Genomic DNA, 71459 nt, shown 5'->3' on the forward strand with positions numbered 1-71459 from the left:
GTGGCAGAAGTTATCATAATTCAAAATATAAACATATTTCGCTCTGTGTCTCTCTACCATTGTATCATGGGGGTAAACCAAGAACGACTTTAATAGTTACATTAATGTGACTGATTTAACGAATTAAGTATTCATTTAGTGTTCAGATTAAGTAAATTTCATAGTGCAGTTATGTGCAACGCAGCACATTTAGTATCTACTAATGTAATAAATAATCTATTTTTTTTGTTAATTGGTATATTTATTTATTAGCCTGTCTTATAAGGAATTGGAACATCAAAAACAGATTAATTTCTGGCTCTGGAAAGGTACATATACAACTTGACTGAATGTTCATGAATGTTGAAATGTGTTTGTTTGTGTGCACACGTGCATGTGGTTTTTATAAATTTATTTATTTTTGTAATGTAATTATGTATTTAATTTTTTTATTAATGGGCATTGGCTGAGTTTTAATTCAGAAGTCTCCAATGTAGCTATACAAATTTTCAATTTAATAGATGCCAATATACTTTTATTCTGAAATTTAAAATGGGAGAGGGCCTGAGAGGGTGGTTGTTCATTTCCTGTTGTGAGCTTCGCTGATGCATATCGTTAGACATCAGTGCATTCTGACGTAATTATTTTTTATATTTTGCTTATTTGGAAAATAAGACAAGAGTTGTCTATCTAACCTCGGAATGGCAACAACAATTAGCACGCAACGGGGACAGGTAAGAGTTTGTTTTGTTTAAATACAGTCTAATAGCAGCATGCTAGCTTGCTCACGCGGCATAATAAACATTTCTCCCAATGAAAACAAACGTTGAAAGTTGCGCAGTACAGGATTACCAACGTAACAATAGCCATGTAAAGATGTTACACGATGAAGACAGTTCAAGCGGCGTCTAAACAACATAAGGTTTGACGCACAACGTATCAATATGGACAAATACGTATGGCGGTTCTTGATTTTGTGTTGCAGAAACCAACGTTGAGTCCTTCACAACAAGTAGGTAATACATGTCAAGATGTGATGACTAGGTTACCGAATAATTGTATGCAATACTTTAAAGACTAACGTGTCCGTGTTGTAACTAAACATAAAATAGTTTACATGTAATATTTTATGCACGGTGTTAGCTACATCGGTCTCGTGATTTAGTTTGTTATGGGAAGTTGAACGCATGACGTAATAAGGACACGTCTTCTTTTTTTTGGGGGGGGGGGGGTGTCAATATACACAATATACAATATATTGTATATATATCAATATACACTAAAAGACAAAACAATAGTAACATATACTAAGAGTATATTTACAATGAAAATTCTACAATGTTCAGCAGTGGTTTGGTCATTTTCTTTTGTAAATGACCTCAAAAAGAGTTCTGAATTTTTCCTGGCTCTGTTTTTTTTTTTTTTTTTTTGTGAGCTAAGTTGTTGTATTCATTTTGTATCAGCCTAATGAGTCTATGGTGTAATACAAGTGTGTGTGTGTGTGTGTGTGTGTGTGTGTGTGTGTGTGTGTGTGTGTGTGTGTGTGTGTGTGTGTGTGTAAAAATTGGGGTAAATTATGTCCAGCCTAGGAAAATTAACTTCTGAACCTTTAGTTAAATATTGTCAAATAAATATTTTAACCAAGTTTAGTCTGTTTTTTTCCATATATCTTTTTAATATTTTCCTCAATTCCAAACTTGTAGGGTCCTCTGGACATCACTTTGGGCCACTAATTTATAAAATGTAATGGCCACAAAAATTATTATTATAAGAAATCACCCGCTAATAATGATGAACAGTAGGCGACCAGCAACAAAATGAACAAAATGAAGTTGATGGAATTCTTTGGGACTTAATAAAAGACCCATTTTTACTTCTGTTAAAAGAAGCAATCAGATATATTAACTTTAATTGCCAAACCTGGCAAGTATAAGGATCCCAACATTCTAGTTTAGATCACATTATAAATTTTAGTTTGGTTAAAAATTATCTAAAATAATTTTTCGAGCAAGTACATAACCAGCCAGTGTTCAAAACGACTCCTTACCTTAGCCCCATTCACATCGTTAAGCTTCTAATAATGTTTTATAATCTGAGTGGTACTGGTAGCTTTCTGTGGGAAATTCGAGTTTCTGCTGTTTGTCTTTGCGTCATTACTTCACGTCTGTACATAAAGAAGGAGTCCGGCTTGTAGGCATGTCACTTGTGAGGATGCTGCTGGTGGTAAATCACTTATATCCTTTTCTCAAAGCATCTGGAATAATTAAACATATTTTGATGGCGGATTGTAATCCAAAAAAGGTCCAAACGACAATCATCAGACCTGTAGTCAAAAGCAAAAGATGAGACTGTACTGAAATTGAAATCTATAGGTAACGCTAATACACCATAAATACGCAGTCCTGATGTTGTTAACATTAACAATTTGAGAACAAAATGTAATAATAATAATAATTTGCATGGTTTGATGTGATGTGAGCTGAGCAATCATTAGATTCAGTCACTGTTGGTAGTGAGATTAATGCTTTTTTTTTCTCAGTTGGTCAGAACAAAAGTGGCAGACATGTTACAACTTGTTCAGATGACTTTTTCCGGTGAAAATTCTTATTTGGGTCATACTTCCAAGATGTAGAATCTGTGATTCTGAAGTACAGTATCCACAATGGTGTGGTGAATGAATGACAGCCACACATACTCCTCAAAACATTAGATTCAACTGCACTGAGGAGCCAGGCACAACCCATGTTAAGATGATAATTCCGCAAATAATTACAGGTTTTAAAAAGAGATGGCAACAAAGAGGTACATCTAATGGACTGCAGCTTTAAACAACAACTTTTGATTCAGTTGAACACTTGCTTATTTTCCATTGCTTCCATGGTTTGTTTTCGGAGATAGATTTGCAAACATTATAGTTTCTTTTGATGCAAAATTCAAACAGTTCAATCACTTTACCAGAAAGCACATCAACCCGATTTTTCATCAAACATTGAGTAAAATAGGGATGCCATATTTCTTAATTTCCCCTTATGTCAACCAGTAATCACTAATAATTAGAGATGATCACAGAAATGAATAACTAGCAATTACATTTAAAAGAGGTATTTTTTTATAATTATTTTTTATGTTCCTATTCTGTGTTTAGGTCTACATTGGTGAGTTGCCTCAGGATTTTCTGAGGATCACCCCGACTCAACAGCAGCAGCAAGTACAGTTAGATGCCCAGGCAGCCCGACAGCTGCAGTATGGAGGAGCTTTAGGAACAGCTGGTCGCCTCAGCATCACTGTAGTACAGGTACTTTGTATGTGTTATCTTAATATTAGTCAGCAATAAATTATTTCTGAAGAGAATTTCATTTTTGAGAAACTTTTTTTGATACATTGCAAAGCATAATACTGTACATTTTTATTAGTGCTGTCAAATCGATTAATTACATCTAAAATACATTTTTGTTCACATAATATAGGTGTATATATATATATAATATAATATTATGTAAACAACTTTTATGTTAGATATGATTAATCTATTTCACAGCACATTTTTACGTTGCTAGCTACATATCAGAAAACATGCCATTTTTTATTATTTTCAGGTAAATTAATATTAAATTTCTCCATAGTCCATTTTCCCATTTGACTAGCTATGGGCATTGTTTAATGTTTCTGAGGTAAATATATTTCCAACATATCCGAGAATGGCCGAGAGTCGATCTCAAGCTGGCGTATCTTAGTATTTACGTTTTTCTGGTCTGTTGACTGATTATTTCTTGAGCTGTTATTGACTGGAGAATGAATCAGCATCTGAGTTAAGATGCCGTCATATTAGAAAATTCTTTCGTCCTTGCTCAAAATTCCTGATTGATTGGATTCCTATTTAAATTACCATATTTTGACCATGAAAATTCATTAGACAAGAGTGAATGCTACTGTACCTTTGCAACAGCTTTGCAACTTTGGCCAGTGTCAATATTTCATGTATAATTATAGGATAAATCTTACATTTTTTATGTAGAAAATATGTCTGCTTTACCACGTGTATTTTTATGTTTCATGCTGCAGGTCTTTCTCGTAAAAGTGACTAACCTGTTTAAAGGTATAATAATAGTATAATAATAACGTTATTTACATCGTTCACGTTTTCTGTGGTTGAAGCACTGATTAGGCGCTTACATGATCAATGCATTTCAGCCAGTTGCTTTGCCTAATACTGAATTTCTACATAACTGGCTCATTACCACACACTTTTTGTTGTTCATCTGTGACTTTAGGTGTCCAAAAATAATATAGGATATTTAAAAGGAAATGCAAATGCTTGATTTCTATGATATTGTCTTATACCAGAATCTTTTTTTTTTTTTCACAGGCAAAGCTCGCAAAGAACTATGGTATGACACGTATGGACCCTTACTGTAGGATTCGACTTGGGTATGCTGTCTATGAGACTCCTACTGCCCACAATGGAGCAAAGAATCCTCGCTGGAACAAGGTCATCCAGTGCACTGTCCCACCCGGGGTGGACTCCTTCTATCTGGAAATCTTTGATGAGGTCAGACTGAAATAACTTTGTATCGTATTACATATAAAACCTTCTAATTTTTGTTGAGAATACCATAATTTTGTTTTACCTAATTTTATCTACTAAAAATAGCTATGTATAATAGAAAGCTCTCATCTATTTTTTTTCATGGATCCTCAATATAATGCAATCTAAATTAATGTTATAAAAATATTTGTTAAAATATAGTATTTATAATATTTTATTTATCTTTATTTTATAGGTGACTTTTTCCTGGTTTCAAAGACAGGGCTTAGATTAACCCAGAATTAGACCTTAGTTATATTAGGACATTTAAGTAGCTTTCATAAACTTGCTGTAGAAAAACAAAACAAAAAAAACATGGCACTGACATATTTTAAGATAAGTCGGTGCAAGTTGCCTTTAGTCTGGGACAAGGCTTGAAGATAGGATAGGTAGGAATTGGTTAAAAACCTTTTTTTCCAAATTTGTTTAAACTTTCTTTATATATCAATACATAATTAAAATGTAAGTACTCTAAAAAAGGAAGTATAAAATTTGAGTGTCTGTAGACCTCTCACGACTGTTTTAAAAACAGCTCATTATTTCATTCACTCCACCTTTCTCCTTCTCGTTTCTCCTTTCTGGGCTCTTTCCAAAGCCACGCCCCCAAAACACATGAACACGCCTCACCGACCGCTCAGCTGGAAGACACATTATTTACCTCAGACGAGCAGTGTGCATGTAGTAACATCATGTCAGAATCACATTTAATATAAAATCGAACTTTATCAGTATGAATATAAACATATAAGATGTTTTTTTGTACTCACTATCAAGCTAGAATACCGGTACTGGTAAAGTTTAAAATATTTTTTTGTTTGATTTGGTAACAAGCTAGATATATCTATAAGGCAAAGAAAATGGGTAGCATCATGTTTTTCCAATAACATCAGTTATACTGTAATGAAGATGAATTTCGTGTAAGATTCATAACATATTCTGTGTTTTGCATGTAAGAGTCTCCATGATGAAAGCATTGTTGATTAGTAGTAGCTAAAGCTAACTTAGTTCTAAAAGAAGTTCCTGGATGTGGTGTACTAGCTTTTACACATGCATTTTGTTATCTAAAGTTACATTTTGCGAAATTCAACACAACAGCAATCAACTCGAGCCAAGCATATTGAGTATTTATCATCTCTACTAATGGCTAAGTGTATAATATTGTAACTTTATGCTAAGTAATGGTATGTTAGCTATATCGTGCAGCTTCATGTGCTCTTGATACATGCTTCATTAAAACATAAACCAATTTTTTTTTTTAAATCAAAATGAAAGATTACCTGTCCAGCAGAAATACAGCCAGCAATGAGTCGTTTTTCAGGTCCCTCAGTTCTCACCATCGTTGAAAAGCCACGCAGATATTTACTCACGTTTGATTTTTTTTTGTTTATCCAAAGGCTTTCTGTGCATTCTCTGCCATTATTTTGCCTCGGTTTCAACTGCTCAAATCAAACGAGCGCGCGCATGTGGGCAGATCCTGTAGCAAAAGCGCTGGTCGCCATGGTAGCGAGAGTGAGTAACAGTCGCCCAAGCCAATAATTTGTTTCGTCCCGAATGAAAATAATGAGCGGTGTTTATTGCAGATTAAAAAGTCTAGAGTCAACCGATTTTTATACTCTCCTTTTTAGAGTACTTACATTTTAATTATGTATTGACATATAAAGAAAGTTAAAATAAATTTGGACAAAAGTGTTTTAGATCAGTCCTACCTATCCCACTTTTAACCCTTGTTCTGTAAAAGTCTGTGTTTTAGTCCAGTTGTAGTCATTGAAAACTGCATAATCACTTAAACTAATAATCATGGTTGTTTTGCTGAATTACAATTAATTGTTTCTTCAGAATTATCACACTTTCATTTTACTATCAACTACTGATCAGAGAAATAGGCACCTGTTTATGTCACAGGAACACAAACATTTTCACAGCAATAAGTGAAAAAGATTTACAGGTTCCCTTCAGGTCCTTAAAAGATACTTAAGTTCAGATTCATCAAAAGGCCATGAAAAAAAATCAAAGAAAAAATAACAAATAAAGTGTTATTTGTTTAAATATAATGTAATTTAAATGTAATTTATTTGTTTAAAAATAAATCATTATATTTATATTAATTAAAAAAAATATTTTTATATTCATTTAAAAAAAAGTTTGTTTTTGTCATCCCTTTTCTTAAAAAGGTTTTAAAGGCTGAAATGCAAGGTTTTTTCTATTACGAAAAGTTTTTGTTTTTGTCACAACTTGTATTTGAACTGTAAAGTTTTTAAAGTTGTGTTTTTGATGGTTTAGTATAAAATAGACTTTGTAAAATCCCACTCATATGGTATTACTTTTATTTGTGCAAATCTTGTCTGTCCAACAAGAACAGATCCCTTACATGACAACGAGATGCTTTTAGCCACTTAGCCATTGTTTAAATTCACCTAAATAGTGTTTTAGACGGCTAGCTGACACGTTCAATACTGAGAACCGTAGAGCAGAGCCTCTTCTTACACACAACGGTCTTACCAACTGGACTATTTGCCTTTTTCTGGCTACAATTGAGTTCCCACAGGACTTCAGTGCGAGACTACAGCTAGCCGTCTAAAACTGGTGAATTTAAACAATGGCTAAGTGGCTAAACGCATCTCGTTGTCATGTAAGGGATCTGTTCTTGTTGGACAGACATTTTATTTGCATTTTATGTCTGTTAAGAGGCACAAAGCAACCCTTTACATTTATGCCCCATAACTGCTGTTTAGCTGAGTGGGGCTCTGGGCATTAACTGTAACAGCTCCGTGTTGCAAAGACCGATCCGGTTCGTTTATTTTTCTATAGACTGTGCTCACAAAGATATTACGATCAAGATAAACTTAAAAATTTGCCGGAGTTGTCCTTTAAAAAGCCTTCCATTTGAAAGACCCTGCTTTAGAAAGCCATTTCTTCCAGCTGTCCATTAAATAATTAACAGTTAAACTTATGTTAGCTGTAAGGACAGACAAACAAACACAACTTTTTAAAACCATGAAATCTTAAATTCTGAAAACCTAAATGTTATGGTAAGTTTTCTGGCAGAAACCTTCTCCTTACTGATGCTTGTTGTGTGTTGGTGAACAGAGGGCATTTTCCATGGATGATCGCATCGCATGGACACACGTGACTATCCCAGAGGGCCTGCGCGAGGGCACCGTAGTGGATGAGTGGTACAGTTTGAGCGGAAGACAGGGTGATGACAAAGAGGGCATGATTAATCTTGTCATGTCTTTTGCAGTAAGTCCTAAAAATAATTCTGTGCATTAACTGAGAATTATGGCATGTCTCAATCACATTTTATTGAAAACAAAATATAAAAGCTGTTGCATAATGTTGATGTAAGTTGTAAACCAGCGTGATTGCGATTGTAATGGATACAATCTCTTTGCTACAATTGTGTCATTCTGCATTTTTTTTTATCAAATTACTTGTTACCTGAGCAAATTTCCTGGTCAGGACATGTTCTAAAATTCATACATGCACTATAAATGAAAAAAAGTATAAGAACAATAGCTCTCTCAAAGAAAGAGCTTGTCAACCTTTATTGAATAATTTTTTTTTTCTCTTTGTCAAAGACAATACCAGCAGGAATGATGATGCAGCCGCAACCTGTGGTTCTGATGCCTACAGTTTATCAGCAAGGCATTGGATATGTGCCCATAGCAGGTTTGTTTAACAATCTATCATCATAACTAACGGCCGTTTCACACCGCAAGCGTGAGCAGCGCGTATTTTTTTCGCCGCCCATGTTAATCAATGAGTGCATTCACACCGGGAGCAGGAGCAGCGCTTGAGCGTCAAGCAGGAGCGTCGCGTGAGCAGCAGTGAAGCGGGGGTTTCGGCTGCGAGCCTATTTTTGCTGCGCTGCTGACGCTCAATTAAAGTGAAAGCACACTTTTAAAGGACAAAATAAATGTGATTTCACACAAAAAGTGCCTAAAATGCACACAGGAAGCACGTGTAGTGTATTTGAACAATAACTGGAGTATGTCAGAAAAGAAAACGAAGAATAAAAAATATCTGTGGAAGATTTTAGCAATTTAAACTTGTTTTGATTATTCAGTTTGGGTGAAAGTATGGTTATGATTATAAAAAATAAAGTAAACTAGCCAGAAAATATAACAAACTTTCGTTTAGTTTAGTAATTAATATTCAGACAGGTAAAGGCTCTCGGTCTGCAGCTGCAGTCACGGTGTAAAGCGAAAGCACACTTTTGATGGACAAAATAAATATAATATCACAAAAGCGCTCAAAATGCACACAAGAAGCACACATGGTGTGTTTTAACAATAACTTGAGTATGTAATTAAAGAAAACGAAGAATAAAAATCATCTGTAGAAGATTTACCCATTTAAACTTGTTTTAATTATTCAGTTTGGGTGAAAGTATTATAAAAAGTAAAGTAAACTAGCCAGAAAATATAATAATTTATTTTAGTTTAGTATTTAATACTCAGACAGCTATAGGCTCTATCATTGTGGGAGCCGCTGCTGTGACGCTGCACCAACGCTTCCAGTGTGAATACTCTCGCCCGTCTGTAGCTGCAGTCACGGTGTAGTTACGCTGAAGTGCTGCTCACGCGCTGCTCACGCGCTGCTCACGCTTGCGGTGTGAAACAGGCGTAAGGATGCACCAAGCAATCAGCCACTGCTTTATAATCAGGCAACATTCATCTTAAAAATGTAATCGAACATTAAGCGATTGTGCTTAAATTCAGGGCCTATTATGACACAGCTGCATGATTATTTGTTAAAATATCCCAATCTCGATTCAAACACCCATGTGATTTAATTTTCTAAATGACTATTATTTGGCTATGTCTATTAAGACCTTTGGCAAGTACGATCACTCCAAAGCATTGAAATGAATGTATGAAAAAGCTTCACAAATAATCTTTTCAAACTCACAGTAACATTAACAGTAACAGTAACATTATTTCTGTATCACAGAAGTACTGGGATAAAAGGTTTTGGTTATAAGCACAGATGCAAATCTAAGCAAAATCACCGTTTGAAGGAAGGTTAGTTCAAAATCGATTCATCCAGTAAGGAAACAAGTATGAAAGTATGAGTCACATTCAAACTGATTTAAAAACAATGAATTCAAATTAATTAAGAATTTTTAAATAGAATTTGCAGTTGGCACAATTCCCAGGGAAGACAGGGGGGACGTCACCCCTACTTATTGAAAATTCCCCCTTAATCATATACTTTTTGCCATTAGATTCAATGCAAGTTTTATTTTTCACCTGCCATCTGTGTGTAAATTAAAGTTTACGGTGGTCACATTTTTGCTTCATGAATTACAGACCGAAAGAAGATCAAAGAGTGTAGCATTTAAGCGTGAAAAGGCAGCTTAATTTGCTGGATTATTTCAGATGTCCGAAAATAAGGAAGTGTAGCGATGATGTGAGTAATAATTTATCTCTGATCCTGTTTTAGTCAATTAATTAATAACCTTATTTATTATTTTTGGATTAGATAGGGGCTAACATAACTAATAATAACCTGGCTAATGATTTGTCTTCCGGCAAACATGTATCTTCTTTTGCTTCTGAAGGGCAGTACTAAATAAAAAATATATATTTAATCAAAATAAGAAAAATTAGGATATCAATCAATCAACTTTATTTATATAGCGCTTTTACAATCACAATTGTGACAAAGCAGCTTCACAGCGTCAAACAGGATAATATTGCAACAAAATTAGATTTGGCTGTACAGTCGTTCTGGAGAAAACTGATGTTATCAGCTTATTTTAATTTATCATATAGTGACAATGTTGGCAGATCAGTATTATAGTTTATAGAATTAATTAAAACATAATTCATAAATTTTATTTGTATAATTAGTTGAATAACTTTGATCATAATTTTTGTGTCCCCAACTGAGCAAGCCAAGCCAAAGGCAACAGTGGCAAGGAACCAAAACTCCATCAGGGCATGATGGAGAAAAATAAACCTTGGGAGTAACCAGACTCAGTCGGGGTGCCAGTTCTCCTCTGGCCTATTAACACACCGTGTATGATTATTATTCTGGCAACCTTACAGGTCAGAAATCATATTAGATCGGATTATTCAAAATTTCAGGGTATCACTGAAGAGACGGGTTTATTTAGGATGGTGCGTCGATTACACAAGAGTGTGAATACATGAAAGATCAGAATTATTGCGCCGGAGACGGGTTTTTTTGAGCATGAAGGATATCTTCATACTGTTCAAATGTTTGTGTCTTCTGGAGCATCAGTGAATGTTTGACCTTTTTTAATAGTTGTGTTTGAGTCCCTCAGTTGTCTTCAGTGTGAAGAAAAAAAATGGATCTCAAACATTGTTTTATGTAAAATGTCTTATTGAGGACAGTACTTAATAAAAAAAATTACAGATTCTGCAAGCGGTTCATATACTTTTTCTTGCCACTGTATTTATATTAGGGCTGTCAAAAGTAATGCGTTAACGCATTAACGCAAATTAATTTAAACGGTACTAATTTTATTAACGCAGCGCCCATTTTCTGTTTGATCTGTGGCCCGTAGTTGGAGAAATTGAGATCAGCCATAGACGTAAAGGATGCAGCAGCAAACATTAATAGGAAAAGAAAAGGGTTAACAATAACATTATTCTGAAACAATTGCAGTTGTAGCCTACATAAGCTACCATATTTTCTTAGACTTTTATTAGAGTCCAGGTCGAAAGTAAAGTGTGTTTTTTCACTGATCACATTCTCTGCAGTTCGGGTGGGATGCACAAATACACTGCAAGCTCACTCTCGCTCATATCCGAGGTAAATCATTAACACCATCACCACTCAAATAAATTACAATCGGCTACAATGAATACGCAGGTAACTTTTCTGATCAAGAGCGCTCCTGAGTCCGTGTTTCTCACTCTGTTTGTGTGAATCGTGGCACAGTTTGGCACGCACACACAAAATACCGGCAGTTCAATAGGGAACGCGTATCTCTTAAAGGGGCCACACTATATTCCTCCTCCAGGTATAGTATGATAATGGTGCGCTCTCAGGTCCACACGACATTTTTCATACGAACTGTGCCCTGTTCTGAATTAAACTGCAAGTGTAAAAACTCCCTTTATTTATATTCTTAACATGAGAGAAATTACTGCTTATTCTGAATTTTTAAGCTTAGGCTTAAGAGACATGAACTAGTTCTTTGAAAAACATCTGTGACCTTTGATACATGTCTAGTCTACATGCTCTGAGTATGGTTTCACTAATAATAAACATACTTTGCATAAAGCATGCATATTTGTCCATACCAATGTTGGTTAGAGTATTAAAAACTTGAAACTAATATTAATTTAAAGGTCCCATTCTTCGCGTGTTTTCGAAGCTTTGATTATGTTTACAGTGTGCAATATAACATGAGTTCATGTTTCGCGTGTAAAAAAACAGTATTTTTCACACAATTTACTTATCTGTACAGCGCTGTTTCCTCTGTCCTAAAAACGGCCTGATGATTTCCTTGTTCTATGAAGTCCCTCCTTCAGAAATACGTAATGCGTTCTGATTGGGCCAGCACTTCCCGTGTTGTGATTGGACAGCAGCCTAGCGCACTTTGCCCGGAAAGGTCTTGCCTCTTACTATAACGGGGAGATGTAAGCGCTGAATGCGCGCTCTTCTCCACGTTGGAGAGCAACAAGACCACGCCCCCTTTTGTGTGTTCTTGTGGGCAGAGGGTTAGTCAACAAACGGTTCTAGTGACGTCATTCCTGAAGGAAGTGCAGGGGTGTAGTCCAAACCGGCCGTTCGCTGTAGGCTTTGAAAGGGAACTTCTGTTAAATAAAATATCTCGCTTGGCATTGAACTTAGAGCTTTATAATTGTACAGGTATTATTTATGCTCCAACAGCAACATTACACATAACACAAAAATGTGCTATTAAATTGCGATTAATCGCAAGTTAACTCGTGACAATATATGATTAATCAAAATGAAATAATTTAATCGATTGACAGCCCTAATTTATATACATTTTATGTAAGTAGTAGGGCTCTGCATTGCCAAGAATCTTGCCAACGATACATATAACGATACAGGGGTTACGATATGATGTATTGCGATATTGTACGAAAAAACATTAATTTTTTTTTTTAGAAAGATTAATTTAAAAGAATAAAGAGCACAACCATATGCATAAAACATGACAAGTAACTGTTTTATTTAATTAATACAGTATCATTTATATCACTATTTTGTGCAATCTAAGTAAAGGGAAATGGTAAAGTGACTGCAGGATTCAGGATTTGTGCATGTTTTAAAGATTCACAGTATAGTGGTTTTTCATGTCTAAACTCTTTAGCAACAGAAAGTGATCCATGACTGAATGACTGTTTTATATTTAATACTGTAAAGCTGTTTTCTTTAACACAGTGTATATTGTATAAAGTGCCATATCAAGTTACTGATCTGCAGAGCTGGTGTATCCATATCCACATCACTATGATCAGATGCTTTCATTCTGCTGCCACCGCTCTCAGTTTTGGTGTGTGTTTATTTTGTTCCTGAGAGGAAAATGTGCTGTGTATATTCTATCGAAACGCTTCTCAGCAATGCGGATGACGTCAGGATGTTAAGTGAGCTCTCTGATTTTATGGGTGCTTTTCAATATCCCTCCTTGTTTCCTCACTCCTCCGTCCTCCATCCTATGACCCGGAAACCGATGGAGCTCATCCATCTTGTAGGAGATCTCAATTCTCTAATTGCACCGTGAGGAGGCTTCCATGCGTGAGGATACATTAGAGTATCCTTTGCGGAAGTGTTTTATCAACTAAACGTGACGCACGCATTAATTCTCCTCCCCCTTCACATCGTGCCACAGTTTATTCATTATTATTATTATGTTTACATGTACAAGACACAAATGTTTTGTCAAATAACAACAACTGACAGCTGCAGAATTATATCAAAGCACAAGAAATTGAAAGAAACAAATAGAAACTAAAACTATACAATGAATACTTCATTGTTAATAATAACTGGTTATATTAATTAAAATATGGACAAATGTGGTATTTTGTGGAGGCTGAAGCTCACAATATACATAGTTATCTCTATGTTCAAGAATCCTGACTAAATCCAGCGGTGCAGAGTCATCATTAACTGACGCCACTTTAAAGTGATGTTAAAGGGAGCGAGGATATATCATTTCACTTGATTTAATTCCTCTGTCCTCGCGTCTATCCCTCGCATCCTTCCCTCGCATTCTGAAGGGGCGGAGCTAAGGAGAGAGGAAAGGAAGCTAGGAAAGGAAACGAGGATGCACAAATAAGAATTGGGAAGCACCCAATGTTTCTTGTGTACTGGATTTTATCTTGGCCTATTTTGCAAACAAAATGATTGTCGATTTCCTTAGTGGCTTCTTTGTAGCTGAAGCCAAAATGAGTCCACACTTCAGCTCTGTATACTGCGGGAGCGAAATAATTCTATGGTCTTGACCATAGACAGGTCTTGACTCTTGTGAGGTTTGCTAATGCTAATGCACACACAAACATTAACCTTGCACTTCTCTGGCTCTGCGTCAATTACGTTCTGGGATAACACGGCCATCTAACGCTGAGGTTGTATACAGTCTGTGGTTTAATTCAAACACAGAGCCACGAATCCTGGATGTAAATAAATAAATATATAAATATCGATCCAGTGTTTTTGAGAATCGATACAGTATCGATCAAACAAAATATTGTGATACTCACGTGTATCAATATTGTCTTACCCCTAGTAAGTAGTCTACTACACTGTTAGAAAAGTCTTATTGATTTACACTACAAGCTATCAGAATTTCATCTTACATTTCGTCATATAAATATCGGCATCTGCACCAAATTGCATTTTGGGCCTCTGAATAAAATGTTGGTGTTCTTTCCTTTTTTAGTATGATTGCCATAGTCACACTGCATCATATTATCTGAGCCATAAAAGCCTGAAAAGTTTCAAATATGATTCCAAACGTGAAACAATTTGTTTATAACTACTTTTTCATATGTCAGGGTTAAAGTGAGAAAGCAAGACTATGACTATGGCTAAGAATATGAAAATTGTTTCCCGTGTGCATTTAAATACTTTGTTTAATAATAAAAATTCTCTTTTGTCCAAATTTTTACCTAGGCGTCCCTGGTATGTACAACCAAGGTGTGGTACCCATGGGAATGCCAGCCGTGCCTCCTGTTGTACCACAGAGCACCCCTTGCAGTGAAGAAGACCTTAAAGCCCTTCAGGATATGTTTCCCAACCTGGACAAGGAGGTGATTCGCACTGTTTTAGAGGCCCAGCAGGGCAACAAGGATGCTGCCATTAACTCCTTGCTACAGATGGCAGAGGAGCTTTAACTGGAGAACAACCACGCAGAGCTTAAATATTCAACTGTACCAACAATATAAAACTTTATACCAAAAATATCTTGTAAAAATGCGCACTGAAATCTATCAACCCTTAATAGTAGCAAGTAAATCTAACAACTTGTAATTGTTTTTGCTAAATTCAGCATTCAGAATGAATGTTTCTGGAATGTTATAGAGAATGTAGGATAATTTTGCAAAGTATCTTGTCACATGTCCACTGAGGGCAGTATACCATATCTGTATTGTAGTGATCCCATGTCTTAAAGATGTTTGATATTATGCTTTTATCTGTATGCATTTAGTTACATAAATGTACATGAATATAATTTATTTTGAAGATTATTAAAGAGATATCAGAGTATGCCATGTTGATGGGTCTTTTCTATGTGCACAAACCACTTTATGACAACTATCAGAAATACGGAAGCTCTGAACGTCTATGGATAATATATTTTTTTTTCTGTCTTATCTTGTGATCGTGACAGATTTCTTGTGATCTTGAGATAACAAAAGTTGTTTTGTTGTGAATCAAGTTAATCTTCTCTAAGTTACACAACTGCGCCAATAGGTGGCAGTATAGAACCAACTACCATAACTGATGGGGTGCGGTATAGCCTATCCACCTTACTGTGTTATATTGGCCCAGATTGAATGCATTGAAGACCTTTCGTGGCCACTATAATTTGTGCAGTACTGTGTGCATTAAGTGATTATTTTAACTAATGTTAAATGTTTTAATGTGATTCGTTTTCTATAATAGCAATAGCATTCGGTCGGTGTGATACTAAACTTACTCTTTAACTCATTTTGAGTTCACTGTCTTCTTTTTGCATCATATTGTGCATCTTTAAAGGTGCCCTAGAATGAGTTGAAACAATATGTTAAATTGTTATCTGATATCTACATAGAGGGTATGGGGCTTATTTAAGGGCAAAAATTGTCCAGAATCAGTTTTACAGGTCTATTTACAGCCCTATAAATTGTCCCTATGATGTAATGCTCTGTTTTTGCTTTATTTGGAAGAGTCATGAATATTAATGTTGAGCTCTGCTTTTTTTTGTCAATGATATTGCATGTTTATAAAACGTTAGTCACAATGTCGGCTACGCAGTGACTGTGATGTACTCTGAAATACAAGCATGCAAAAACATCATAGGCATCACAGTTCTCAAAAATATAAATAACATATTTTTACAAAATTAATAGCCTTGTCAAATGGCTGTCGTTTTAACTTATATGGTGGAAAAGGTTGACATTTGCTAGAAGGATTGAGTAAACGATCTTTAAGCAACGTATCTACGGTTTTATTTTGTAATACAAAATAATATTAACCTTTGTCATTAGACACTATTTAGGTTTGTATGGTACTTGGAGTTTCCTATTGTTACTGTGCTAGCATATTGCATCATCTAGACAGTGCGTCTTTCTAAGAAACTTTCAAATTTAATCATAAATTGTTTAAACCACTAGTCAATAAGTGGATAAATCCCTGCTTACTGCTTGCAGGAATACAGTTGCCCCTTTCTTCAGTTTAAGACACTGAGCGAAGCTTGCTTGAAATGGGCCGAACAAACGAACGATTTTGAAATAAATTGTTGTGGTATCCGATTATAATAAACCTCAACCATGACTGTTGACATATGAAAGTCCTCCCGTCCCCTGCACAGCCTGAACATGACGTGTCATGAGAGCTGCCTTTTTTGCCAGCGCTCACATTTGCCTAACAATGTGCCAAATAAGATTAAACAAAAAAAAAAAAAAAACACCCACAATTAAAGGTGGGATAAGTTTTATTTCAAAACTGTTTTAGAAAAAGAACACGGGCTGACTGGAATAGCAAACTTGTAGCCAATCAGCAGGTAAGGGTCATGTCACTATTGATGGCGAGTAGAGCGACTGCTCTCGCTCTGTACACGTCATTATTCAAAACACACGAGTCACACATGACGGACATTAGCCGAAAACTAGTCTAATATATGCTGCTTGAATACAGGGGTGGTAAGTAATCAAGTAAAAATACTTTGATACTTTACTTAAGTATTTTTTTCGGGGATCTGTACTTTCCTCGAGTATATTTTATTTGCATCTACTTTTACTCTTACTCCACTACAATATTAAAGGCAAAGTTTACTTTTTACTCCAATACATTTCCCCATGCCTGCTCCAAGTATTAAGTATTTATTACACTTGATTTCCAAACCGGTCTGGTCGGTCATGGATGATCCAGTCGGGTATAGACTTGGAAAAGCTGACAAGTCAGGTTTGCCACACTAACGTTAGCTCAGTGTTTCCCCAACTTTTTTATTTTGCGGCACACAATTTACTATGAAAACATCAGTAACATTTTACAATACAGGTGCACTATTATAATTCATGCCTAACTAATGCACAGATAATCATGAGTTAATGTATTACTAATGAAGAACTAAACCATTTATTAATGATTAATGCCTCAGCAACTAATGAACATTCTCTATGATTAATAGATTAATTAATATATGAATTGCTATTGACATCATTAATTCCCTAATAACATATTACATTAACTAATAATGTAAATTCATGTATTCAAAGCCATGCATTCCGACTCGCAGTTGTCTGTTTAATTAATCATTAATCATAACAATTGGCAAAATTATAGTATGACTTTACTTGTTGAGGCACATGACTATTCACTCTCCCTCCACTGTATTGTTATGTAATATGTCATTGTGGTTCTGGCTTTTGAATTAATTTTGAACTAGTTAATGGTATCTTGCTCCTCATCTGTTTTATTGAGCTAATGTTATGGAACATGTCTATTTTAATTTTAACCCCTATGCTGCGTTAAGGTGCTTCATTGTTTCTTATTAATTGCAAATCTAACAAATTCTTAATTGCAGTATCTAATCTTATCATTTGTTCAATTAAAGCATTGCATACCAGTCCCAAAAGATTTTATCTGCTTAATTATTGATATTTACAGTTAATTTGAATATTTACTTTTTACTTTCGGTACTTGAGTACATTTTAAATCTGATACTTTTGTACTTTTACTCAAGTGATGTTTGAATGGAGGACTTTCTACTTTTACTGGAGTATTTTTTTATTAAGGTATATATACTTTCACTCGAGTATAACTTTTGAGTACTTTTACCACATCTGCTTGAATATGCTCGTGTGTCATGTTCACTTGTTTGTCCATTTGCGATCGTATTGTCACTCACTTCAGCGATGATAAAGACCCGTTCATTTCCACACCATATGGAGCATCTAAATCTCCTCGCTGTGTGCTTCAAGCATCAGCTCACACAACGTCTCAGACAAGTAAGATACTATATATAATATATGTTTGTTTACTCTTTTCATGATCTATATAACCCTAATTCGGTCATAACTGTAATATGTCGTTAGCTGGACTGTCGTGCTTGTGTACTATAGAGTTGTTAATGAGAACGGTTTGTGTTTTTGTGATCGCTATAACTCTAATCTTGTCGTAATTGTAATATGTCGTTAGTTGGACTGTCGGCTCGTACTATAGAGTTGTTAATGAGCGGTTTGTGTGTGTTTTTGTGATTGCTGTAACTCTAATCTTGTCATAATTGTAATATGTTCGTTAGTTGGACTGTCTTGCTCATGTACTATCGAGTTGTTTACAAGAACGGTTCATTTACTTACGCAGGTTATGTTCTGGATAAGATATCTCAAACTAAAAAATTGGACCAATCAGCTGTGAGCAAAGTGACATGCCTCAATAAAGACACTCCCCGTGTTTCTACTGCAAATTAAATGTCACTACAGAGCAAATAGTTTTTAAAGACTAAAGCGTCTGACTATTAACAATTTTATTTATAATAATCAATTTTGAATGATTTACATATTATTTATTTAATCATTATACCCTTAATCAGTTGCACAATGTATAATTTTAGTTAATCAATCATTAATAGGCACTTTGTTAAAATGAATATAAATAGCCTATTAGCCTAGCCTAGAAATCTAGACGCACCCTAGCGGCAGCAGATCTGATTTGTAGTCTAGCAACTCTCAATAGACATCTAAGCTAGAAAAACCAAACTCTGTTCAGGCCAATCACATCATGTATAGATTCAAGGGACAGGCTTAACATAATGACGGCAGAGTTGCCACGGTTCCATGTGCTACTTGAAAACAAAGAAGCAGGCTAATGTTCGAATCAGCTTTGGCCCAGCTCTGGAACACTTTTTGTTAAGCTTTTCTTTGAGAAAAAAACAATGAACTGCACTGAAGTCATTCTTAAGAAGGGAAGATGTGTTCAGAGTTTTGCCGACTGGATACTGTTAAAGTTTAACTACCAACTATCACTATTCTATCGCATGCAGAGGGAGTTTGAAAGACAACCGTTTATCCCGCCCCTCGGATTGAGCCCTGTCAATGGTGAGTTTCCAGACCAAACATCTTGATGTGGGTCTGGCTTGTCAGGCTATATATAAAAGTCATACAAATACACTTTAAAATCAATAAATAAAGCTATAAAAAATGACTACATGTGAACTTAAATGCTCAATTCTCTCTTTATATCAACTAAACCAACTTCATGACTTTTACATGCATTTACATATGAAATTTTCTTCAAATTATCCTCTTTCATAGATGGGTCTTTTCTTCTTGCTGTGTAAAATTTGTTTGAATTCTTTATAATTTTCAATCATGTAATATTGCAGAAGAGATAAATGATTATCGCTGCTTCTCTCGTGAGAAGTGAATCTCAGTTCCACTGATCCACAGCATGTGATTGGCTGTTCTCTACTGATGTCACAGTTAAACACCTAAACTTAGGATCAAAGCCTGAGTTGACACAGAAAGCTGATGTTCGGCATCATGGGACCAGGAAAGCTTGAATAGATTGGTTTGGTTTTGTCAACTGAAAACTAATCCTGCAACCCTGAGTTTGTTAAACTACCTTCATGGTACAAGCCCAAGGAGTAAGTGTAAAATGCCAAATAGCACATAGTATTGGCAAGTATATAACATTGCACAAAGCACACAGAATATTTGCAAGTCTTTTGTGGGGACAAAGGGATCTTTGCAAGTTGCATGCCTCCTCTGCTCAGCTTTCTAAAAAGCATTGTACTGTATAAATGTTGGAATCTTTGACAAATTGCTGTTCTTTTATTTTGAGTTGCTTTAGATAAATGCAAATTTAAAGGCTATACTTGCCATACCAACATAACAGTTTGGATTTAACCTCTAATTCAAATATCATTTATAAGACCATGGTGCAATAGTCATTGGTTGCATCCAAAATCAATACATTGTGAATCCACAATCCTTCCCACCAGATTTCACAGATTTCTTTCTTGCAGAATTTTGAAACCATTTTAATTTTCCATAAAAATGAAAACTCGCAAGCAAACTTAAGTTTGCATTAGTTTATTAAGAGCTACTAGACAAGAAACAAAAGAGCTGTCATTCTCATGAAACCATAGATATAACTATCACAAACATTTAAAAGTTTTCAAATTTACAGATTCATGCTGAGATACATTTGAAATTCTGTATGTTGTTAAAAATGCAGCTTCACAATCTCCTCCGGCGTCTCTTTAAGGAAGTAGATTGACCAGGGCAATCGCTGGCCTTGCAGCCACAAGACTCGATGTGAATGTATGAGTGGTTGATGTCTGTCCCATCTGGGCAAGTCAGAGTCACTTCCTTTTTGGTGAATGTCCTTTCTTGACAGCACGAGCATGAATGCACAAGAGAGTTCGCTTCTACGGAGTATCTGTTTTAACATACAATGAAGTGATGGTCCTGTTGTTAATTATCAGCACAGGCAGTATCATTGTTTTATTCCAAGGCAGAAAACAAGCTTCCATTCTTTGGGCATTGCATGGGACAAAAATGACATATATTTAGAAATGAAGGATTCTGATTTTGATACTCACATTGATGAGGTACCGCACAAGCCTGCACAGGACGTTATTTCCACAGGTGTGCTGCTTATACAGCCATTGCTGACCAAGAAGGTGCTGTTCTTCTGAACGTTACATTTGTTGTCCAGCGTGCCTAATAGAAATGAAAAACACATGTGTTACAAAATATACTTGTACAGCCTGTACGAAAAAAGTACTCTTTTCTTATTAAAATGTTATTTTGCTCCTAAAAATATGGGCATGAGATGTATATGTGAGTGACAGCAACTGTCTATTTTATAAATTGCAAATCAGATTCAAATGCGACATAAATGTATACACTTTTCTAAGAGTAGATTTAATTCTCATTAACACATGCAATTGTTATTTTCCATAATACATTTTGCCAACTGAGACTCACAAGTTTTACAGCAGCCGTCTGCGTCTGTTGTCTCTGTTCCCTGTAGAAAAAGTAAAAGCATTGACCATTACAAAGACTTAATTTTTACTTACAAATACCAAAAGTTCAATCAAAATAGTGTGCAGTGAAAGCCACTTACAGGGATACAATCTTCAGCATTAAAGGCAGGACAAGCAGTCTTAATCTCAACTGCCTGTGAGTTACCGTTGATTCGTTCACACTCGTATTTCACACATTTGTCATTAGTTGGTTGCCATGCCTGGTTAACCTGTTAGTGGAGCAATAGATTTAGATATATTAAAAGATTACTTCATGGAGTAATTAATATTCATTAATTTGATGTTATAAAATGTCCCATACGGAAATGTAATATATGTACATATATGTCCCTATATCCGAGTAGTGATGTCATATATGTTTCATATAAGGCAATACATTATTAGCGCATATATACATTCTCACGATATATGAAGATATAGGTTTATACCATGTATGAAATACCCATAGAAAAATTATTATATATACATATATTAAAATTATTTATATGATGATTTTTTATATGGTACTGTATGTTAATGCCATATATGTAAACAATATATGTCGAATTTATATATGTAAGTTTATTTAAACATAATATATGCAAACATTCAGTATGCTTGTATTGGATTTTATATGGATTTATATAGTGGTGTTTGAATCCTGGCATTTCATAATTTGGTTTAGGTTCAGGCTTCGGACATTAAAAGCTCCATGTGTGTTTTCCTCCCCGTTGAAAGTGTACAGTTTGAGCATTCGCTTGGTCTCGTGTGAGCATCTAGTTTTGCTTGGGCAGTATACACTCTTTTGTCCATGTGTTTAGGGTTGTTTGTTTAGCATGCGGCTTGTGCTCATCATAGCCATTGCGTGTACTTTCATGTTTTGTTCTGTGTAGCATGTAACGGTTACTCTGGTACATGGGTGACATTTTTCATCCTGTCCTCTAGAGGGCAACAGAGGGAGGAAGTGGTTTTAAGGTTACGAGTAGCATAGAGGAGAGGCATGGCAATGGAGCATGGGTGAAAATGCCTGGAATCACATTGTGTTTGAGAGTTAAGTGAATTGTACATTCTAATGCTTTACAATCTTGTTCAAATGCACATTTTTATGTACCCATAAAAATGTTAATTCATAGTGTTTGGAAGTTTGCAGAGAAGCTTGCAGAGGACTCTGTTATGGGGCTTGAGTGCACTGATACCTACTTCTGACCTGTGTTGGATTGTGCCAGTGCCTAATCTAGGATTTAGGATTGTATATCTTCATTGCCTGCTAGGACTTCTACAACACTCAAGAGACTTGCATTGCAGACTGTATATCCTTTTCCCTCTAGGGCATTTTGAATTGTTTGGTACTGTTTTTTGTTTGTATATCACTAGTATTTTGGGTTTGGAATTGATTTACTGTTTGTTTGTTTACATATAGTGTTGAGCTTTGATATTTACAATGCTGTCTTGGATTTCCATCCATGTGCTAATTGTTACTATGTTATCTCATTCAGTGGTTAAATAGATACAATTTATTTTCACTCCCTCATTGAGAATCTTACAGTTAGTTTGAACACAAACTATTGGCAAAAGTGAATTCCCGTTTTTTTGAGTATTTCTTATTGTATAAAAAACTAAGACGAGCCAGTTACAAGCATGAAGGGGTTTGATTGTTTCGATTGTTTATTTTTGAAGTCTAATAAAAAGGCCATTAACCTCTGCACCCTTGAGTCCTTCATCTCTTGCCTCACCTGACAATAAGTAACATTATAAATATTTTATATTTTAAATGTCATTTGTTTTATACATAGTATAGATTTTAAGACTCTACAGCATTTGACAGTGATAATGATTTGTCACATATATAATTTAAACATATATAATATGTGGACTAAAGATATATGTCAATATATGGAATTTCTGATGCTGTGCATATATGTGCATTTATGTTTTTACTCTATATGAGCATATTAGGATATTTCATATATAAGACCTATATGTCAAAATATGTTTTATACATACATTAACATATATAATATATGGGATACATATATATGTCAATATATGGAATTGTTCCAATTTCTAATATGTTTCATATATGTTTGTACTTTATATATCACATATATCGCATATATTGATATTTCATATATAGACATATATTACATTTCCGTATGGGGTGTTTTACAACACAGTTGTTAAAGTTCTAGAATGAATGTAAGAACTTACAGAAATTGTAACTGTGATATTGTCATGCACAACCACACAATTAGTGCTAACACACTCTCCACAGCACTGACCAGGAATAAGTTGGTACTCCTGATCCTATAGAAAAAGAGGATAAAAACATCACATTGCTGGGAAACTGATACCTAACCTAACTGGACGCAGTGTTCTTTTAAAGCTGTCTATTTTCTTTGCTTATTATTCACATACATAACCCAACTGAGCTAGTCCCCTAGTCTGCGTAGGGGCATAAATAGACCTCTATACCTCTGGACAGTTGATGTTGCAGTCAGCTATCACACACTCTGGAGAAAGAAGTTTTGTTTCAGGATCCACATTCCAACCACATTGACAAAGTCTACATGGATCATCACTTGGTATAGGTGAGCCAGGCTAGAGGGGAGAATAGTGAGAGGTAATAAGTGTGCATGTAAATTGTTTTAAAAATCTTATAAGGTATTTATAGATACACAAATATCTAATTTTACCTGATAAACTGTGGTATTATGGACACAAACTTCCATGGGTGCTGTAAAGAATAACAAATGAATGAGTGCACAAATATGCATTGCATCATACCAAAACGGTAAAGTACTATTCATTGAGAACAAATGGTTCTTATACTCACAGCAAACAATCTCTGGACAGCAGTTATCTGGAGTGAAACTGAAGGATGGCATAAAGCCCAGTGGACATTGTAGTATAGGAATAGGGCAGAAATTTATATCACAACCTGTAGAATAATATAAAGCACTGTTGTTTAGCATTTTGTTGTATGTGAAGTACCACAAATCTGTCAATGGGTAAAATCAAGGCCCATATTTTCTTTTTAGGAACAAATTTTTTGGCCACGGCTCATCAGTTAAAACCCACTGTTAAACAATAAATATATATCAAATGAATTGTACTTAAATTAATTGTTATTTGCATTTATGGAAGCATCTGCTTTTATGCCTGTGTCCCCGAACTTTCTTGTGTTCAGATTACTTACTGCATTCAGAGATCTCACAGCAGTCAGTTGTTGTATTGACAAGCACTTGTCCAGGCTTATCACAAGTAACAGGTGGTGAAACGGGACAAGTAACAGGCTGGCAAAGAACCGTCAGTGTTTCACTGTCACACTGACACATTTGACATCCACTCTGCCAAGTATCATTGGGCTGCAAAACCAATAAAACTAGTCAGGTACAACTCATTTTCATAGATGGGAAGCTGACATGGTATAATAAATTCTTTGAATGACCAATTGTTAATTATATGGCCTTGCTTTATTTAAAGAGGTGCATTATTCCCCTACACCTGAGACTCCATTCATTATTTAATGATTGCAATGTTTCCGTCAAAATATGCAAATTTACTATCCATTTTCAAGAGGCTGCTTAACATCTGTTTGCGTTGTTATTATGAAATATAAGGAAAGTTGCATTGGATAAAAATGGCGTTAAAATAAAAACATGCTAATTTATTTTAGATTTCCTTGTGTTCCCACTGAAATGGAGGGACATGGCCCTACTGATGATACAGGTTCCATAACCTATGAATCAAAGGACCAAATTAGTTACAGTAGGATGTACCTGTCTTGGTGGATCAAGTGCATCACACTTAGGCCCAAAGGTGGTAGTTGCTTCTTCTGTGTTTGTATTAGTTGTGGATATTAATGTGACAGGTTGTGTTGTGCCTATTGTTGATGCACTAGAATATGTGGTTGTTTCAGGAGAAATAGATGGTGATGGAGAGGTTCCACAAGATGTGGAAATCTTCACGATATGACAAGTTGCGTTACAGTATGCAGTGAAGCACCAACCAAAGCCATCAGTAACATTATAAATGATATCACCTGTAAAAAATAGAAGTTACAGAATGTTAGACTGCCTCTCAAATATTATATATGTGTGTGTGTGTGTGTGTGTGTGTGTGTGTGTGTGTGTGTGTGTGTGTGTGTGTGTGTGTGTGTGTGTGTGTGTGTGTGTGTGTGTGTGTGTGTGTGTGTGTGTGTGTGTGTGTGTGTGTGTGTGAAGTATGTGAGTATGTGAAGTATTTGTACCTGATTGAAAGTCTGTGCCATTCACAAAGCAACAAACAATAGAAGTGGTTGAGAGCAGAGCAGACCCACTAGAGACGGGAAGGGTAAAAGGTGGTGTTTGTGTAATGGGACCAATTGAGGTCTCCACAGATGTGGATGAGTAGAAAAGATTTGTAGTGGTAAATGCTGGAATGGTAGATTTATATATTGTTTTGGTTGTTTCGAATGAGGTTTCCTCTTCTAAAGTGGTTGTTGCTGTAGTTGTTGGTAGGCTTGTTAGACCAGTTGTTACCACCTTTGGTGGCCTGGAGGTGGACAAAGGTGTCTGAGATGTGGTCACTTCGTTCTCAGTTACAGTCTCAGTTGTTGTTACTTCTCCAGTTGTTTGAGTAGCTGTAGATGATTTTGAAGTTGTGTAGACACTGCTTGGAGATGGTGTTTCTGTAGCTGGCTGGACAGTGGTGCTTCCCTCCTCAACAAGGACAGTAGTAGATGTGATAGCTGGTGTGGTGGTTGAAAGAGTTGTTTCACCTTTGACTGGTTTTGTTGTTGAAGAACTACCCTGAGTGCTAACCTCATTCCCAGTGGAGAATTCAGCACTCACTGTTGTTGACAAAAGTGTAGTGGCTGGCACAGCAGTCGTCTTTGTTAGCGTTGTTGGTTGTGTGGATGTAACGACTGGTAGTGAAGTTTGTGTCACTGGGAGAGATGTGCTTACAGATGCAGATGTTTCAGATGATGTAGCTGTTAACTCTTCTATGGTGGTCGTGGCTGTAGTTGTTGGTAGGCTTGTTAGACCAGTTGTTACCACCTTTGGCGGCCTAGTGGTGGACAAAGGTGTCTGAGGTGTGGTCACTTCGTTCTCAGTTACAGTCTCAGTTGTTGTTACCTCTCCAGTTGTTTGAGTAGCTGTAGATGATTTTGAAGTTGTGTAGACACTGCTTGGAGATGATGTTTCTGTAGCTGGTTGGACAGTGGTGCTTCCCTCCTCAACAAGGACAGTAGTAGATGTGATGGCTGGTGTGGTGGTTGAAAGAGTTGTTTCACCTTTGACTGGTTTTGTTGTTGAAGAAATACCCTGAGTGCTAACCTCATTCCCAGTGGAGAATTCAGCACTCACTGTTGTTGACACAAGTGTAGTGGCTGGCACAGCAGTCGTCTTTGTTAGCGTTGTTGGTTGTGTGGATGTAACAACTGGTAGTGAAGTTTGTGTCACTGGGAGAGATGTGCTTACAGATGCAGATGTTTCAGATGATGTAACTGTTAACTCTTCTATGGTGGTCGTGGCTGTAGTTGTTGGTAGGCTTGTTAGACCAGTTGTTACCACCTTTGGCGGCCTGGTGGTGGACAAAGGTGTCTGAGGTGTGGTCACTTCGTTCTCAGTTACAGTCTCAGTTGTTGTTACTTCTCCAGTTGTTTGAGTAGCTGTAGATGATTTTGAAGTTGTGTAGACACTGCTTGGAGATGGTGTTTCTGTAGCTGGCTGGACAGTGGTGCTTCCCTCCTCAACAAGAACAGTAGTAGATGTGATGGCTGGTGTGGTGGTTGAAAGCGTTGTTTCAGCTTTGACTGGTTTTGTTGTTGAAGAACTACCCTGAGTGGTAACCTCATTCCCAGTGGAGAATTCAGCACTCACTGTTGTTGACACAAGTGTAGTGGCTGGCACAGCAGTCGTCTTTGTTAGCGTTGTTGGTTGCGTGGATGTAACGACTGGTAGTGAAGTCTGTGTCACTGGGAGAGATGTGCTTACAGATGATGAAGTTTCAGATGATGTAGCTGTTAACTCTTCTAAAGTGGTCGTGGCTGTAGTTGTTGGTAGGCTTGTTAGACCAGTTGTTACCACCTTTGGTGGCCTGGTGGTGGACAAAGGTGTCTGAGATGTGGTCACTTCGTTCTCAGTTACAGTCTCAGTTGTTGTTACTTCTCCAGTTGTTTGAGTAGCTGTAGATGATTTTGAAGTTGTGTAGACACTGCTTGGAGATGGTGTTTCTGTAGCTGGCTGGACAGTGGTGCTTTCCTCCTCAACAAGGACAGTAGTAGATGTGATGGCTGGTGTGGTGGTTGAAAGAGTTGTTTCACCTTTGACTGGTTTTGTTGTTGAAGAACTACCCTGAGTGCTAACCTCATTCCCAGTGGAGAATTCAGCACTCACTGTTGTTGACACAAGTGTAGTGGCTGGCACAGCAGTCGTCTTTGTTAGCGTTGTTGGTTGCGTGGATGTAACAACTGGTAGTGAAGTTTGTGTCACTGGGAGAGATGTGCTTACAGATGCAGATGTTTCAGATGATGTAGCTGTTAACTCTTCTATGGTGGTCGTGGCTGTAGTTGTTGGTAGGCTTGTTAGACCAGTTGTTACCACCTTTGGCGGCCTAGTGGTGGACAAAGGTGTCTGCGGTGTGGTCACTTCGTTCTCAGTTACAGTCTCAGTTGTTGTTACTTCTCCAGTTGTTTGAGTAGCTGTAGATGATTTTGAAGTTGTGTAGACACTGCTTGGAGATGGTGTTTCTGTAGGTGGCTGGACAGTGGTGCTTCCCTCCTCAACAAGAACAGTAGTAGATGTGATGGCTGGTGTGGTGGTTGAAAGCGTTGTTTCACCTTTGACTGGTTTTGTTGTTGAAGAACTACCCTGAGTACTAACCTCATTCCCAGTGGAGAATTCAGCACTCACTGTTGTTGACACAAGTGTAGTGGCTGGCACAGCAGTCGTCTTTGTTAGCGTTGTTGGTTGCGTGGATGTAACGACTGGAAGTGAAGTTTGTGTCACTGGGAGAGATGTGCTTACAGATGCAGATGTTTCAGATGATGTAGCTGTTAACTCTTCTATGGTGGTCGTGGCTGTAGTTGTTGGTAGGCTTGTTAGACCAGTTGTTACCACCTTTGGCGGCCTGGTGGTAGACAAAGGTGTCTGAGGTGTGGTCACTTCATTCTCAGTTACAGTCTCAGTTGTTGTTACTTCTCCAGTTGTCTGAGTAGCTGTAGATGATTTTGAAGTTGTGTAGACACTGCTTGGAGATGGTGTTTCTGTAGCTGGCTGGACAGTGGTGCTTCCCTCCTCAACAAGAACAGTAGTAGATGTGATGGCTGGTGTGGTGGTTGAAAGCGTTGTTTCAGCTTTGACTGGTTTTGTTGTTGAAGAACTACCCTGAGTGCTAACCTCATTCCCAGTGGAGAATTCAGCACTCACTGTTGTTGACACAAGTGTAGTGGCTGGCACAGCAGTCGTCTTTGTTAGCGTTGTTGGTTGCGTAGATGTAACGACTGGTAGTGAAGTTTGTGTCACTGGGAGAGATGTGCTTACAGATGCAGATGTTTCAGATGATGTAGCTGTTAACTCTTCTATGGTGGTCGTGGCTGTAGTTGTTGGTAGGCTTGTTAGACCAGTTGTTACCACCTTTGGCGGCCTGGTGGTGGACAAAGGTGTCTGAGGTGTGGTCACTTCGTTCTCAGTTACAGTCTCAGTTGTTGTTACTTCTCCAGTTGTTTGAGTAGCTGTAGATGATTTTGAAGTTGTGTAGACACTGCTTGGAGATGGTGTTTCTGTAAGTGGCTGGACAGTGGTGCTTCCCTCCTCAACAAGGACAGTAGTAGATGTGATGGCTGGTGTGGTGGTTGAAAGTGTTGTTTCAGCTTTGACTGGTTTTGTTGTTGAAGAACTACCCTGAGTACTAACCTCATTCCCAGTGGAGAATTCAGCACTCACTGTTGTTGACACAAGTGTAGTGGCTGGCACAGCAGTCGTCTTTGTTAGCGTTGTTGGTTGCGTGGATGTAACGACTGGAAGTGAAGTTTGTGTCACTGGGAGAGATGTGCTTACAGATGCAGATGTTTCAGATGATGTAGCTGTTAACTCTTCTATGGTGGTCATGGCTGTAGTTGTTGGTAGGCTTGTTAGACCAGTTGTTACCACCTTTGGTGGCCTGGTGGTAGACAAAGGTGTCTGAGGTGTGGTCACTTCGTTCTCAGTTACAGTCTCAGTTGTTGTTACTTCTCCAGTTGTTTGAGTAGCTGTAGATGATTTTGAAGTTGTGTAGACACTGCTTGGAGATGGTGTTTCTGTAGGTGGCTGGACAGTGGTGCTTCCCTCCTCAACAAGAACAGTAGTAGATGTGATGGCTGGTGTGGTGGTTGAAACCGTTGTTTCAGCTTTGACTGGTTTTGTTGTTGAAGAACTACCCTGAGTGCTAACCTCATTCCCAGTGGAGAATTCAGCACTCACTGTTGTTGACACAAGTGTAGTGGCTGGCACAGCAGTCGTCTTTGTTAGCGTTGTTGGTTGCGTAGATGTAACGACTGGTAGTGAAGTTTGTGTCACTGGGAGAGATGTGCTTACAGATGCAGATGTTTCAGATGATGTAGCTGTTAACTCTTCTATGGTGGTCGTGGCTGTAGTTGTTGGTAGGCTTGTTAGACCAGTTGTTACCACCTTTGGCGGCCTGGTGGTGGACAAAGGTGTCTGAGGTGTGGTCACTTCGTTCTCAGTTACAGTCTCAGTTGTTGTTACTTCTCCAGTTGTTTGAGTAGCTGTAGATGATTTTGAAGTTGTGTAGACACTGCTTGGAGATGGTGTTTCTGTAAGTGGCTGGACAGTGGTGCTTCCCTCCTCAACAAGGACAGTAGTAGATGTGATGGCTGGTGTGGTGGTTGAAAGTGTTGTTTCAGCTTTGACTGGTTTTGTTGTTGAAGAACTACCCTGAGTACTAACCTCATTCCCAGTGGAGAATTCAGCACTCACTGTTGTTGACACAAGTGTAGTGGCTGGCACAGCAGTCGTCTTTGTTAGCGTTGTTGGTTGCGTGGATGTAACGACTGGAAGTGAAGTTTGTGTCACTGGGAGAGATGTGCTTACAGATGCAGATGTTTCAGATGATGTAGCTGTTAACTCTTCTATGGTGGTCGTGGCTGTAGTTGTTGGTAGGCTTGTTAGACCAGTTGTTACCACCTTTGGTGGCCTGGTGGTAGACAAAGGTGTCTGAGGTGTGGTCACTTCGTTCTCAGTTACAGTCTCAGTTGTTGTTACTTCTCCAGTTGTCTGAGTAGCTGTAGATGATTTTGAAGTTGTGTAGACACTGCTTGGAGATGGTGTTTCTGTAGCTGGCTGGACAGTGGTGCTTCCCTCCTCAACAAGAACAGTAGTAGATGTGATGGCTGGTGTGGTGGTTGAAAGCGTTGTTTCAGCTTTGACTGGTTTTGTTGTTGAAGAACTACCCTGAGTGCTAACCTCATTCCCAGTGGAGAATTCAGCACTCACTGTTGTTGACACAAGTGTAGTGGCTGGCACAGCAGTCGTCTTTGTTAGCGTTGTTGGTTGCGTAGATGTAACGACTGGTAGTGAAGTTTGTGTCACTGGGAGAGATGTGCTTACAGATGCAGATGTTTCAGATGATGTAGCTGTTAACTCTTCTATGGTGGTCGTGGCTGTAGTTGTTGGTAGGCTTGTTAGACCAGTTGTTACCACCTTTGGCGGCCTGGTGGTAGACAAAGGTGTCTGAGGTGTGGTCACTTCGTTCTCAGTTACAGTCTCAGTTGTTGTTACTTCTCCAGTTGTTTGAGTAGCTGTAGATGAATTTGAAGTTGTGTAGACACTGCTTGGAGATTGTGTTTCTGTAGCTGGCTGGACAGTGGTGCTTCCCTCCTCAACATGGACAGTAGTAGATGTGATGGCTGGTGTGGTGGTTGAAAGCGTTGTTTCAGCTTTGACTGGTTTTGTTGTTGAAGAACTACCCTGAGTGGTAACCTCATTCCCAGTGGAGAATTCAGCACTCACTGTTGTTGACACAAGTGTAGTGGCTGGCACAGCAGTCGTCTTTGTTAGCGTTGTTGGTTGTGTGGATGTAACAACTGGTAGTGAAGTTTGTGTCACTGGGAGAGATGTGCTTACAGATGCAGATGTTTCAGATGATGTAGCTGTTAACTCTTCTATGGTGGTCGTGGCTGTAGTTGTTGGTAGGCTTGTTAGACCAGTTGTTACCACCTTTGGCGGCCTGGTGGTGGACAAAGGTGTCTGAGGTGTGGTCACTTCGTTCTCAGTTACAGTCTCAGTTGTTGTTACTTCTCCAGTTGTTTGAGTAGCTGTAGATGATTTTGAAGTTGTGTAGACACTGCTTGGAGATGGTGTTTCTGTAGGTGGCTGGACAGTGGTGCTTCCCTCCTCAACAAGAACAGTAGTAGATGTGATGGCTGGTGTGGTGGTTGAAACCGTTGTTTCAGCTTTGACTGGTTTTGTTGTTGAAGAACTACCCTGAGTGCTAACCTCATTCCCAGTGGAGAATTCAGCACTCACTGTTGTTGACACAAGTGTAGTGGCTGGCACAGCAGTCGTCTTTGTTAGCGTTGTTGGTTGCGTAGATGTAACGACTGGTAGTGAAGTTTGTGTCACTGGGAGAGATGTGCTTACAGATGCAGATGTTTCAGATGATGTAGCTGTTAACTCTTCTATGGTGGTCGTGGCTGTAGTTGTTGGTAGGCTTGTTAGACCAGTTGTTACCACCTTTGGCGGCCTGGTGGTGGACAAAGGTGTCTGAGGTGTGGTCACTTCGTTCTCAGTTACAGTCTCAGTTGTTGTTACTTCTCCAGTTGTTTGAGTAGCTGTAGATGATTTTGAAGTTGTGTAGACACTGCTTGGAGATGGTGTTTCTGTAAGTGGCTGGACAGTGGTGCTTCCCTCCTCAACAAGGACAGTAGTAGATGTGATGGCTGGTGTGGTGGTTGAAAGTGTTGTTTCAGCTTTGACTGGTTTTGTTGTTGAAGAACTACCCTGAGTACTAACCTCATTCCCAGTGGAGAATTCAGCACTCACTGTTGTTGACACAAGTGTAGTGGCTGGCACAGCAGTCGTCTTTGTTAGCGTTGTTGGTTGCGTGGATGTAACGACTGGAAGTGAAGTTTGTGTCACTGGGAGAGATGTGCTTACAGATGCAGATGTTTCAGATGATGTAGCTGTTAACTCTTCTATGGTGGTCGTGGCTGTAGTTGTTGGTAGGCTTGTTAGACCAGTTGTTACCACCTTTGGTGGCCTGGTGGTAGACAAAGGTGTCTGAGGTGTGGTCACTTCGTTCTCAGTTACAGTCTCAGTTGTTGTTACTTCTCCAGTTGTCTGAGTAGCTGTAGATGATTTTGAAGTTGTGTAGACACTGCTTGGAGATGGTGTTTCTGTAGCTGGCTGGACAGTGGTGCTTCCCTCCTCAACAAGAACAGTAGTAGATGTGATGGCTGGTGTGGTGGTTGAAAGCGTTGTTTCAGCTTTGACTGGTTTTGTTGTTGAAGAACTACCCTGAGTGCTAACCTCATTCCCAGTGGAGAATTCAGCACTCACTGTTGTTGACACAAGTGTAGTGGCTGGCACAGCAGTCGTCTTTGTTAGCGTTGTTGGTTGCGTAGATGTAACGACTGGTAGTGAAGTTTGTGTCACTGGGAGAGATGTGCTTACAGATGCAGATGTTTCAGATGATGTAGCTGTTAACTCTTCTATGGTGGTCGTGGCTGTAGTTGTTGGTAGGCTTGTTAGACCAGTTGTTACCACCTTTGGCGGCCTGGTGGTAGACAAAGGTGTCTGAGGTGTGGTCACTTCGTTCTCAGTTACAGTCTCAGTTGTTGTTACTTCTCCAGTTGTTTGAGTAGCTGTAGATGAATTTGAAGTTGTGTAGACACTGCTTGGAGATGGTGTTTCTGTAGCTGGCTGGACAGTGGTGCTTCCCTCCTCAACATGGACAGTAGTAGATGTGATGGCTGGTGTGGTGGTTGAAAGCGTTGTTTCAGCTTTGACTGGTTTTGTTGTTGAAGAACTACCCTGAGTGGTAACCTCATTCCCAGTGGAGAATTCAGCACTCACTGTTGTTGACACAAGTGTAGTGGCTGGCACAGCAGTCGTCTTTGTTAGCGTTGTTGGTTGTGTGGATGTAACAACTGGTAGTGAAGTTTGTGTCACTGGGAGAGATGTGCTTACAGATGCAGATGTTTCAGATGATGTAGCTGTTAACTCTTCTATGGTGGTCGTGGCTGTAGTTGTTGGTAGGCTTGTTAGACCAGTTGTTACCACCTTTGGCGGCCTGGTGGTGGACAAAGGTGTCTGAGGTGTGGTCACTTCGTTCTCAGTTACAGTCTCAGTTGTTGTTACTTCTCCAGTTGTTTGAGTAGCTGTAGATGATTTTGAAGTTGTGTAGACACTGCTTGGAGATGGTGTTTCTGTAGGTGGCTGGACAGTGGTACTTTCCTCCTCAACAAGGACAGTAGTAGATGTGATGGCTGGTGTGGTGGTTGAAAGTGTTGTTTCAGCTTTGACTGGTTTTGTTGTTGAAGAACTACCCTGAGTACTAACCTCATTCCCAGTGGAGAATTCAGCACTCACTGTTGTTGACACAAGTGTAGTGGCTGGCACAGCAGTCGTCTTTGTTAGCGTTGTTGGTTGCGTAGATGTAACGACTGGTAGTGAAGTTTGTGTCACTGGGAGAGATGTGCTTACAGATGCAGATGTTTCAGATGAATTAGCTGTTAACTCTTCTATGGTGGTCGTGGCTGTAGTTGTTGGTAGGCTTGTTAGACCAGTTGTTACCACCTTTGGCGGCCTGGTGGTGGACAAAGGTGTCTGAGGTGTGGTCACTTCGTTCTCAGTTACAGTCTCAGTTGTTTTTACTTCTCCAGTTGTTTGAGTAGCTGTAGATGATTTTGAAGTTGTGTAGACACTGCTTGGAGATGGTGTTTCTGTAGGTGGCTGGACAGTGGTGCTTCCCTCCTCAACAAGGACAGTAGTAGATGTGATGGCTGGTGTGGTGGTTGAAAGCGTTGTTTCAGCTTTGACTGGTTTTGTTGTTGAAGAACTACCCTGAGTGCTAACCTCATTCCCAGTGGAGAATTCAGCACTCACTGTTGTTGACACAAGTGTAGTGGCTGGCACAGCAGTCGTCTTTGTTAGCGTTGTTGGTTGCGTGGATGTAACAACTGGTAGTGAAGTTTGTGTCACTGGGAGAGATGTGCTTACAGATGCAGATGTAGCTGTTAACTCTTCTATGGTGGTCGTTGCTGTAGTTGTTGGTAGGCTTGTTAGACCAGTTGTTACCACCTTTGGCGGCCTGGTGGTGGACAAAGGTGTCTGAGGTGTGGTCACTTCGTTCTCAGTTACAGTCTCAGTTGTTGTTACTTCTCCAGTTGTTTGAGTAGCTGTAGATGATTTTGAAGTTGTGTAGACACTGCTTGGAGATGGTGTTTCTGTAGGTGGCTGGACAGTGGTGCTTCCCTCCTCAACAAGGACAGTAGTAGATGTGATGGCTGGTGTGGTGGTTGAAAGTGTTGTTTCACCTTTGACTGGTTTTGTTGTTGAAGAACTACCCTGAGTACTAACCTCATTCCCAGTGGAGAATTCAGCACTCACTGTTGTTGACACAAGTGTAGTGGCTGGCACAGCAGTCGTCTTTGTTAATGTTGTTGGTTGCGTGGATGTAACGACTGGTAGTGAAGTTTGTGTCACTGGGAGAGATGTGCTTACAGATGCAGATGTTTCAGATGATGTAGCTGTTAACTCTTCTATGGTGGTCGTGGCTGTAGTTGTTGGTAGGCTTGTTAGACCAGTTGTTACCAACTTTGGCGGCCTGGTGGTAGACAAAGGTGTCTGAGGTGTGGTCACTTCCTTCTCAGTTACAGTCTCGGTTGTTGTTACTTCTCCAGTTGTCTGAGTAGCTGTAGATGATTTTGAAGTTGTGTAGACACTGCTTGGAGATGGTGTTTCTGTAGCTGGCTGGACAGTGGTGCTTCCCTCCTCAACAAGAACAGTAGTAGATGTGATGGCTGGTGTGGTGGTTGAAAGAGTTGTTTCAGCTTTGACTGGTTTTGTTGTTGAAGAAATACCCTGAGTGCTAACCTCATTCCCAGTGGAGAATTCAGCACTCACTGTTGTTGACACAAGTGTAGTGGCTGGCACAGCAGTTGTCTTTGTTAGCGTTGTTGGTTGCGTAGATGTAACGACTGGTAGTGAAGTTTGTGTCACTGGGAGAGATGTGCTTACAGATGCAGATGTTTCAGATGATGTAGCTGTTAACTCTTCTATGGTGGTCGTGGCTGTAGTTGTTGGTAGGCTTGTTAGACCAGTTGTTACCACCTTTGGCGGCCTGGTGGTGGACAAAGGTGTCTGAGGTGTGGTCACTTCGTTCTCAGTTACAGTCTCAGTTGTTGTTACTTCTCCAGTTGTCTGAGTAGCTGTAGATGATTTTGAAGTTGTGTAGACACTGCTTGGAGATGGTGTTTCTGTAGCTGGCTGGACAGTGGTGCTTCCCTCCTCAACAAGAACAGTAGTAGATGTGATGGCTGGTGTGGTGGTTGAAAGCGTTGTTTCACCTTTGACTGGTTTTGTTGTTGAAGAACTACCCTGAGTACTAACCTCATTCCCAGTGGAGAATTCAGCACTCACTGTTGTTGACACAAGTGTAGTGGCTGGCACAGCAGTCGTCTTTGTTAGCGTTGTTGGTTGCGTAGATGTAACGACTGGTAGTGATGTTTGTGTCACTGGGAGAGATGTGCTTACAGATGCAGATGTTTCAGATGATGTAGCTGTTACCTCTTCTATGGTGGTCGTGGCTGTAGTTGTTGGTAGGCTTGTTAGACCAGTTGTTACCACCTTTGGCGGCCTGGTCGTAGACAAAGGTGTCTGAGGTGTGGTCACTTCGTTCTCAGTTACAGTCTCAGTTGTTGTTACTTCTCCAGTTGTCTGAGTAGCTGTAGATGATTTTGAAGTTGTGTAGACACTGCTTGGAGATGGTGTTTCTGTAGCTGGCTGGACAGTGGTGCTTCCCTCCTCAACAAGAACAGTAGTAGATGTGATGGCTGGTGTGGTGGTTGAAAGCGTTGTTTCAGCTTTGACTGGTTTTGTTGTTGAAGAACTACCCTGAGTGCTAACCTCATTCCCAGTGGAGAATTCAGCACTCACTGTTGTTGACACAAGTGTAGTGGCTGGCACAGCAGTCGTCTTTGTTAGCGTTGTTGGTTGCGTAGATGTAACGACTGGTAGTGAAGTTTGTGTCACTGGGAGAGATGTGCTTACAGATCCAGATGTTTCAGATGATGTAGCTGTTAACTCTTCTATGGTGGTCGTGGCTGTAGTTGTTGGTAGGCTTGTTAGACCAGTTGTTACCACCTTTGGCGGCCTGGTGGTAGACAAAGGTGTCTGAGGTGTGGTCACTTCGTTCTCAGTTACAGTCTCAGTTGTTGTTACTTCTCCAGTTGTTTGAGTAGCTGTAGATGATTTGGAAGTTGTGTAGACACTACTTGGAGATGGTGTTTCTGTAGCTGGCTGGACAGTGGTGCTTCCCTCCTCAACAAGGACAGTAGTAGATGTGATGGCTGGTGTGGTGGTTGAAAGAGTTGTTTCACCTTTGACTGGTTTTGTTGTTGAAGAACTACTCTGAGTGCTAACCTCATTCCCAGTGGAGAATTCAGCACTCATGGTTGTTGACACAAGTGTAGTGGCTGGCACAGCAGTCGTCTTTGTTAGCGTTGTTGGTTGCGTGGATGTAACGACTGGTAGTGAAGTTTGTGTCACTGAAAGAGATGTGCTTACAGATGCAGATGTTTCAGATGATGTAGCTGTTAACTCTTCTATGGTGGTCGTGGCTGTAGTTGTTGGTAGGCTTGTTAGACCAGTTGTTACCACCTTTGGCGGCCTGGTTGTGGACAAAGGTGTCTGAGGTGTGGTCACTTCGTTCTCAGTTACAGTCTCAGTTGTTGTTACTTCTCCAGTTGTTTGAGTAGCTGTAGATGATTTTGAAGTTGTGTAGACACTGCTTGGAGATGGTGTTTCTGTAAGTGGCTGGACAGTGGTGCTTCCCTCCTCAACAAGAACAGTAGTAGATGTGATGCCTGGTGTGGTGATTGAAAGAGTTGTTTCAGCTTTGACTGGTTTTGTTGTTGAAGAACTACCCTGAGTGCTAACCTCATTCCCAGTGGAGAATTCAGCACTCACTGTTGTTGACACAAGTGTAGTGGCTGGCACAGCAGTCGTCTTTGTTAGCGTTGTTGGTTGCGTGGATGTAACGACTGGTAGTGAAGTTTGTGTCACTGGGAGAGATGTGCTTACAGATGCAGATGTTTCAGATGATGTAGCTGTTAACTCTTCTATGGTGGTCGTGGCTGTAGTTGTTGGTAGGCTTGTTAGACCAGTTGTTACCACCTTTGGCGGCCTGGTGGTAGACAAAGGTGTCTGAGGTGTGGTCACTTCGTTCTCAGTTATAGTCTCAGTTGTTGTTACTTCTCCAGTTGTTTGAGTAGCTGTAGATGATTTTGAAGTTGTGTAGACACTGCTTGGAGATGGTGTTTCTGTAGCTGGCTGGACAGTGGTGCTTCCCTCCTCAACAAGGACAGTAGTAGATGTGATGGCTGGTGTGGTGGTTGAAAGCGTTGTTTCACCTTTGACTGGTTTTGTTGTTGAAGAACTACTCTGAGTGCTAACCTCATTCCCAGTGGAGAATTCAGCACTCACTGTTGTTGACACAAGTGTCGTGGCTGGCACAGCAGTCGTCTTTGTTAGCGTTGTTGGTTGCGTAGATGTAAAAACTGGTAGTGAAGTTTGTGTCACTGGGAGAGATGTGCTAACAGATGCAGATGTTTCAGATGATGTAGCTGTTAACTCTTCTATGGTGGTCGTGGCTGTAGTTGTTGGTAGGCTTGTTAGACCAGTTGTTACCACCTTTTGCGGCCTGGTGGTAGACAAAGGTGTCTGAGGTGTGGTCACTTCGTTCTCAGTTACAGTCTCAGTTGTTGTTACTTCTCCAGTTGTCTGAGTAGCTGTAGATGATTTTGAAGTTGTGTAGATACTGCTTGGAGATGGTGTTTCTGTAGCTGGCTGGACAGTGGTGCTTCCCTCCTCAACAAGAACAGTAGTAGATGTGATGGCTGGTGTGGTGATTGAAAGAGTTGTTTCAGCTTTGATTGGTTTTGTTGTTGAAGAACTACCCTGAGTGCTAACCTCATTCCCAGTGGAGAATTCAGCACTCACTGTTGTTGACACAAGTGTAGTGGCTGGCACAGCAGTCGTCTTTGTTAGCGTTGTTGGTTGCGTGGATGTAACGACTGGTAGTGAAGTTTGTGTCACTGGGAGAGATGTGCTTACAGATGCAGATGTTTCAGTTGATGTAGCTGTTAACTCTTCTATGGTGGTCGTGGCTGTAGTTGTTGGTAGGCTTGTTAGACCAGTTGTTACCACCTTTGGCGGCCTGGTGGTAGACAAAGGTGTCTGAGGTGTGGTCATTTCGTTCTCAGTTACAGTCTCAGTTGTTGTTACTTCTCCAGTTGTTTGAGTAGCTGTAGATGATTTGGAAGTTGTGTAGACACTGCTTGGAGATGGTGTTTCTGTAGCTGGCTGGACAGTGGTGCTTCCCTCCTCAACAAGGACAGTAGTAGATGTGATGGCTGGTGTGGTGGTTGAAAGCGTTGTTTCACCTTTGACTGGTTTTGTTGTTGAAGAACTACTCTGAGTGCTAACCTCATTCCCAGTGGAGAATTCAGCACTCACTGTTGTTGACACAAGTGTCGTGGCTGGCACAGCAGTCGTCTTTGTTAGAGTTGTCGGTTGCGTGGATGTAACGACTGGTAGTGAAGTTTGTGTCACTGGGAAAGATGTGCTTACAGATGCAGATGGTTCAGATGATGTAGCTGTTAACTCTTCTATGGTGGTCGTGGCTGTAGTTGTTGGTAGGCTTGTTAGACCAGTTGTTACCACCTTTGGCGGCCTGGTGGACGACAAAGGTGCCTGAGGTGTGGTCACTTCATTCTCAGTTACAGTCTCAGTTGTTGTTGCTTCTCCAGTTGTTTGAGTAGATGTAGATGATTTTGAAGTTGTGTAGACACTGCTTGGAGATGGTGTTTCTGTAGGTGGATGGACAGTGGTGCTTCCCTCCTCAACAAGGACAGTAGTAGATGTGATGACTGGTGTGGTGGTTGAAATAGTTGTTTCACCTTTGACTGGTTTTGTTGTTGACGAAATACCCTGAGTGCTAAACTCATTCCCAGTGGAGAATTCAGCACTCACTGTTGTTGACACAAGTGTAGTGGCTGGGACAGCAGTCGTCTTTGTTAGCGTTGTTGGTTGCGTGGATGTAACGACTGATAGTGAAGTTTGTGTGACTGGAAGAGATGTGCTTACAGATGCAGATGTTTCAGATGATGTAGCTGTTAAGTCTTCTATGGTGGTCGTGGCTGTAGTTGTTGGTAGGCTTGTTAGACCAGTTGTTACCACCTTTGGTGGCCTGGTGGTGGACAAAGGTGTCTGAGATGTGGTCACTTCGTTCTCAGTTATAGTCTCAGTTGTTGTTGTTGTGGACACAGATTGTGATTCTTTGGAAATTGTCGTCCACAATTTACCAGTGACCGTTGGAAGTATTTTTGTAATGGGTGCAATTGAGGTTTCTGATGTTGTTGAACTTTGTGTCTCTACGGAGCTTTCAATTTCTGTTGTTTTCTTTGCTGTGGATAAGGACCGTGTTGATGTTTGTTCTGATGATGTTGAAGGCTTTGGTGTTACAGACACAAGTTGTCCAGTTGAATATTTTATTTCTGCAGTAGAAGCAGTTAAAATAACTTCAGGTGTTGGTCCGCTTGTCAATTGTTCTGGCTTGTTGGATGTAGATAAAACTTGAGTTGTGGTTGTTCCTTTTTCAGTTTCCGGTGAAGTATATTCTGTGGTAATCAAGTAGATAAGTTATTACATTTAATATAAATGTAACAAGCAATTCAATAATAAAATATTTTTTAGTCTTCCTAGTATAAGTTCTGCACAAGCTTTAATTTCCAATGGATGAACCCTGAATATATGAGCAATATATGAGGAAAAACTGTCTATGCAGAAATTATAAGATACCTGGAGTGCTGAAGACGAAAACTGTTGTTGGGGTTGTTGTTAATTTCTGTGTTGTGGTCATGGGGGATGTAGTTGGGACAGTAGTTGTTTCACAAGGTATCAAAGTCCTCTCAATAGTTCCATTGACTGAACATCTGCCTGAGATGCATCCTCCCAGTCCATCCGTTGTGTGATAAATTATATCTCCATAGTAGTACTCTACATTGTTGTATTGGCATGTACATGCTGTAAATGAAGAAAAAGTATATAAAATATATTATGAAAGTAGATTCTGCTTTTAACTAAACAAAACTAATCTTCAACCTATTTCAAAACTGAAATGGTAAAAATCTTACCATTTAAATCAAAGTCACAGATAACACCATATGATGAACAATAACTGCATGAAAAAAGCACACATATGTTATTTAAAAAATATTAGTGACCAATATAAATTCAAATAGAAAATATACACATACCATGACTGACAGTTCTCTGTGGTTGGCACCTGCTGGCCAATTTCATAATGTAACATTTCAACATAACAGCCACATTCTTCCTGTGTCACACACTTCATATTATCCTCATCAAAAACAGGCTGCTCAGGAGGGCATTTAGGGTAGCAACCTAAAAAAGTTCCAAGAGAAAAATATAAATCAGATTAAAAATAAATAAAAATAAAAACAAATCCACCCGAATGAGTTTATGTGAAGTTCAATTTAAGAATAGATTTAAATTAATCAATTGCTTCAAATGTTTTGAAGACGTTGTTCTATAAAATTGTCCAGTTTAGCAGATATAGCCTATTGTGTATTTTTTATGATTCTGAATCAAGGTTATATTGGTGATACAAGGTGATACATTCGCATGAATAATTGACAAAAAAACATTTGAATCACTTTGAATATATATATTTTTTAAGCTGAAGCAAAATCTCCCGAAAATGATCTTGGGTTTCTAAAATAGTAATTGTACACTGATTATTTAAAAAATATGTATTTAATAGAATACAAAATAAGTGTGATGTGACAAAATTATTTCAATACATCTTCCAAATACAAGTAGCTGTTTTCTCAATAACACGCAGATGATATAACTGGTTGCAATTATGAGTTCTCACCTTCAAGTGCTGGTATCTGATTAGAGCAGGTTCCAGAAGGGTTTCTGCATGTCTGCATACAAGGAGCTCCACAAGGTTTGTAATGCCACTCACATTCTCCAGGGGGGTTGTAATAATCACAGAACAATGCTGCAATGAAAAGGCAACCCTTAAATTTTTTTTAGACTTTTGGGGTGAACAGTTTTAGTCATTCCTTTACAGTACATCTGATGATAATGCGATCGTTTTTAGTGACTTACGGCATATTTTAGGTGTTCTCCAGGCAACACAGGCTCCAGCCTCATTACAGGCTTGTGCATAAGCTGTTACAGCAGTGCAAAAACACTCAAAATCTCCACCACTATCACAGGCACATGCGTCTCTCACACAAGCATCATAGAAAGGAGAGGGGTCGACCTTTAAAGCAATATCCATAACAATGTGGCTCGTAAATGCAATCAATTTTTCATAAGGATAATTGAGTTCCCTAAACAAAAGTTTGTTGTAAGTACCTGTGAATGACAGGTTGAGAAGACATTGCTAGTAATGATGCTGCACTGCCTTTGTGCCCAGGCCTCCCTATATGGATTATGCACACATGGTTCTTGGATGAGAGTTGCATCTGGACAACTAGAGAACTTCCAGCTGTTTACAAAATCCAGGGCTTCGACAACGATTGCTTGACTGCGTGTAGTGAAGTCATTGTTTGCGTTTCCATCGTAGTTTCCGCACAGACCACACACACGCCCCTGTCAATATGAATAGAACACTATTATTATAAATATTTTTAAGATATTTGTATTTAATAAACAGCCTTGGACAAGGATGGAGGTGGTAGTCCTTCCACATTACTCACATTAAACTCTGGATTGAGTTTGATGTGTATAGTTGTTTTTCTGTCCCAAATGAGCATCAGACCATTACTGGCCTCAATCACCAAGTAAAGCCCCATGGTGCGCATCTGGTAGGGAATCTCCTCTCCTGCATCTCTGCGAACAACTTGGTAGGATCCATCTGTCAATCGAAGCTCATTGCTCTGAAATATAAATGACAAATGCAATGTTCATTCTGTATTAATTTAAGGGTTGATATGCCTGATTTGGTAAATGCCAGGAGTTAACTCACTCCAAGAAAAAGCTTGATAGCCTTGGAACAAGTGGTGCCAGTGGATCCGCAGGGAATATTTTCAGTAATGACTCTAAAAGTGCCACTGGTGCTGTCGCAGAAGTCCTGGTCATAGCATAAAAAAATCGATTTAGATTAAGTTATAAAGATTTTCAAGCCTGAAAGGAAAGTGCAAGATTAATACCTGAACAAGGCTGTATTCACAGTTTCCACTAAAGACGTATCTTTTCTCATCAAAGGTTCTATAATGACCATCTCCGTAGATGCTGCATGTCCCACTGCACTGGTTTGTGGTACAAATCCATCGTCTATTCTTACAAGCACTATAAAAAGTAATGTTAAGTGCATTATAAACAATAGTATCGAAAATGTAAAAAATAATTACAAATCTCACAGTTGAACGTACCATGTATTGCACTCAGTCTTAATGCTTTCCCCAGGTTGGTAGGCAACTCCGTTATGGATGCAAGGACAGAGGTCTTCAGCAATGCAGCCGCCGTTCCCATCTGACACCAGCCCAGATGGGCACACACAGCCAGACACACACTCTGTGCTGATCTGCAGTCATAAACACACAATATTTTACAAAAAAATTATTACTGCAGAAAAAAGAAAAAAAGAAAAAAAAATAGTTCACCCTAATATTACAACTGAGTTGTGTTTAAGTAAGTTTTAGCAAGTTTAAGTTTTTATTTTTAAACACTAACACATATGCTGTTATTTTCTCAGTGGAACACAAAGGGAAAGAGTTTGTAGTAGACTATATTCACACAGCTCTTTTCTGTCTCATTTTCCATTCCACATATTAGATCAGGCAATAATGGCATTTTACTATCCTTATTCGAGTTTTACTATTGGAGTAGTACAGGTTGCTATGACCATGTCATGTCACTTAAAGAAATGTCTTGTTTTGTGTTACGCATGAACAGAAAAGCTAGCATACTGGTTTAGAATGACATAAGCATGACCTAAGCCTTTATAAGCATTCAAGTAACTCACGCAGGCCATGTCTAATGTGTTGCAGCTCTTCTGACACTCTGATCCCTTGGAACCAGGGCTAGCACTGGAGCAGTTGAAAAACATCATTGGCTCTTTGCATTCTAAAAGTAACAAAATCATAGAATTGATTCATAAAGTGTACTCACTTCAAATCACCGAAAACATCTCATAAAGTTATTTTAACAATTTAAATACAGCTTCTCACTCACTCACACACAAACACACACGCAGAGAGAGAGAGAGAGAGAGAGAGAGAGAGAGAGAGAGAGAGAGAGAGAGAGAGAGAGAGAGAGAGAGAGATACACACCTTCCCCATTTGATCGACCAGAGCAGCTCAGTTTCCCTTGTTCGCAAATACTGCAATTTAAATATTAGGTTAAAAATTATTAAAATTTGTAAATTATTAAAATATTCACACTTGGGGCAGTAATCATCATGGCCCCCCAGTATTCCCTTGGTTGCATAAATTAGCATTCCCTAATTTATTTTTAATTTATTCAATGACAATACTAAAACCAATCTTTTTTTTTTCTCACAAAGTTGCCTAATATTATTTAAATTTGTATACAGGGGTTTAGATTTACATAAGAGAGTGCTTATATAAAGGGTGTCATATTTGGGGGCCCTTGATATCAAAAGTTTTGGAAAATTCTTTATACAAAATATACCCTGTATAAAAATACTATATTCAACAGAAATACAAAAATAAATTTAAAAAAACTTAATGTTCATACCATGATCCTCCATCTTTGGTGATGGAGGTCCCAGCAGGAATAATTTTGCCTGAATCATAGCATGAGCAGCTGTCAGGTGTAACACAGTCACCGTTCTCATTCATGTATGTTCCCTCTGCACAGCCACAGCCATCTAGTGGCACAAAGTCAATAGCGCAGGTGCTGTCTGATTGGCTGAGGGATCGGCAAGTGCGGTCACAGCTTGTCATTTGATAGGAATAGATCGTGGTGGTGAGGCAAGTTAGGGTGTACTTTTCTGAGAAAAACAAGAGGACAAAAAAAAATCTCATTTGAGCTCCCATCTCACAGTGTTTTTTATCTGTAAAACACCAAAACAGCTTGACAAATTGTTGACAACTATCAAATATTCTTTCAGGGAAGAAAGCAACTCACTGCAGGCAGCTTCTCTCCAGCCATCAAGAACAATCCCTCTTGCAGCACATGCATGTACGTATGAAGACAATGCAGCACACATACAGTCCTCACTCTTCTCACAGTTGCAGCTGTCATATATACAATTCTAGAAAGTATGGAAAAGTTAGAATTTGTTTTAAATGAACAATATAGGCTATTACAAAGAAGGAATGTAATTTCACATACTGCTTTGTAGACATCAGGGCTGATTTCAGAGTGGCAGGGGGCAAATACTGATGAGGGATCTGACAGCAGGGAACACCAGTGCTGTGCATATTTCTCTGTTTTGTTTTGTTTTTCAATAGAAAAAATATCAGTTTTTGATGACATTCCAGTTACAAATGAAAAATGTTGTGGAAATCACATAACAACAGTAAAGGTAAATTCATACCATTTTCAGTGCTAAGACTGCAAGGATTCTCAAAGTTTCTTTTAATATCAGAGCAACTTGCTCTTGTTTTCCAGGTGTTGGCAAAGTCCAAAGCTGTTCCTTCCCTGAGTCCTCCAATGGTTGTGAAGTCATCAGCCTCAATGTTGTTGAAATTGCCACAAAGACCTGTGGATTGATTTATTGACTTAATTAATCTAGTACATAGAATCAAATGAACTGAAAACACGAAGAAAATACCAAAGAGGGTTAAAGCTAAGAAATTAAAAAATAAATACCACATGTTTCTCCTTGGTACGCTGAACTGGCTGTGATGTAAAGTTGCATTAACGGTACAAGCTGGATCTCCAGACGAAGCCCAATCAAATGGGCCTGAATGATAATGTAGAATGATGAGGGCTTGAAAATGCTCACTTCAGCTGAAAATCGAATAATAATACAAATTTAGATTGACTGACATTGGTGTGTGTTTAATATGAGGCAAGACTTAGAGTAGCTCTTTATATAACCATAGTTAGTCCACATGAAATCATAAAAAACAATTCTCTGCATGATCAGTATTTCAAAACAAATATTCAATGCCCCCACACCATTTGAAATTAACAGGTCTGTTGATTTGCCTACCTGTAAAAAGTGGTAGCTGGGCAATTATTCTGTTGACTTCAATATTTCCATTGGAATCCACTTTAAGCACCTGTGTGCACAAATGGTTTCTGTTAAAAAATGCTTTATATATAGTGGCAGTGATAGAAGAGTTCCCCCTCCCTCCAATTCTTTTTAGTAGCCTACTTACATTAGTTCCATTTGACAATGCCAAGGTTATTGCCTTCAAACATGTTTCAGTTTCAGTCACACCACATTTCACCAGGTCTCCTTGAATTGTGAATTCTGTTCCTGTGCATTGCTTTCAAAAAGAAAGAAAATGGAATAGTTTATTAATATAACTTAAAACAAATATAAGATAAAAATAACAATTTGAAATTACATTCACATATGATTATCTTAAAATCATCCATAGAACTGCATACATAGAGTTATCAATAATCGTAATAATTTTTAAAGGTTGTAGAGTTTTGTTTGCACACGTTTTATCCTTCACACAGCCATAATCTGGTTCACTATACAATGGGTTAATTTGGTGAAAATAAAAACTATATCCAATTCATTTCTTAAACTACTGACATGCAAATGTACCCCTGTTTCCAACACAAATCAATTTTCACCATTTGGATCTTATCATGCATATCATGTCAATCAAGCAATAGCCACATTTATTCCTAATATCAGCCTCAGAACAGATTGTAATGGCTTTTTAAAAGTTATTAAATGCAATTATTTTAAGTGTAATTATTTTATTACACTTTTATCTCATATTTTATTCAAAATAAAATAACTATCATCTGGACATGGATATTATCTGACCATTGTTTTATATTATGACTCTATTTATCACAATGCTTAGAAATCAATTATCAATTTACTACTTTTAATAAGTACAGCAACAGCACTTATCTTGTAATATTGTCTTATAAAGGTAATTGCCTTCAACAACATACTTTGGATAGGACGTAAGTGCAGTCTCCATGAAAGGTGTAGGATTTTCCATCATAAGTCGTAATATGGGATCCACCCTCTACTGAACATGCGCGTGGACAATCCTTTTCGTTACAAGTCCATTGTCCCTGTTCACAGATACTAAATGGGAAATAACAATGTCACTGTAAACATTCTTTATACAGAAGAGCAAAATGAGGGGGGATTTCAAACAACGGAGGCTTACCAGTCTCTGCAGTTGCTTGTGTAACTCTCCCCAGAGGCGAATATTTTACCTCCAAGGATGCAGGAGCATTCGCTTTGTGGAATACAGCCGGTCTTGTGTATGTCATCAAAAATAGTGCCTTGTAGAAAGAGAAAGAGGAAAAGGGGTTATGGCTCAGATAGTCATAAGGCTCACTTTCACTGAGAAAGAGTTAGAACAACATACATTTTATAGGAATTCAGGTGGATTTAGAAGAACATTTATACGTTTCCAATAATGTCCAAGAATTGTGTGTGTGTTTTCACATTACAAATGCCATAAAAGTCATAAAGTTTAGCATACAGAACCACCAGAGGATTAAACAGGAAATATAGGATTAAAGACATTTGATTAGGACGGTGTCATTAAAAAGTTAAATGAAGGTAGTCAGCTACTTTAGAAAATAGTATCAATAAGGAGAATCATATTAAAAACACTACCAGGAGGGCAGAAGCATCCATCAATGCAGTGGCGCTCACACACTTGTCCTCTTTCAGGGTTGGTACAGCTGTCAGTACAGGGATTTCCACACTCTTGGTATACCATGTTGTCTGGGCACGGATGTGCTGCGATATAGAAAGAGAACGGAAAACATTATTCGGAGAGCATAAAAAAGAATACAAAACTGCAAGAGTAGACTCTAGATCAGTGGCATTGCAGAGGTGTTCGAGCCCAAAAACTCACAAAATTGTAAGACAAACATTAGCCAAGGACTAAAAAATGAGCCATGCAGTGCGTGAACATTGCATACTTACGGCAAAAATATTCTGTTCTCCATTCTTCAGGCCTTCCACCTGCATGTACACACTGTCTAGAATATTCACCGATGGTTTTGCATAGGCAGAAGGATCCAGAGGTGCCATTGCAATGGCATAAGTCTTTCATGCAAACTTGGACGAATGATTCAATGGAAACCAGATTTCTGCAATCACTGAACACTGGACTGGAGAAGATGTCGCGACAAAAAGTCTGTGGAGAATGAAACCTAGTGTTAAAATTTTTAACACTACTAAAACATGTTTAACCTAAATTCACCCCAAGTTCCAATTTCCTTGGACTTCCAAAACTGGCATTTTAACTAAAACCAGCCCATTTCTTTTGCCCAAAGTTGTATTATTACCACCCCAGTTTTAAGGGGAGTTAATTGTTTGTCATTTTTGTCTAGACAAAGAAAAGTCTTGGAGTGTGGGCAATTTCATTTCCTACCTCATCTCCACAGTTTTCATCAAGAGATATTTGGTCTTCCTTGCAGATTTCTGTTGGACCATCCATCTTCCAGAGGTTCCCATAATCAGAAACGGACAGCGTAGTTCCTAAAACAAGATACGCAAGGATTCTTTATTTTCTGGACAAACATGAAAATCATGCAAGAAAGTTATTTCTCTATAGACAGCATTGTAAAGATAAATTAATTAATTAAATACCATCACTGATGAATTCATTATAAGTCTGGATTCCATTGAAATCACCACACAGCCCACATGTTTGGTTTTGGTATTTTTCATCTAACTTGACCTGAAAAAAGATTTTTTTAAATGCATATAAAATGCAGCATATATCACCTGTATTAATTCCATTCTCATGGTGGTGGTTGATTAAAGAGATAGTTCACCCAAAAATACTGTCTTCATTTATTCACCCTCAGGTTGTTATAAACCTGAATATATTTTTGCAGAATGTTGGTAACCAAACAATTGATAGGCCCCACTGACTTTTGTTTCCTCCATACTATAGAAGTCAATGGAGCCCATCAACTTTTTGGCCCATATTCTTCAAAATATCGCCTTTATTTTACAGTGTCATTGTTACATATGTTGCATGTAGTTACTATAGTAATAACTATAAATTACATGCAACTAACCCCAAACCAAACCCTAATTCTAACCCTATACTAAGTACATGTAGTTACTTAACATCAATCCGTACTTACATGTATATTTACAGTGTAACAAAGACATCATAAAATAAAGTGTAACTGAAAGAAAGGCATGCGGGTTTGGGACAACTATAGAGGGTGAGTAAATGATGAAATAATTTTCTTTGAAAGAATTGGAGGCAGTAGATATCCTTACCATGAAAGAATCATCTTCATTCCACATGGCTACTAGCCCCAAAACAGCCTTGATTGCAATATAAGATGTCATCTTCTCGATGAAAACTTCAGAGTTGGTAAATGGAAGTGTCACTCTACAGATAAAGTGGTAACATTAGACACTGTATTTCTTTTCAACTCCCAAACCACCATCTCAAGTGAAGATTGACAGCAATGTGAGATGAAGTCAAAAGTGAGTTTAAGTCATATATGACCTAAAAAAGTAAATTAAAAAAACCTATAGGCCTAATCAGAATCACTTACATTTCCCCATTAACACTGAGAGAGCCTTTAGTAAGCTCTATTATTGTCCCCTGTAGTTTCATCATGATTTTGCTGATTGTTGGTTCATTGTTCACCACCTCGTGCCTCAACTGGATGTTGAAGTCTTCATAGCTGGTTGAACAGTGTGATGTAAAAATGTAGTTGCAGGAAGTTGGAAGCTGGAAGTAGTCCCCATCGAAGGTCTTGAAATGGTAGTTACCCCAAGCACTGCAAACCAGCTCATTGTGTTGTGAAGCCAGTCCTGTTAAAAAAATAATTCTTTAGTTTCTTTTATATAAAAAAAACTTTGAATTTAAATGATTTAGAGATTTGTACCTGAAACCATTTCTATTGTAGCAGTTGGGTGCATGTTCATTGTTGTGAAAACCGCTGAAGGAGTTTGAGAAATATTCATAAATGTTAAACATAGGTAAGAATAATTTGTTTGAATGCTTTTTAAAATGCCCAAATCTTAATTTTTTCAGCTCCACTAATCAGAATATCATTGAAATAAATGGTCTTACTCATATCTCATAAATATTTGACAGTTTTCTTTTCCTTTTAATTATTGAAATAATTTCTGCCTGATTTGTTTATTAAATCTGAATAAATTATTTCAAAATATTAGCATGATACATTACATAAACTGTATGTAATTAAATTATAATTGTAATTCTACTCACTGGTCTGTGTTTTTGCAAGTCCAATTGAGAGTGTCACCCATATCAGCGCTCCTATAGATATTCTTTTTAACATCCCCATGGTGTTGGTAGAGCGTCAAGCTCTCCACAAGATCAATGAGAAAGACACAGTCCTATATTCAGAGTTTTATACTTGTCCCTTAGGAGGTACGTAAGATTGAACTAAAGGTGGGGCCAAATGTTTATCTTTCATGACAGCATACCATTTAGCTGATAGATTTCCATACCTGATTTTAGAATGCGTTACTAAAACAGGTAGTTCAAAATCCACATTAAAAATAAAAAAAACTATTAATGATAATAAGAAAAAGAATAGTCAGCCGCATTTTGAAACCACATCAATAAATATTCAATCAAAGATTGAATATGTTGATTATGAAAATGTATATGTTGATTTTTTAGTATTATTCTTTTACCATATACACCCACTTTCTTATGTCATCTTTATAGTTATATACTTCCTGACTGTTTTTTACATTTTGCTGTGTTCTGGGAAAGAATTGTAATTAAATATTTATTATTAAAATACTTTTAAATTATGAATTGATACATTTCAGCTATACAATCTATATAAATCATCTAAATGAAAGAACAATTTAGTATGATCATTTTAGTTTAGTTATTGATATACGTTTCCATCTGTATAGCAAAATGCAGAAAACATGCTAAAGTAAAATAATAGAAATATTTGAAATAGCTGGAAAGTAACTATGTAAATGTTTGTGGTTTTGGTGTGTCTTTTTTTTTTCTTCCAAGAATCTTTAGAAGAGAAATGATTGTAACAATGCATGGGGTGGGGTACTTTTTTAAACTAATGATGTATAAATATTGAGTCCTTAGTACATTAATCCTCAAAAGTGACTTAACTTTGTGAACACTCCTTAACAAAACTTTAGGCCCTGCACTTTTGTGTAGTGAAAGGAAATGTTTTTGCATAATAGCAATTATTGCTTCTGAGTCATGATATTTTTCCAGGATCTGCATCCTGATCAAAGGAAATTTAAATATAATCACCAAAATTGGAAAAAAATATTAATAAAATAATAAAATAATAATAATAATGAATAAATATTAATCTCCCATTGAAAACAATTAAGAAAATCTGTCAAAAATAATCATATTGAGGATTTACAAACTTTTGACCCTTTTTTATTAATCTTTTATTTTTTAAATGTACTATTAGTATTATTACTATTAATTTAAATTAAGACTGAGGCGACCCATTCTCTCAAACCATTCAAAACAACATAACCTCTGGTTTATGCCTCATCAGTGGCTGTGTGCGTAGCCACCAAGCCTATGAAAAGCTCTGACATGTTTTCTCACAGTCTTCGTCACTCTGCTATATGCTGTATTATCTCACAAGCACAAAGCAAACAGATGGAGCTTAATATGGTCTTTGGGGTAAACTGGATTCAGGATTCTCTAATTAGCTCAATGGCTCAACAACGTAATTCAAACACACATTGTGATGATTGATGTTCTGCTATGGCATGGCATATGCCACTGAAGATTAAATCGTGGTAAGTTAAAGCCTTTATGTAAAGGTCATTTTCACAATACTTGAATAAATATACTTGAGGGAGAGAACAAAACAATATCTACCTTAAATGAAAGCTATGATACATGCTTTTGTTTTTGTTTTAGATTTAGGAGTGGTTGGGTAATCATTATTAGCAACAAATGATTGACATTTTTGTAGCAAAGTAGAGCCATTTATGTTAGAAAGGGCTATAAAACAGATATCTAAATATTGTTAGTTCTTGTGACAAATAGCTTGTGATGTTCTGTTATTAATTTCAGATAACAGTGTCTGCTTAATGAATACATATAAATGTTTCTCATCGAACTTTCACTTAACTTTACAAAACGCGACATATGATGATGATTTATGTTCATGTTAAAAGTGTATATTCCTTTGTAAATGTAAAAAATAAATAAATTACATTATACCGATCAGGCATGTCAGGTGAAGAGTGAATAACACTGATTATCTCTTTTTCACAGCACCTGTTAGTGGGTGGGATATATTAGGCAGCAAGTGAACATTTTGTCCTCAAAGTTGATGTATTAAAAGCAGGAAGTTGATGTTTTAAAAGCAGGACAATTGGGCAAGTGTATGGATTTGAGTAAAATTGACAAGAGCTAAATTCTAATGTCTAGATGATTGGGCCAGAGCATCTTCAAAACTGCAGCTCTTGTGGAGTGTTCCCGGTCTGCTGTGGTCAGTATCTATCAAAAGTGCTCCAAGGAAGAAACAGTGGTGAACCGACTACAGGATCATGGGCAGCCACGGCTTATTGATGACATGAGGAGTGAAGGCTGGCCTGTGTGTTCCAATCAAACAGACAAGCTACTATAGCTCAAATTGCTCAAGAAGTTAAAGCGGGTTCTGATAGAAAATAGATTACATATGGGGCTGCATGCAGCAGACCAGTCAGGGTGCCCATGCTGACTCCTGTTCACCACCAAAAGTGCCAACAGTGGGCACGTGAGCATCAAACTGGACCACGGAGCAATGGAAGAAGTGGATGGCCCGGTGCGTGTACGTCGCTTACCTGGAAAACACATGGCACCAGGATGCACTATGGGAAGAAGGCAAGCATGCGGAGGCAGTGTGATGCTTTGGGCAATGCTCTGGGAAAAATGTGCTCGGAAACCTTGGGTCCTGCCATCCAGCCATCCATCCCACCTTGCACTTTACATGACTAAAATGTTCTGACTAAAATCACAGCACACCTTCATGGGTCTAGTGGAGTCCATGACTTGATGGGTCAGGGCTGTTTTTAGAAGCAAAAGGGGGACTAACGCAATATTAAGAAGGTGATCATAATGTTATTCCTGTGTGTTGTATATACTGTATTACATATAGATTTTTGTATTGATTTTAAAATATTATATATATATATATATATATATATATATATATATATATATATATATATATATATATATATATATATAAATTCTTAATAGCTTATACAAGCTAAAATGCTTATATATCAATATTAATAACCGTCTAAATCATTGAGGCTTAAACTTTAAAATCTCAAGTCTTGGTTTCTAAATATATGCTAGTTATGTATCTATTCAGAATGCATTATAATAATTATAAGTGTGTGTGTGTGTGTGTGTGTGTGTGTGTGTGTGTGTGTGTGTGTGTGTGTGTGTGTGTGTGTGTGTGTGTGTGTGTGTGTGTGTGTGTGCGTGTGTTATATACAAAAATGTGGCTGTGGTATAGAAGCAATGATGCTGAAGCCACAAGTGTGATTATGCTTAATTTCAAACGTGAGGATGTTATGTCTAAAACTATACGTTTTATTAAACATGTCATTTGTTTTTAGAGTGTGCTAATAAAAAAAATATTGCACCTGTACGCTCCCCTTGCACTCTTTTGTCTAATGTCTGGCATGGCGAACTGCTTCATTCATGTTTCTATTTGTCTCACCGAGCTCTCAGAGAAGAGTAAAGGCAGGATCAAATTGCAGGGGATTTATTAGAATATATATTAACAGACAAAATAAACCAAGCACTAGAAAATCGGGAGAACCAGGGAGCAGGACTGAGACAAACGGCGTAACATCCCAAGGAAAACCAGGCCCAGAGTATGAACACAAAAAGTCGGGGAGGAGCTTAGAACGGAAACATGAAATCGGAAATGAAGTTGCTTTCCGTGGTGACGTTTGTGTAGTGTTTGCCAACTTCATCACAGATCAAGTGAATTAAATGCAACATTTGTCAAATACACAGATGTTTCAGAAATGTTTTCATTCAGTACTTTGTGACTGTGCTTAATACAGCATCTGTTTTTTACAAGAATTTCAACATAAGCCTACACAATTTAAATACCATTAAAGTGGTGTTTTGTTATCAGTTTTATTTTGATAAACATGACAGAATATAACATGGCAACTATGAAAATTGCTTTTACTGCTATAAAAATACAGATTTGTGAGATTTGAAGGTGTCAGAATAAACAAGAAACATGCAACATGCGGTGAATCCAGCCAATCGTGGAATAGCTTTAATGTCATCAGAGCTTGTGCAGCCACTCTGGAGAAGCTGTGATGGCCGAGTCAGCCATCTGCTCTCTAATCACTCTTGCAGTTCTTTTATGCCATGCGTCAGTTTATGCATGCAATGCCTCAAGTCAGCCGCCGATCAGCCTGTGCAGCGCTCCATGAATTCGAACAAGCTTATAGGGATAGTTCATTAAAAAATAAAAATTTGCCCATGATTTAGTCACCCTCAAGACATCCTAGGTGTATATGACAGTCTTTTTTCAGATGAATAAAATTAGAGTTATATTTTAAAATGTCCTGGGTAATCCAAGCTTTATAATGGCATTCTTTTTCGAAGTCCATAAAAATGCATTTGTCCGTCAAAAAAACATGCTCCACACTGCTCCGGGAGGTTAATAAAGGCCTTCTGAAGTGAATCGATGTATTTGTGTAAGAAAAATACCTATATTTAAATCTTTATAAAGTGAAGTTTAGGCCGACCACCTTCTGTATTGAATTTAAGAAAAAAGTGTTGAATATTAAAGCATTTTGAACCGCAGAGGCACTTTCAACACTTTTTCCATGTAAGGCGATCGGCCGAAAATACAAATATAAAAAGTTTTAAATACAAACTCATTGATGATAAATTGATAATGAATTAATGATTATGCTTATGCTCTGCTTCTGAATCTCTATTTTAAATATTCATTTTGTTGTCTATACTGCTAAATATAACTTACTCATCGCCCTATTTTTTTGCCTATCAAGTTAAATTTGACATTGCTAGCTTTTAATCTAAATCACTACCATGCAATAGCTTTTCACTAGGCTGGAAGCTTTCCATCTTGGCACCCGGGTCTCCTGTTTTCTAAATTCATTTGACAACTGTGGTGAGCTGGATTATTAAATAGACTCTATCAAACAACTGTAGTAAGTTTTGGATTCATCAACAAATACGGTAAGCCATGTCTTCTTCTCCTATCATTGTCACTTGCACTGCATGATACATGTTTAGCATATCTATCTCTGTTGGCGAACAGGGCTTCACATGTGATAAATGTAAGGAAATAGTCAGACTGACGGAGATTTCAGAATTAGAGACATGCATCCAGACTTTACATGAAAGTAGTAAGAATCTAACAGCTTTAGACACTGATCTGATTTGGATGCCAATAGCTTAGTGAACTCTGTATATTGTTCGGTTCCGGTGGTAGCACCCGTGCAGCAGGGTTGGGTGACGATGAGAAGACAGTCACGGATCAAAAAACTACTCTTCCGTTCTGATTAGAATATCAAACAGGTTCTCCCCACTCAGTGATGCACCCACTGAGGATCTTGTTGAAAGTAGCCTAGTTATTGGTGATTCTATTACACAGAAGGTGAAAATAGAGACACCAACCACAATAGTCACATGTTTACCGGGAGGCATAGTGACTAACATTAAAGCAAATTTAAAAGTGCTGGCTAATCTAATCGGAAATTCTCTAAGATTATTATTCATGTCGGCACTAATGATGTTTGACTTCACCAGTCAGAGATCACCAAAATAAATATTAAAGAAGTGTGTGAACTTACAAGTACGATGTCGCGTAAAGTGTTTTGCTCTGGTCCCCTCCCTGTTTAAAGGAGGAATGAGATATTTAGCAGATCATCATCACTCAATGGCTGGTTGTCTAAGTGGTGTCCACAAAATAACATAGGGATGATAGACAATTGGAAAAGTTTTGGGGCAGACCTGTTGAAGATAGATGCTCCTGGGCTGGTGCTGCTCTTCTCTCTAGTAATTTGGCACATAGTCTTAGAGCTAAACCTTGACTCACTGGGGTTATGGCTTTTTGCAAAATGCCACATGCTTTCAATGCAAAATGCTGAACAGTTAGTTACTCCGTTCAGATTATTGTAATGCTCTACTGAGTAGTTGCCCTACTCAGTTAATAAACTGCAGCTGGTCCAAAATGCAGCAGCTTAAGGTTCTTACTAGAACCAGGAAGTATGATCATAGTAGCCCAGTTCTGTCAACACTGCACTGGCTCCCTATTAAACGCATACATTTTAAAACCTTGCTTATTACTTACAACCGAGCCAACACATCCATGTGGAAAGGGGTTGCATCTGGGGCCCACCTGGGCTACACAACTGGGACCCAGATAATTTTGTCCTCAGTTTCCATGGAGGCCCCACTTGGGTCTGCCCACATGGGTTAATGACGGGACCCAGATAGGTGTTATGAAGAGCTCTTATGGGCCACAACGGGTAAATATATATATGGGCTAGCATATTTCTGTTTGGGTTACCTTATTTTACAGTAAACCCTGTAATAAAAACATTACATGTAACCCACTAAACTACACAAAAATGTTAAAGGTATTCAACAGAAACCAGTAGTTCATGCTTTACTTTATCATGCAAGGATTATTTAGAATAATTTGAAAATGACTAAAATTACATTTATCACTTTATAATACAAAAGTATCAACAACAAAAAAACTTATTTTGAAAAACTATGTTTATATATGTATATCTGTACACTCAAAGTTTATGTATTTCACAAACAAAGCGAAAAAAACAGTGCAGCTCCTCACTCCCCGCTCTCCCAGTGGCCCTTTGAAAAGTTCAAATTAATCAACCATTGTGTCACTTTTTTATTCCCTTTTTCACAGTTAAAGCCTTTTGGTGCCCCACAACAAGTTGATCTTGATGAAAAGCTCAGCAGGGTCAGAAAAAAACAGATGGCGAAGAAACGACACATGCTTACTGCAAAAAGAAATAAGGTGAAGAATTAAGTGTGGACCCATAAGAAACCCTTTAGTCTCCAGCATCACCATTCTCCAGAAGTGCAAGTTGTCAGAATCTCAGACACTTCAGTTAGCTAAATAATCCTAAAAAAAATTAACCCACTTAATAAGAAGCACAAGAAGCACAAACAATGTGTTGTAAAATACATTTTTATGGTTAAAGCAATAAAGGGTTTAGCTCCCCAGTACATGAGCAAGCTCTTAACACATTATACTCCATCAACATCTATTGCGGTCTCAAAATTAATCAATCAATTCCCTATGGACAATCAAGTACCGCCCCAACGGTTTCTCATGTTCAAGAGCCAGCTCACTTGAAGTAAAGAATCACAACTTTTGCTTCATGCCAACTTTAATATTGTAGTTTGTCAACCTTCCCTTTTAATATAATTATAGGGCAGCAGAGGTTAATGCAAATGTGACAATAACATTCAATCACTTTTTTTGTTAAAAAAGTTACATGGAGTAGCTTTAAAGAAAAATCTAACATTAGATATTGACAAAGTGATGACTATTAGAGACTGAGAGATAGCAAGTAAGTTTAATGTTGAAATAATGAACAGAAGTATTTATTCAATTTAGTACAAAAACACTACACCACCACTGTTTACACAATATGCCCTTTGTAATGTATGAATACACTTCTACATACAGCATATTTTATATATATTTTTTGTCATTTATATATTATCTATATTTAAACAAACATTTAAAAAAATAAGCATTTAAAAGTAATATTTTGATTTAAGTGTAACCATTCTGTTATCTTTTTTTTACCGAAATGGTTCTGGTTCTAGTGCTGGTGTGTTGCTGAAATCTGAGTCGGTGCTGGATGGGAGAACTGCGAACTGCAAACCTCAGACTGCCACCCCATGTTTCAGACGGAGTCCCCATGTGACGGAGTCCTTATAACCTGCCCATAAACAAACAGTGCTTCTGAGAACATATTTTAATATTCAAAGTAATTATAATTCAGAATTACAAAATAAAATCAAGTTATTCTATGCCAGGCAAAAGGCATTTCCAACATGCAAAACAACCGATGCAGACTGGCACATTTAGTTGACTGACTTGTTGGGATATAAGAATCGATATCGGTTCATTAATATGAATAATGATTCAAATCTGCTAATCAATCATGTGAACCCAGCTCCAGGACAAAACCCATTATGCTTCGTAGTTGATTTATTTTTGTATATTATTTTCACTGTATATTGGTGGACAAGCCAATTCCAGATGTATAAAAAAAATACTGCCATAATTCTTTTGTAAATCATTTTTCACTGGAATAGCCAAGCCTGTTAATTATAATAGGGTGTCAGCATACTTTTGGCCATATAGGGTATAGACTTTATATTCCTTAAAGTAAAAAATGAAAGTAGAATTGTAGTGCAGCCTGCGAGTTGTGAAATACAAATTTTAAAAGGGGAAAAAAAGTATTGTGATATGTTTCAAAGTAACATCCACATGGATGGCAGGACCCAAGGTTTCCCAGCAGAACATTGCAAATGCATCAAATTGCCTCCGCCAGTTTGCCTTCTTCCCATAGTGCATCCTGGTGCCTTGTGTTCCCCAGGAAAGCGACAAACACATGCCCAGCCATCCACGTGATGTAAAAGAAAACATGATTCATCAGACCAGTTCACCATCTTCCATTGCTCTGTGGTTCTGATGCCCACTGTTAGCACTTTCGGCGGTGAACAGGAGTCCACATTGGCACCCTCACTGGTCTGCGGCTATGCAGCTCCATACACATTAAGCAACAAACTGTGATGCACTGTGTATTCTGAAACCTTTCTATTAGAAGCAGCATTAACGCCTGCGCTCCCCACGTGCATCATTGAGCCTTGGCCGCCTATGACCCCGTCACTTGTCCACCACTATTCCTTCCTTGGACCACTTTTGATAAATACTGACCACTGCACACTAGGAACACCCCACAATGACTGCAGTTTTGGAGATGCTCTGACCCAGTCGTCTAGCCACCGCAATTTAGCTCTTGTCAAACTATCTCAAATCATTACACTTGGCCATTTTTTCCCGCTTCTAACATTAACTTTAAGGACAAAATGTTCATTGCTGCCTAATATATCCCACCCACTAACAGAGCTATGATGAAGAAATAATTGTCATAATGTTGATTGGTGTATATATATATACATTAGAGTCTTTAAAGGTGATTAAAGCATTGATATAATAAATAGAAAATTACACTTACCACAGCTTGGAACGCAGATATTAGAATTATGTCGCAAACGTGTGGTACCACTTGGGCAGTAACATCCCTCCCATTTTATCGATTTCAAATTACTGAATGCATTATTGCCATGTAAATATTTTACATTAAATCTAAAATCATACAGAAAATAGTGATTAATAATTTCCTTCCAACTTCATTTTTATATATAGCAAATGTTAAATATGTATGCATTCTTAGGTTTTCTGAATATTTTTCAAGATTTGAAATACCTTCCATCACAGGCTGGTTCCACTTGAGGACCACATGCTACATATATTTGTGGCATTGTACACTTAACGTCTGAAGTGAAAATATGTAGTAACATGTGTTTATAAAACCAACAATGAATGTTATTCTGTTGCAGTTCTGTTAAGAAAATAAATATACTGACCACACATTCCATTGGTTGCATCTCTCCAGTCTACACATACTCCTACCATAGCACATTTCTTAGCATAGGCCTGCAGTCTAGCACAGCCAACTGTTTCGTTGTTCATGTTACACACATCAATGTTACATGCTGACATATAGGGCTCAGGAGGAATGAAGTTATGGCATTTCTCAAAGAGTCTGTTGAGTTGAACAATGCGGAAACCATTATAATTAACCCCATTTAACTGATTTAAAAATAATAATGTTTTGCGTTTTTTTTTAAATTGTATTAATAGTTTAATGACATACTTACTTGCTTTCAATGACTTTGCATATTGCAGAAGAAGGGCATGGCACTGATTTAGACTGATGTCTTGCCGACAGAAGGTTTTTGTTGTTATTATGAAAATACCAATATGGAGCCATGTCTTGGCAAGATGATATAATGGTGCCATTTGGCAAGCGACAATCATTTGTTTGGTTATTATCACACACACCTAAAAAGACAAAATCATAGCTTAAAAAGTCCCTGAAAACAAGACTGTGACAACATATTCAAATAATCATAATTTTTCATTTCTGTTTAAAATATAACTGGAAACATAGAAATATTAAAGTACAAGAACAACACATTCACAAAATATTAAATCTTACTCTACACTCAGACAACCCAGCAGTGCAATCATTATTTTAAGACTATGAACCTACCACAATGGCCTTCTGTGTTACCATGGAACTTTTCCCATGGGAGGTTGATGGAAAAAATTGTGCCGGTAAAAGAGATCTGTACACCAATCTCAGATATGACTACAAGAGACTCGTTGCCATTCTCTGTGGCACGGACATCTTTACTTTGGAATGGCAGCTTGACTTCCTTGTGGTTCATATAAATCTAAAAACAGAAAACAAACAATTCAAAGCATAAACTTCTATGTTATTAACATTCCATTTTATGGCACTTATCTATATAACCTTCTCAGAAAAATTCAGTCAATGAAAATGTCTAAGGGTTACATATGGAACATATGTTCCCTGAGAAGTTACAAGACGCTGCGTCATGTTGTTGATGCCATGGGAAAACTTCAGTGGAACTGATGTCTGAAGCAAAATCACACAAACCTTTATTTGGCCATGGTTATAAAAGGGTGTCCACATTAAATCAATTTGAACTGCCTAAAGAAAGACTTAAAGGCATGCCTGAAGTATGTCAACACAACGCTATTCTTCAACGCTATTACGTTTCCATCTAAGACATTTGTACCCACTACACCATCCTGAATAAATGCCTGTATATCAGCTGTGAAAAGTGCAGCTAACTAATCATAGCGTAGGTTGGCCATACAAAAAGCATACACAAAACGGATAGCAAGTGATCAAGTGCCTTAGTGCCTAGAATAGCGGAAAGGTTCTGCAGCTTGGATGCCTCCTTAATATTTCTGGTAGGGATGCCTTCAACAACAGACTCTAAGACCAAAAACATGTAGGTAATCTCTAGGTAAAAAAAGAAAGAAATATCTTGCTTCATCTGTGTCTGTCGACAACTTCCACTCTGGAAGAGGGTAGTCTGCTACTCTGCCACTGTCCCCAGGCCTCTAAAAATGGAAAAGCTCTCTAAAAGCATGTACTTCAATGTCCAGTCTCGAAGAACTGGAGAAGGCTACAGAAGAGAGCGAGGGAAACCGTGTTTTGCGCTCAATATGAACTGCCTGCACTAACATATCTACACGTCTACATCATCACCTCCAAGATACAATGCTGGTGACATATGAGAAAGTCGGATACTTATTGTGATAAGTCCACTATGTGTCTCTACCTGCCATAGAAGAAGAACACACATGGCAAATCCATCAACCTCTTACAAAGGAACAAACACAACCTTTTTTCATTCACACATACACAAATGACCTTCTGAAAACAAAGAAGCTACAATAATAAACATTTTGTGAATTAGATTAACAGCTATTTAAGAACTTGTCTGGGGACAGTGGTGGATGAGTCTGGAATCATCACAAATTAATAATGTTAAAGCTGCAGTCCATAACTTTTTGTGCTCTAGCGGTTAATAAACAGAACTACATGCGTCTTTCAGAAGGGACTGTGCTCCTTCGCGGTAGTTCCTACCAATCTGCTCGGAAACAGTCCAAATATAAACACTTATTATAAGTCTACTATAATGGTCAAGGGCAAGACAAAAACAGAGTTAGGAAAATTGATTCATGTTGTATTCATTCTCAGATAATGGATTCATTTTCATTATATAATTTTTGTAAATCCTGGACACAAAAGTGTTCTTGAAAGTTGAAAGTTAGGGACTGCAGCTTTGACATCATACTGAAAAGGTGTGCCAGATCATTTTAATGGATTTTTTTTTTAAATTCTCACATAAGAAATCTGAAATTTAAAATAAAAAATTGGATTAAAAACAAACAAACAAAGATTTAGCTCATTTACCAAATTCATTACAATTCCACCAGAAATCCTCTGAGTCATGGTGATCTCAGAAGATTTGTAGTGAACCTTCAAGGCCTTGGGGCAGGAAGGACCATCTTCAAAATCACAGACATTAACAACTGCAACACTAAAATTATACTTTGTATCAATTTCTTGCATAAGCACATAGGTGGAGTTTCCTTGAAAAGGGTAATATTTTCCATCAAATGTGGTATAATGTAGGTCGAGAAAGCCAGTGCAGAAACCTGAAACATTTAAAAATGAACATATACAGTTAATTTATGCTGTGCAACAAACATTGTGATACAGTAATTTGATACTTCAGTAGAACATTACTGTAGCCATTAACTCACATTGGCACTCATATTTAAAACAACATCCAGACTCGTCAGCAACTTTTATGGGGGCAAATTTGTTCTCACACACAGGATACTCTACAGGATCACAGTGTACTGGTTTATGCTTAATTGTACCATTTGTGCATGTTCCTAAATAGCAATTTCCCACATGAATAGATTCACCATTCTAGAAAGAAAGAAAAAGAAAGAAAGAATAGTTATTAAGTGGCGTTGCAGTGTAATTGAAGTTACTCAAAGAAAACTAAATCTGGAATATATAATATATTATGCATGAACCTTAAATATAAAAGTACATACTTTTAGGGGAGGCATATATTTATCACAGTTGTGACCTAAGGGCAATACTGCTGTTAAACAGGGTTGTGATAATTTTATCACATCACACTTCTCTTCTGTTTTGACACATTTTGCAATGTAACACCATCCATCGCCATCAGTTTTATTGTAAATTTCCGATTCTGTGGAATAAGAAAAATAATTAATTTAATTTAAAAAAGGTCAAAACATTCAATATTTAATATGTATTTTATTCATTGTGACAAAATTTATATATATATATATATATATATATATATATATATACACACACACACACACACACACACACACACACACACACACACACACACACACATATATATATATATACCCTTGGATATTAAAATTACCTGGCTTAAATGTTTTGCCATAAATTTCACAGACACAATCTTGATGTGCAGTAATGTGACCTCTTGATGAACCTGTGATAATTGGCAAACTTGGTGTGGTTATAATTGTGCTGTGGGAAAAATACTGATCTGTTTGTGAAATTTTTGATGATATTCCACACAATCCACGACAACATAATACTTTAATCTCATAATCAAAACATTGCTGTGTAACACCTTGGTTCTTGTTTAAACAAATTAGTCCATCTTGTGAATTGCATGTTACTACCTGTCCCAGTTGTGAAAGTAGTAGTCCAGGATAAAGTTTTGCATGGCATTCAACCTCAGTTGGAGCAGAGCAGATGTTAATATATGTGTTTGTTATTGTTTTTATAGGTACAATTTCACCACCTTCAGGCCCTGATGTTGGGCTGCCAAAGTCCATCCAATCTGACCACTGGCAAATACATTTAGAACTAAATGTTTTTGAAATGGTCATAGCTCTTGCTGGGAGTACTGTGGATGTGCTTACATTTGTGGAGGGATTGTTTAAAGCTTGAGCCAATTCTGCTGGTAGAGATGCACTAACACAGTCTTGATGACAACACAACAATCTCATCTCGTAGTCAAAGCACTGCTGGGTAAAATTTTGTTTTTTATTTAGGCAAACAAGCCCATCTTTAAGATTACACTTTACTGTCTGGCCAAGCTTTGAAACAGGAAGTCCAGGATAATGTTTTGCACGGCATTCAATTCCCTGTGGTATTGAGCAGGTGGTTGGATAGGTGTCAGTAATGAGTTTCACTGGTATTATTTTACCGCCTTCAGGGCCTGTCGTTGGGTTGCCAAAGTCCACCCATTTTGACCACTGGCAAATACATTTAGAATTAAATGTTTTTGAAATTGTTGTGGTCGTAGCTCTCTTCGGGAGTACTGTGGTTGTGCTTACACTTGTGGAGGAGTTGTGTAAAGCTTGAGTTGATGCTGCTGGTAGAGACGCACTAACACAGTCTCGATGACAACACAACAATCTCATCTCGTAGTCAAAGCACTGCTGAGTAATATTTTGGTTTTTATTTAGGCAAACAAGTCCATCTTTAAGATTACACTTTACTGCCTGGCCTAGCTTTGAAACAGGAAGTCCAGGATAATGTTTTGCACGGCATTCAATCCCCTCTGTAATTGAGCAGGTGGTTGGATAGGTGTCAGTAATGAGTTTGACTGGTATTAGTTTACCGCCTTCAGCCCCTTTTGTTGGGCTGCCAAAGTCCACCCATTTTGACCACTGGCATATACATTTAGAAGGAAATGTTTTTGAAGTTGTTGTAGTGTTAGCTCTTGTTGTGGGTACTGTGGTTGAGCTTACACTTGTGGAGGAGTTGTGTAAAGCAAGATTCAATGCTGCTGGCAGAGATGCGCTAACACAGTCTCGATGACAACACAACAATCTCATCTCGTAGTCAAAGCACTGCTGGGTAATATTTTGGTTTTTATTCAGGCAAACAAGTCCATCTTTAAGATTACACTTTACTGCCTGGCCTAGCTTTGAAACAGGAAGTCCAGGATAATGTTTTGCACGGCATTCAATTCCCTGTGTTATTGAGCAGGTGGTTGGATAGGTGTCAGTAATGAGTTTGACTGGTATTAGTTCACCGCCTTCAGCCCCTTTTGTTGGGCTGCCAAAGTCCACCCATTTTGACCACTGGCATATACATTTAGAAGGAAATGTTTTTGAAGTGGTTGTAGTCTTAGCTCTTGTTGTGGTTACTGTGGTTGAGCTTACACTTGTGGAGGAGTTGTATAAAGTGAGATTCAATGCTGCTGGTAGAGATGTGCTAACACAGTCTCGATGACAACACAACAATCTAATTTCGTAGTCAAAGCACTGCTGGGTAATATTTTGGTTTTTATTTAAGCAAACAAGCCCATCTTTAAGATTACACCTTACTGTCTGGCCAAGCTTTGAAACAGGAAGTCCATTAAAATGTTTTGCACGGCATTCAATTCTCTGTGGTAATGAGCAGGTGGTTGGAAAGGTGTCAGTGATGATTTTGACTGGTATTATTGTACCACCTTCAGGGCCGGTTGTTGGGCCACCAAAATCCAACCATTTTGACCAATGACAAATGCATGCAGAGGTAGGAGTAAGTTGGGTTTGTTTTGATGTATTGGAAGGTATAGAAGTTGCTAATTGTGTACTTAAATGCAATGCTGTTGTTGCTGAAGCTGACATCCTAGGAGTAGTTGTTGGTGCCTCTGTGGAGTTGTCACATTTTCCATGACAGCATAATACTCTGATGTCATAGTCAAAGCATTGTTTGGTAATATCTTGATTTTTGTTAAGACACAGGAGTCCATCTTTTGCATTACATATCACAACCTGTCCAAGTTGTGAAAGAGAAAGTTCAGGGTAAAGTTTTGCACGGCATTCTAAATCTTTTGGTGCTGAGCAAATGGAAGGAAAGTTGTCAGTTATTCTTTTGGTGGAAATTATTTCTCCACCTTCAGGACTAGTTGTTACGCTACCGAAGTTCATCCAGTCTGACCAATGGCATTTGCATCCAAGGGTAGGTTTATGCAAGGGTATTTTTGGTGTCAGTGCTGTAGAGCTGCCACAGCTTCCATCACAGCAGAATACTCTAATCTCATAGTCAAAGCATTTATGTGTAATGTCTTGGTGTTTGTTCAAGCACACAAGACCATCTTTGGCATTACATTTCACAACCTGGTTTAGCTGGGACAGAGACAATCTGGGGTACTTTTTTGCACGACATTCGACTTCCTTTGGCACAGAGCAGATGGTAGGGTTACTGTCCAAAATTTTTTTGATTGATACTGTTTCACCACCTTCAGGACCTGTTGTTGGGCCCCCAAAATCCAACCATTTTGACCAATGACAAATGCATGCAGAGGTAGGAGTAGGTTGGTTTGGTCTTGACATATTTGAAGGCATAGAAGTAGCTGAAGGTGTACTTGAAGAAATCAATGCTTTTCTTGTTGAAGCTGACAACTTAGGAGTAGTTGTTGGTGCCTCTGTGGAGTTGTCACATTTTCCATGACAGCATAATACTCTGATGTCATAGTCAAAGCATTGCTGAGTAAAATCTTGATTTTTGTTAAGACACAGGAGCCCATCTTTTGCATTACATATCACAACCTGGCCAAGTTGTGAAAGAGAAAGTTCAGGGTAAAGTTTTGCACGGCATTCTAATTCTTTGGGTGCTGAGCAGATTGAAGGATAGGTGTCCGTTATTCTTTTGATGGAAATTACTTCTCCACCTTCATGACCAGTTGCTAAGCTACCAAAGTCCATCCAGTCTGACCAATGGCATTTGCATCCAAGGGTAGGAGCAAGCAATGGTATTTTTGGTGTCAGTGCTGTGGTACTGTCACACTTTCCACTGCAGCAGAATACTCTAATCTCATAGTCAAAGCATTGCTGAGTAATATCTTGATTTTTGTTAAGACACACAAGCCCATCTTTTGCATTACATATCACAACCTGGCCAAGCTGTGAAAGAGAAAGTTTAGGGTAATGTTTTGCACGGCATTCTAATTCTTTTGGTGCTGAGCAGATGGAAGGATGGGTGTCAGTTATTTGTTTGATCGAAATTATTTCTCCACCTTTAGGACCAGTTGCTAAGCTACCAAAGTCCATCCAGTCTGACCAATGGCATTTGCATCCAAGGGTAGGAGTAAGCAAGGGTATTTTTGGTGTCATTGCTGTGGTACTGCCACAGTTTCCACCACAGCAGAATACTCTTATCTCATAGTCAAAGCATTGCTGGGTAATATTTTGATTTTTGTTAAGACAAACAAGCCCATCTTTTGCATTACATATCACAACCTGGCCAAGCTGTGAAAGAGAAAGTTTAGGGTAATGTTTTGCACGGCATTCTAATTCTTTTGGTGCTGAGCAGACGGAAGGATAGGTGTCAGTTATTCTTTTGATGGAAATTATTTCTCCACCTTCAGGACTGGTTGTTACACTACCAAAATTTATCCAGTCTGACCAATGGCATTTGCATCCAAGGGTAGGTTTAAGCAAGGGTATTTTTGGTGTGGTACTGCCACAGTTTCCATCACAGCAGAATACTCTAATCTCATAGTCAAAGCATTGATGTGTAATGTCTTGGTGTTTGTTCAAGCACACAAGACCATCTTTGGCATTACATTTCACAACCTGGTTTAGCTGGGAAAGAGACAATCCAGGGTACTGTTTTGCACGACATTCAACTTTCTTTGGTACAGAGCAGATGGTAGGATTACTGTCCAAAATATTTTTGATTGACACCGTTTCACCACCTTCAGGGCCTGTTGTTGGGCCCCCAAAGTCCAACCACTCTGACCAAAGACAAAGGCAGCCAGGGTTAGAAGTAAGTGTGGCTGTTTTAGACAGTGGAGAAGTTGTTGAAGCAGTTGATAGGAATATTGAACTTATTGGAGTTGTGTATATACTTGTAACACTAGAGAAATGTTGAGCTGTTAGTGTTGTAGACGGTAGGGTAGGTATGATAGGGGACAAAGTAGGTGTTGGAATTATGGATGGGATTGTACTCTCGCTTGTTTTTTTTGTATTTGGTGATACAGATGTGCTACCTGATGAAACCATAGTGGTGGTTTGACATTGTGTTGTGATGCTATTGTTTCCAACACAACAAAGCACTCTTATCTCATAGTCAAAGCATTGCTGTTCAGGGCCTTGGTTTTTGTTGAAACAAATCAGTCCATCTTTCACATTACATTTCACAACCTGTCCAAGCTGTGAAAAAGAAACTTCAGGATAAAGTTTTGCACGGCATTCCACATCCTTTAGTGATGTGCAGATGGGAGAATAGGTGTCAGTTATTTGTTTAATATGTACTATTTCACCACCATCAAGTCCTGTTGTTGGGCTACCAAAATTACTCCATTCTGACCAACTGCAAATACACCCAGGGGTAGGAATAAGGGTCATTGACTTTGATGTTATGGAAGTTGGAGAAACTGTTAAAGAACTTGCTGTGGATGTTACTGAAATTGTAGATATGCTTGTATAAGTGGAGGAACTTTGGACAGTTGCCGTTGTAGTTGACGGTATAGGCAAGCTTGTTGATGACATCCAAAAAGTAGCTGGAGTTGGGGATTTAGTTGAAAAGTTGCCACATTTGCTGTCACAACAGAATACTTTAATTTCGTAGTCAAAGCATTGCTGTCTGAGGCTTTGGTTTTTGTTAGAGCAGACCAGTCCATCTTTTATATTACATTTTACGACCTGACCAAGCTGCGAAAGAGGAACTTCAGGGTAAAGTTTAGCACGACACTCCACTTCTTTTGGTGCTGAGCAGATGGTAGACAAGGTAGAAGCAGGTATTACTTTACCACCTTTAACACCTGTTGTTGGGGGACCAAAGTCATTCCAGTCGGACCAATAGCAAAAACATAGCGGGGTAGGAGTATAGGTGGTTGTTTTTAATGTTGTGAAAGTTGGAGAAGTTACTGAAGGAGATGTAGAAAATGTTGTTGTCATTGGAGTAAGAGATATGCTTGTTACATTGTAGGAGATGCCAGCTGAAAAGGTTGCTGAAGGTGTACCAGTAGAAACTGCTGGTATATTTGTGGATATGCTTTTCCTAGTAGCTGGAATCTGGACTGTTGTTTTTTTAACCTGTTGTGTAAAAGTGCTTGTGTTTATTTTTTGGACAATTACTGTTGAAGTTGGTAGTATATTGCTGCTTGATGATATCCATGTAGCTGTTGTAGTTAAGGATTGAGTTGTCATGCTTGTACTTTTAGAGGAATTGGACTGGACTGTTGGTGTTTTAGTTGGTGGTGTAGTTATGCCAGGTGAAAATAATAGTGAAGGTTTACCAGTAGAGAGTATTGTTGAGTGAGATGTGGATATGCCTTTCGCAGTGGGAGAACTCTGTACTGTTGATGTTGTTACTTGTTGTGTCAACTTGATTGTTGATGAAGGGGGAGGTGTAGCAGGAAACTTAGTTGAAGTATTTTTTTTAGTTGGAGACATGCTTGTACTTGAGAGGGAAATAAGGCTTAATGATGTCGTAGTCGGAGGTATAGGCATGCTTGTTGAATAAGTTGGTAAAGGTGTACCAGAAGAAATTGCTGTTGATGGATTATTAGACATGTTTGTAACAACGGAGGAACTATGCACTGTTGATGTTATATTTGGTGCTATATGCATTCCTGTTGATGAAATACTTGTAGCTGTTGATCTTAAAGATTGTGTTGTCATTCTTGTAGTATTCTGGACTGTTGATGCTTTAGATGGATGTATAGTCGTGCCAGTTGAAAATAATTGGGAAGAGGTATCAGTCGAGATTGTTGTTGGAGCTGTGGATATGCTTTTATCAGTGGGGGAACTCTGGACTGTTGGTATTGTAACTTGTTGTGTCAACCTGATTGTTGATGAAATGGAAGGTGTAACAGGAAACTTAGTTGAAGTTGTTGTTGTACTTGGTGGCATGCTTGTACTTGGGGAGGAAGTAAGGCTTAATGATGTCGTATTCGAAGGTATAGGCATGCTTGTTGAATAAGTTGGTAAAGGTGTACCAGAAGAAATGGTTGTTGATGGATTTTTAGATATGCTTGTAACAACGAAGGAACTATGCACTGTTGATGTTATAGTTGGTGCTATATGTGTTCTTGTTGATGACATATTTGTAGCTGTTACACTTACAGATTGTGTTGTCATTCTTGTAGTATTCTGGACTGCTGATGCTTTAGATGGATGTATAGTCGTGCCAGTTGAAAACAATTGGGAAGAGGTATCAGTCGAGATTGTTGTTGGAGCTGTGGATATGCTTTTATCAGTGGGGGAACTCTGGACTGTTGGTATTGTAACTTGTTGTGTCAACCTGATTGTTGATGAAATGGAAGGTGTAACAGGAAACTTAGTTGAAGTTGTTGTTGTACTTGGTGGCATGCTTGTACTTGGGGAGGAAGTAAGGCTTAATGATGGCGTAGTCGGAGGTATAGCCATGCTTGTTGAATAAGTTGGTAAAGGTGTACCAGAAGAAATTGCTGTTGATGGATTATTAGACATGCTTGTAACAACAGAGGAACTATGCACTGTTGATGTTATATTTGGTGCTATATGCATTCCTGTTGATGACATACTTGTAGCTGTTGATCTTAAAGATTGTGTTGTCATTCTTGTAGTATTCTGGACTGCTGATGCTTTAGATGGATGTATAGTCGTGCCAGTTGAAAATAATTGGGAAGAGGTATCAGTCGAGATTGTTGTTGGAGCTGTGGATATGCTTTTATCAGTGGGGGAACTCTGGACTGTTGGTATTGTAACTTGTTGTGTCAACCTGATTGTTGATGAAATGGAAGGTGTAACAGGAAACTTAGTTGAAGTTGTTGTTGTACTTGGTGGCATGCTTGTACTTGGGGAGGAAGTAAGGCTTAATGATGTCGTATTCGAAGGTATAGGCATGCTTGTTGAATAAGTTGGTAAAGGTGTACCAGAAGAAATGGTTGTTGATGGATTTTTAGATATGCTTGTAACAACGAAGGAACTATGCACTGTTGATGTTATAGTTGGTGCTATATGTGTTCTTGTTGATGACATATTTGTAGCTGTTACACTTACAGATTGTGTTGTCATTCTTGTAGTATTCTGGACTGCTGATGCTTTAGATGGATGTATAGTCGTGCCAGTTGAAAACAATTGGGAAGAGGTATCAGTCGAGATTGTTGTTGGAGCTGTGGATATGCTTTTATCAGTGGGGGAACTCTGGACTGTTGGTATTGTAACTTGTTGTGTCAACCTGATTGTTGATGAAATGGAAGGTGTAACAGGAAACTTAGTTGAAGTTGTTGTTGTACTTGGTGGCATGCTTGTACTTGGGGAGGAAGTAAGGCTTAATGATGGCGTAGTCGGAGGTATAGCCATGCTTGTTGAATAAGTTGGTAAAGGTGTACCAGAAGAAATTGCTGTTGATGGATTATTAGACATGCTTGTAACAACAGAGGAACTATGCACTGTTGATGTTATATTTGGTGCTATATGCATTCCTGTTGATGACATACTTGTAGCTGTTGATCTTAAAGATTGTGTTGTCATTCTTGTAGTATTCTGGACTGCTGATGCTTTAGATGGATGTATAGTCGTGCCAGTTGAAAACAATTGGGAAGAGGTATCAGTTGAGATTGTTGTTGGAGCTGTGGATATGCTTTTATCAGTGGTGGAACTCTGGACTGTTGGTACTGTAACTTGTTGTGTCAACCTGATTGTTGATGAAATGGAAGGTGTAACAGGAAACTTAGTTGAAGTTGTTGCTGTACTTGTTATCATGCTTGTACTTGGGGAGGAAGTAAGGCTTAATGATGTCGTAGTCGGAGGTATAGGCATGCTTGTTGAATAAGTTGGTAAAGGTGTACCAGAAGAAATTGCTGTTGATGGATTATTAGACATGCTTGTAACAACGGAGGAACTATGCACTGTTGATGTTATATTTGGTGCTATATGCATTCCTGTTGATGACATACTTGTAGCTGTTGATCTTAAAGATTGTGTTGTCATTCTTGTAGTATTCTGGACTGCTGATGCTTTAGATGATTGTATAGTCGTGCCAGTTGAAAACAATTGGGAAGAGGTATCAGTCGAGATTGTTGTTGGAGCTGTGGATATGCTTTTATCAGTGGGGGAACTCTGGACTGTTGGTATTGTAACTTGTTGT

General features: G+C 38.3%; 4 protein-coding genes across 5 annotated transcripts; 1 reads left to right on the plus strand and 3 right to left on the minus strand.

Annotated features, from left to right (window-relative positions):
• Positions 1 to 544: 544 nt before the first annotated feature.
• tollip (toll interacting protein) lies at positions 545 to 15283 on the plus strand. 2 transcript variants are annotated; one of them, XM_067425624.1, is made up of 6 exons: positions 545 to 713; positions 3125 to 3274; positions 4346 to 4528; positions 7652 to 7804; positions 8143 to 8233; positions 14690 to 15283. In XM_067425624.1, the coding sequence occupies exons 1-6, from the start codon at positions 681 to 683 to the stop codon at positions 14908 to 14910; spliced, it is 831 nt and encodes a 276-aa protein (XP_067281725.1). In that variant the 5' UTR covers positions 545 to 680; the 3' UTR covers positions 14911 to 15283. The 2 variants fall into 2 exon arrangements, with proteins under 2 accessions (XP_067281725.1, XP_067281652.1); XM_067425551.1 differs by lacking the exon at positions 545 to 713 and adding an exon at positions 844 to 991.
• Positions 15284 to 20363: 5080 nt separating this feature from the next.
• On the minus strand, positions 20364 to 25915 carry LOC137047891 (intestinal mucin-like protein). The gene is made up of 11 exons (XM_067425841.1): positions 25501 to 25915; positions 25031 to 25293; positions 24448 to 24616; positions 24085 to 24189; positions 23945 to 23985; positions 23724 to 23849; positions 23460 to 23555; positions 21353 to 21481; positions 21214 to 21253; positions 20826 to 20946; positions 20364 to 20662 (listed from the first exon to the last, which is right to left on the minus strand). The coding sequence occupies exons 3-11, from the start codon at positions 24584 to 24586 to the stop codon at positions 20461 to 20463; spliced, it is 999 nt and encodes a 332-aa protein (XP_067281942.1). The 5' UTR covers positions 24587 to 24616; positions 25031 to 25293; positions 25501 to 25915; the 3' UTR covers positions 20364 to 20460.
• Positions 25839 to 49553, minus strand: LOC137046033 (mucin-2). The gene is made up of 31 exons (XM_067426794.1): positions 49544 to 49553; positions 49208 to 49469; positions 48924 to 49038; positions 48276 to 48366; positions 48058 to 48164; positions 47607 to 47820; positions 47292 to 47417; positions 46834 to 46951; positions 46610 to 46748; positions 45847 to 45957; positions 45678 to 45747; positions 45332 to 45472; positions 45057 to 45221; positions 44852 to 44946; positions 44645 to 44771; positions 44252 to 44507; positions 43825 to 43874; positions 43518 to 43618; positions 42925 to 43076; positions 42703 to 42841; positions 42519 to 42623; positions 42250 to 42429; positions 41906 to 42142; positions 41654 to 41810; positions 41415 to 41543; positions 40774 to 40921; positions 40651 to 40694; positions 40316 to 40540; positions 26288 to 39792; positions 26084 to 26192; positions 25839 to 25948 (listed from the first exon to the last, which is right to left on the minus strand). The coding sequence occupies exons 1-31, from the start codon at positions 49551 to 49553 to the stop codon at positions 25839 to 25841; spliced, it is 17538 nt and encodes a 5845-aa protein (XP_067282895.1).
• Positions 49554 to 56898: 7345 nt separating this feature from the next.
• On the minus strand, positions 56899 to 69044 carry LOC137047811 (mucin-5AC-like). The gene is made up of 10 exons (XM_067425729.1): positions 62794 to 69044; positions 62423 to 62583; positions 62120 to 62291; positions 61767 to 62011; positions 60024 to 60207; positions 59629 to 59812; positions 59335 to 59513; positions 59174 to 59243; positions 58923 to 59053; positions 56899 to 57617 (listed from the first exon to the last, which is right to left on the minus strand). Exons 1-10 carry the CDS (start codon positions 69005 to 69007, stop codon positions 57562 to 57564), a joined length of 7596 nt encoding a protein of 2531 aa, XP_067281830.1. The 5' UTR covers positions 69008 to 69044; the 3' UTR covers positions 56899 to 57561.
• Positions 69045 to 71459: the final 2415 nt, after the last annotated feature.

The sequence above is a fragment of the Pseudorasbora parva genome, chromosome 1 (genome assembly GCF_024679245.1).
Source record: "Pseudorasbora parva isolate DD20220531a chromosome 1, ASM2467924v1, whole genome shotgun sequence".
Taxonomy (NCBI): Eukaryota; Metazoa; Chordata; class Actinopteri; order Cypriniformes; family Gobionidae; genus Pseudorasbora; species Pseudorasbora parva.

Bases quoted from the DNA above. Each gene is read 5' to 3' on its own strand.
- tollip (XM_067425551.1), top strand. From the start codon at position 938: ATGGCGGTTCTTGATTTTGTGTTGCAGAAACCAACGTTGAGTCCTTCA. The intron at 7,805-8,142 runs GTAAGTCCTAAA...TCTTTGTCAAAG, and splicing joins ATCTTGTCATGTCTTTTGCA to ACAATACCAGCAGGAATGAT. The intron at 8,234-14,689 runs GTTTGTTTAACA...ATTTTTACCTAG, and splicing joins TGGATATGTGCCCATAGCAG to GCGTCCCTGGTATGTACAAC.
- LOC137047891 (XM_067425841.1), bottom strand. From the start codon at position 24,586: ATGTGTCAGTGTGACAGTGAAACACTGACGGTTCTTTGCCAGCCTGTT. The intron at 23,986-24,084 runs GTGAGTATAAGA...TATTCTTTACAG, and splicing joins CTGTCCAGAGATTGTTTGCT to CACCCATGGAAGTTTGTGTC. The intron at 23,850-23,944 runs GTAAAATTAGAT...TCTCCCCTCTAG, and splicing joins ATAATACCACAGTTTATCAG to CCTGGCTCACCTATACCAAG.
- LOC137046033 (XM_067426794.1), bottom strand. The intron at 43,619-43,824 runs GTGTGTATCTCT...TGTTACTTTTAG, and splicing joins TGGTCGATCAAATGGGGAAG to AATGCAAAGAGCCAATGATG. The intron at 39,793-40,315 runs GTATCTTATAAT...CAATTTCCAAAG, and splicing joins TTTCGTCTTCAGCACTCCAG to AATCACAATCTGTGTCCACA.
- LOC137047811 (XM_067425729.1), bottom strand. From the start codon at position 69,007: ATGACAACACAATCTTTAAGATCAACAGCTACAAGTATTTCATCAACA. The intron at 59,244-59,334 runs GTCAGTATATTT...TTTTCACTTCAG, and splicing joins TGCAACCAATGGAATGTGTG to ACGTTAAGTGTACAATGCCA. The intron at 57,618-58,922 runs GTAAGTGTAATT...GTTTATGGGCAG, and splicing joins TATCTGCGTTCCAAGCTGTG to GTTATAAGGACTCCGTCACA.